Below are 72,089 nucleotides of genomic sequence, written 5' to 3'. Positions count from 1 at the left end.
ACATGATAAAAGTTTGCCAGTATATTTTGTGGATTACACAGCAGGGTGGCGACAAAGTTAACATGGAAGCCATGAAAACAATCCAAAATTCTGCCTGACACAGCTCGTTTGATAAGGGGACCATGTATGGAGGCAGTGAACTAGTAGTAGATTAAAGGTGCTGCAGTTAAAACTATGTTAGTTGGATCTTGGCATGGAGCTGGCTCTCCGCTGCCAGGCGAGCTTTCGCCAATCCAAGCCCCTGTCTCTAGGCTACTCCCCAAACAGCACTTCTAAGAACCTTTTGTATAAGATCAAGTGTAGTAGCGTTCTTATAAGTTTGGGATATGGCGGGTGAGGGGAATGTAAACATCTGCGCAAGAAGCGCTGAAATAATATCCGTAAATGAAAAAAGTTTGCCAGTATATTTTGTGGCTTACACAGCAGGGTGGCGACAAAGTTAACAAGTTTGATGTGGAATGCCCTGTAATAGCTCTTGGGCGGTGTGCCTTTTATCACCTAGGCTCAGCAGTTTGAGCACCGCCTGCTGTCGCTTAGCGACGGCACTGCTGCTGTGCCTAGAGCTACCGACTGATGGCGCCATGCCCATGGATGGTAATTCGGAGGAGGAGGAGGTGGAGGAGGGGTGGGAGGAGGAGGAGGCATAGTAGGCCTGAAACACCTGGACCGAGGTAGGCCCCGCAATCCTCTGCGTCGGCAGTATATGACCAGCCCCAGGGTCAGACTCGGTCCCAGCCTGCACCAAGTTAAGTGTAGTAGCGTTCTTATAAGTTTGGAATATGGCGGGTGAGGGGAATGTAAACAGATGCGCAAGAAGCGCTGAAATAATATCCGTAAATGGTAAAAGTTTGCCAGTATATTTTGAGGATTACACAGCAGGGTGGCGACAAAGTTAACAAGTTTGTTGTGGAAGCCATGAAAACAACCCAAAATTCTGCCTGACACAGCACGTTTGATAAGGCGGCCATGTATGGAGGCAGTGAACTAGTAGTAGATTAAAGGTGCTGCAGTTAAAACTATGTTAGTTGGATCTTGGCATGGACCTGGCGCTCCGCTGCCAGGTGAGCTTTCGCCAATCCAAGCCACTGTCTCTAGGCTACTCCCCAAACAGCACTTCTAAGAACCTTTTGTATAAGATCAAGTGTAGTAGCGTTCTTATAAGTTTAGGATATGGCGGGTGAGGGGAATGTAAACAGATGCGCAAGAAGCGCTGAAATAATATCCGTAAATGGTAAAAGTTTGCCAGTGTATTTTGTGGATAACACAGCAGGGTGGCGACAAAGTTAACAACTTTGATGTGGAATCCATGAAAACAACCCAAATTTCGGCCTGACACACCTCGTTTGATAAAGGGACAATGTATGGAGGCAGCTATATGGACGACTTTTGGAGGTAGCAATGGAGACAACGTGTGGAGGCTGCTATGGAGACAATTCAATTTGGATAGTGCCTGTATGTGGCAGTCCAAAAAAGTTTTCAAACCAGAGGAGCAGGTAGGTGGCCCTCCATAAAAATGGAATAGATTGAGTGCCTGTATGTGGCAGTCCAAAAAAGTTTTCAAACCAGAGGAGCAGGTAGGTGGCCCTCCAGAAAAATGGAATAGATTGAGTGCCTGTATGTGGCAGTCCAAAAAAGTTTTCAAACCAGAGGAGCAGGTAGGTGGCCCTCCAGAAAAATTGAATAGATTGAGTGCCTGTATGTGGCAGTCCAAAAAAGTTTTCAAACCAGAGGAGCAGGTAGGTGGCCCTCCAGAAAAATTGAATAGATTGAGTGCCTGTATGTGGCACTCCCAAAAATTGTTTAAAACAGAGGACCGGGTCGGTGGCCCTCCATAAAAATTAAATGCATAAAGTACTATAGCTAGAGCCAGTGGGCCCTGTCAAAAAATAGCCAGTTTCCTCTGCTTTACTGTACAAAGAGGAGGAGAAGGAGGAAATTGAGGAGGAGGAGGAGTGGATAAATTATTCAGGTTGAGCTTCCTTCACCTGGTGGAGATTGGAAATTAGGAGAAATCCAGCCTTTATTCATTTTAATAAGCGTCAGCCTGTCAGCGCTGTCAGTCGACAGGCGTGTACGCTTATCGGTGATGATGCCACCAGCTGCACTGAAAACCCGCTCGGACAAGACGCTAGCGGCAGGGCAGGCAAGAACCTCCAAGGCGTACAGCGCCAGTTCGTGCCACATGTCCAGCTTTGTAACCCAGTAGTTGTAGGGAGCTGTGTGATCATTTAGGACGATGGTATGGTCAGCTACGTACTCCCTCACCATCTTTCTGTAAAGATCAGCCCTACTCTGCCGAGACTGGGGACAGGTGACAGTGTCTTGCTGGGGTGACATAAAGCTGGCAAAAGCCTTGTAAAGCGTACCCTTGCCAGTGCTGGACAAGCTGCCTGCTCGCCTACTCTCCCTCGCTACTTGTCCCGCAGAACTACGCACTCTGCCGCTAGCGCTGTCAGAAGGGAAATACTGTTTCAGCTTGTGCACCAGGGCCTGCTGGTATTCATGCATTCTCACACTCCTTTCCTCTCCAGGGATGAGAGTGGAAAGATTTTGCTTGTACCGTGGGTCCAGGAGAGTGAACACCCAGTAATCGGTGCTGGAATAAATTCTTTGAACGCGAGGGTCACGGGATAGGCAGCCTAGCATGAAATCTGCCATATGCGCCAGAGTACCAACGCGTAAGAATTCACTCCCCTCACTGGCCTGACTGTCCATTTCCTCCTCCTCCAACTCCTCCAACTCCTCTTCTTCTGCCCATACACGCTCAACAGTGAAGGACTCAACAATGGTCCCCTCTTGTGTCTCGCCAACATTCTCCTCCTCTTCCTCCTCATCCTCCTCCACCTCCACCTCCTCCGATATGCGCTGAGAAACAGACCTAAGGGTGCTTTGGCTATCAACAAGGGAATCTTCTTCCCCCGTCTCTTGTGAGGAGCGCAAAGCTTCCGACTTCATGCTGACCAGAGAGTTTTTCAACAGGCCAAGCAGCGGGATGGTGAGGCTGATGATGGCGGCATCGCCACTGACCATCTGTGTTGACTCCTCAAAGTTACTCAGCACCTGACAGATATCAGACATCCACGTCCACTCCTCATTGTAGACTTGAGGAAGCTGACTGACCTGACTACCAGTTCTGGTGGAAGTTGACATCTGGCAGTCTACAATCGCTCGGCGCTGCTGGTAAACTCTGGATAACATGGTCAGTGTTGAATTCCACCTCGTGGGCACGTCGCACAACAGTCGGTGAGCGGGCAGTTGGAGGCGGCGCTGCGCTGCCCTGAGAGTGGCAGCATCTGTGCTGGACTTCCTGAAATGCGCACAGATGCGGCGCACCTTCGTGAGCAAATCAGACAGATTGGGGTATGTCTTGAGGAAACGCTGAACTATCAGATTTAACACATGGGCCAGGCATGGCACATGTGTCAGTCTGCCGAGTTGCAGAGCCGCCACCAGGTTACGGCCGTTGTCACACACAACCATGCCTGGCTTCAGGTTCAGCGGTGCCAGCCACAGATCAGTCTGCGCCGTGATGCCCTGTAATAGTTCTTGGGCGGTGTGCCTTTTATCGCCTAGGCTCAGCAGTTTGAGCACCTCCTGCTGTCGCTTAGCGACGGCACTGCTGCTGTGCCTAGAGCTACGACTGATGGCGCCATGCCCACGGATGGTCGTTCGGAGGAGGAGGTGGAGGAGGGGTGGGAGGAGGCATAGTAGGCCTGAAACACCTGGACCGAGGTAGGCCCCGCAATCCTCGGCGTCGGCAGTATATGACCAGCCGCAGGGTCAGACTCGGTCCCAGCCTCCACCAAGTTAACCCAATGTGCCGTCAGCGATATATAGTGGCCCTGCCCGGCAGCACTCGTCCACGTGTCCGTGGTCAGGTGGACCTTGTCAGAAACGGCGTTGGTCAGGGCACGGATTATGTTGTCTGACACGTGCTGGTGCAGGGCTGGGACGGCACATCGGGAAAAGTAGTGGCGGCTGGGGACCGAATACCGAGGGTCGGCCGCCGCCATGAGGCTGCGAAAGGCCTCGGTCTCTACTAGCCTATAGGGCAGCATCTCCAGGCTTAGCAATCTGGAGATGTGCACATTAAGGGCTTGGGCGTGCGGGTGGGTTGCACTATATTTGCGTTTCCGCTCCAGCGTCTGGGGTATGGAGAGCTGAACGCTGGTGGATGCTGTGGAGGATCGTGGAGGCGACGATGGGGTTTTTGTGGCAGGGTCCTGGGCAGGGGGCTGACTATCAGCTGACACAGGGGAAGGAGCAGTGGTGTGCACGGCCGGAGGTGAACGCGCTTGTTGCCACTGAGTGGGGTGTTTAGCATTCATATGCCTGCGCATACTGGTGGTAGTTAAGCTATTAGTGGTGGAACCCCTGCTGATCCTGGTTTGGCAAATGTGGCACACCACAGTCCGTCGGTCATCCGGTGTTTCCTTAAAGAACCTCCAGACTTCTGAAAATCTAGCCCTCGCCGCAGGAGCCCTCGCCACGGGAGCTTCACTAGTTGACACATTTGGCGCTGATGCACCAGCTCTGGCCCTGCCTCTCCGTCTGGCCCCACCACTGCCTCTTCCAACCTGTTCTGGTCGAGGACTCTCCTCCGTCTCAGAAGCACTGTGTTCACCCGGCCTCTCAACCCAGCTTGGGTCTGTCACCTCATCATCCTCCGATCCCTCAGTCTGCTCCCCCCTCGGACTTCCTGCCCTGACAACAACTTCCCCACTGTCTGACAACCGTGTCTCCTCATCGTCGGACACCTCTTTACACACTTCTTCCAGTACGTCAACAAGGTCATCATCACCCACAGACTGCGACTGGTGGAAAACCTGGGCATCGGAAAATTGCTCATCAGCAACCGGACAAGTGGTTTGTGACTGTGGGAAGGGTCCAGAAAACAGTTCCTCAGAGTATGCCGGTTCAAATGGCAAATTTTGCTGGGAGGGGGCAGACTGGGGGGGAGGAGGCTGAGGTGCAGGAGCTGGAGGAGTGCCGATTTCGGTGACATGGGTGGACTGCGTGGAAGACTGACTGGTGGACAAATTGCTCGAAGCATTGTCGGCAATCCACAACATCACCTGTTCGCACTGTTCTGGCCTCAACAGTGCTCTACCACGAGTCCCAGTAACTTCAGACATGAACCTAGGGAGTGTAGCTCTGCGGCGTTCCCCTGCTCCCTCATAAGCAGGTGGTGTCTCACCCCGCCCAGGACCACGGCCTCTGACCCCTGCAGTAGTTGGACGCCCACGTCCCCGCCCTCGTCCTCTACCCCTAGCCCTCGGGTTAAACATTTTGAAAATGAGAGTTATAACTTTAATTTTTTTTTTTACTTTTTTTTGTGTTTTTTTTTTTTGTGTGTGTTTTTTAGTTTTTAAAACCAAACAATGCTATCCTATTGCTATGGCTATTTTCTAGTCAACTATGAAAGCACACTGCTATGCCAGATGAGATGACACTGAGTTATTAAAAAAATAAACGTAAAATAAAAAAGGAAATGGCAGACTGTGCCTAATTGAAATACAACCCCGGGCCCTAATAAATTTTCCCACTTCGGTCTTTGCGATGGATATGTGCGTCACTAAGCGCAAAACACAGTGGTCGCAAGTCTCACTCCAAATTGCTCACAATTTGCTAGTAGATGCACTGCAGCAACTACAGCCACCAGCAGATCAACCAGAAATCAAATATATATAACGCTACTGTAGGCGTAAGTAAGCCGTTTGGATTCTCCTATGGCTATTTTCTAGCCAAGTATTAAAGCACACTACTATGCCAGATGAGATGACGCTGAGTTATGAAAAAAATAAACGTAAAATAAAAAAGGAAATGGCAGACTGTGCCTAATTGAAATCCAACCCCGGGCCCTAATAAATTTTCCCACTTCGGTCTTTGCGATGGATATGTGCGTCACTAAGCGCAAAACACAGTGGTCGCAAGTCTCACTCCAAATTGCTCACAATTTGCTAGTAGATGCACTGCAGCAACTACAGCCACCAGCAGATCAACCAGAAATCAAATATATATAACGCTACTGTAGGCGTAAGTAAGCCGTTTGGATTCTCCTATGGCTATTTTCTAGCCAAGTATTAAAGCACACTACTATGCCAGATGAGATGACGCTGAGTTATGAAAAAAATAAACGTAAAATAAAAAAGGAAATGGCAGACTGTGCCTAATTGAAATCCAACCCCGGGCCCTAATAAATTTTCCCACTTCGGTCTTTGCGATGGATATGTGCGTCACTAAGCGCAAAACACAGTGGTCGCAAGTCTCACTCCAAATTGCTCACAATTTGCTAGTAGATGCACTGCAGCAACTACAGCCACCAGCAGATCAACCAGAAATCAAATATATATAACGCTACTGTAGGCGTAAGTAAGCCGTTTGGATTCTCCTATGGCTATTTTCTAGCCAAGTATTAAAGCACACTACTATGCAAGATGAGATGACACTGAGTTATTAAAAAAATAAACGTAAAATAAAAAGAAACTGGCAGACTGTGCCTAATTGAAATCAAACCCCTAATAAATTTTCCCACTTTGGTGTTTGAGGTGGATATGTGTGTCACTAAGAGCTAAACACAACGGTAGCAAGTCCCCCTGCTAATTCCTCACAATATGGTACTAGCTGCACTACTAGTGCCAGCAAGCCCAGCCACAAGCAAATAAAAAAAAAAAAGTATAACGTTATTGTAGCCCTAAGAAGGGCTGTTGGGTTCTTGTAGAATCACTCCTGCCTAACACTATTCTAATAGTACACCCTAACGCTTTCCCTGACCAGCAGCAGCTCTCTCCCTAGCGGCATCCAGACACAGAATGATCCGAGCAGCGCAGGCAGGGGCTAGTCTATCCCAGGGTCACCTGATCTGGCCAGCCAACCACTGCTATCGACGTGTAAGGGTACCACGTCATGCTGGGTGGAGTGCAGAGTCTCCTGGCTTGTGATTGGCTCTGTTTCTGGCCGCCAAAAAGCAAAACGGCGGGAGCTGCCATTTTCTCGAGCGGGCGAAATACTCGTCCGAGCAACGAGCAGTTACGAGTACGCTAATGCTCGATCGAGCATCAAGCTCGGACGAGTATGTTCGCTCATCTCTATTAATAAACTATGGACTTTTAATATTTTTCTATTGTCATGGATGCGGGAGTTTCCCTCTTGGAATTCATCTTTGCAGCCTCTAAAGTTGACTGATTTCAGGCAAATATGACTCATCTCTGTTCATTTTCACATAACTTTAGAGGAGATTTTTTTATAGAAAAATTGGGGATATTTCACATAAAAGAGGGAACTGTAGAAATGATATGTCATACCCTCCATCAGAGGGCTGGTAGTTTGGTGGTGTCCTCCTTTGGGTGTAGGAGATTCGAGCATCATAGAGAGGAATTAGCTCTGATTCTTGATCCATTACAAGTGGAGATTCTTCATGGAGTGCCAGACATTTCTAATCACCGCTCCATTGTATTGAAGTGGGATTATCCTCCGCAGTACATGGCGGGCTGTGATGCTATACATTGTGGAGGCTCTGTACATTGCAGGCTGTGATGCTATACATTGTGATGGCTCTGTACATGGCAGGCTGTGATGCTATACATTGTGGAGGCTCTGTACATGGCGGGCTGTGATGCTATACATTGTGATGGCTCTGTACATTGCTGGATGTGATGCTATACATTGTGGAGGCTCTGTACATTGCGGGCTGTGATGCTATACATTGTGGAGGCTCTGTACATTGCTGGATGTGATGCTATACATTGTGGAGGCTCTGTACATCGCGGGCTGTGATGCTATACATTGTGATGGCTCTGTACATCGCGGGCTGTGATGCTATACATTGTGATGGCTCTGTACATGGCAGGCTGTGATGCTATACATTGTGGAGGCTCTGTACATGGCGGGCTGTGATGCTATACATTGTGATGGCTCTGTACATTGCTGGATGTGATGCTATACATTGTGGAGGCTCTGTACATTGCGGGCTGTGATGCTATACATTGTGATGGCTCTGTACATTGCGGGCTGTGATGCTATACATTGTGATGGCTCTGTACATTGCCGGATGTGATGCTATACATTGTGGAGGCTCTGTACATCGCCGGATGTGATGCTATACATTGTGGAGGCTCTGTACATTGCTGGATGTGATGCTATACATTGTGATGGCTCTGTACATTGCGGGCTGTGATGCTATACATTGTGGAGACTCTGTACATCGCCGGATGTGATGCTATACATTGTGGAGACTCTGTACATCGCCGGATGTGATGCTATACATTGTGGAGGCTCTGTACATCGCCGGATGTGATGCTATACATTGTGGAGGCTCTGTACATCGCCGGATGTGATGCTATACATTGTGGAGGCTCTGTACATTGCTGGATGTGATGCTATACATTGTGGAGGTTCTGTACATTGCCGGATGTGATGCTATACATTGTGGAGGCTCTGTACATTGCTGGATGTGATGCTATACATTGTGGAGGTTCTGTACATCGCGGGCTGTGATGCTATACATTGTGGAGGCTCTGTACATCGCCGGATGTGATGCTATACATTGTGGAGGCTCTGTACATCGCCGGATGTGATGCTATACATTGTGGAGGCTCTGTACATAGCCGGATGTGATGCTATACATTGTGGAGGCTCTGTACATCGCCGGATGTGATGCTATACATTGTGATGGCTCTGTACATTGCTGGATGTGATGCTATACATTGTGATGGCTCTGTACATTGCGGGCTGTGATGCTATACATTGTGATGGCTCTGTACATTGCCGGATGTGATGCTATACATTGTGGAGGCTCTGTACATCGCCGGATGTGATGCTATACATTGTGGAGGCTCTGTACATTGCTGGATGTGATGCTATACATTGTGATGGCTCTGTACATTGCAGGCTGTGATGCTATACATTGTGATGGCTCTGTACATTGCTGGATGTGATGCTATACATTGTGGAGGCTCTGTACATTGCGGGTTGTGATGCTATACATTGTGGAGGCTCTGTACATTGCCGGATGTGATGCTATACATTGTGATGGCTCTGTACATGGCGGGCTGTGATGCTATACATTGTGGAGACTCTGTACATCGCCGGATGTGATGCTATACATTGTGGAGGCTCTGTACATGGCGGGCTGTGATGTTATACATTGTGGAGGCTCTGTACATTGCTGGATGTGATGCTATACATTGTGGAGGCTCTGTACATTGCGGGTTGTGATGCTATACATTGTGGAGGCTCTGTACATTGCCGGATGTGATGCTATACATTGTGATGGCTCTGTACATGGCGGGCTGTGATGCTATACATTGTGGAGACTCTGTACATCGCCGGCTGTGATGCTATACATTGTGATGGCTCTGTACATGGCGGGCTGTGATGCTATACATTGTGATGGCTCTGTACATTGCTGGATGTGATGGTATACATTGTGATGGCTCTGTACATTGCCGGATGTGATGCTATACATTGTGGAGGCTCTGTACATTGCTGGATGTGATGCTATACATTGTGGAGGCTCTGTACATCGCCGGATGTGATGCTATACATTGTGGAGGCTCTGTACATCGCCTGATGTGATGCTATACATTGTGGAGGCTCTGTACATTGCCGGATGTGATGCTATACATTGTGGAGGCTCTGTACATTGCTGGATGTGATGCTATACATTGTGATGGCTCTGTACATCGCCTGATGTGATGCTATACATTGTGGAGGCTCTGTACATCGCCGGATGTGATGCTATACATTGTGGAGGCTCTGTACATCGCCGGATGTGATGCTATACATTGTGGAGGCTCTGTACATCGCCGGATGTGATGCTATACATTGTGGAGGCTCTGTACATCGCCGGATGTGATGCTATACATTGTGGAGGCTCTGTACATCGCCGGATGTGATGCTATACATTGTGGAGGCTCTGTACATTGCGGGTTGTGATGCTATACATTGTGGAGGCTCTGTACATTGCCGGATGTGATGCTATACATTGTGGAGGCTCTGTACATCGCCGGATGTGATGCTATACATTGTGGAGGCTCTGTACATTGCGGGTTGTGATGCTATACATTGTGGAGGCTCTGTACATTGCCGGATGTGATGCTATACATTGTGATGGCTCTGTACATGGCGGGCTGTGATGCTACACATTGTGGAGACTCTGTACATCGCCGGCTGTGATGCTATACATTGTGATGGCTCTGTACATGGCGGGCTGTGATGCTATACATTGTGGAGGCTCTGTACATTGCAGGCTGTGATGCTATACATTGTGATGGCTCTGTACATTGCAGGCTGTGATGCTATACATTGTGGAGGCTCTGTACATCGCCGGATGTGATGCTATACATTGTGGAGGCTCTGTACATGGCCGGATATGATGCTATACATTGTGGAGGCTCTGTACATTGCCGGATGTGATGCTATACATTGTGATGGCTCTGTACATGGCGGGCTGTGATGCTATACATTGTGATGGCTCTGTACATTGCTGGATGTGATGGTATACATTGTGATGGCTCTGTACATTGCCGGATGTGATGCTATACATTGTGGAGGCTCTGTACATTGCTGGATGTGATGCTATACATTGTGGAGGCTCTGTACATCGCCGGATGTGATGCTATACATTGTGGAGGCTCTGTACATTGCCGGAAGTGATGCTATACATTGTGGAGGCTCTGTACATTGCTGGATGTGATGCTATACATTGTGGAGGCTCTGTACATCGCCGGATGTGATGCTATACATTGTGGAGGCTCTGTACATCGCCGGATGTGATGCTATACATTGTGGAGGCTCTGTACATCGCCGGATGTGATGCTATACATTGTGGAGGCTCTGTACATTGCTGGATGTGATGCTATACATTGTGGAGGCTCTGTACATCGCCGGATGTGATGCTATACATTGTGGAGGCTCTGTACATGGCGGGCTGTGATGCTATACATTGTGATTGCTCTGTACATCGCGCGCTGTGATGCTATACATTGTGGAGGCTCTGTACATTGCAGGCTGTGATGCTATACATTGTGATGGCTCTGTACATTGCCGGATGTGATGCTATACATTGTGGAGGCTCTGTACATCGCCGGATGTGATGCTATACATTGTGGAGGCTCTGTACATGGCGGGCTGTGATGCTATACATTGTGGAGGCTCTGTACATTGCTGGATGTGATGCTATACATTGTGATGGCTCTGTACATGGCGGGCTGTGATGCTATACATTGTGATTGCTCTGTACATCGCGGGCTGTGATGCTATACATTGTGGAGGCTCTGTACATTGCAGGCTGTGATGCTATACATTGTGATGGCTCTGTACATTGCCGGATGTGATGCTATACATTGTGGAGGCTCTGTACATCGCCGGATGTGATGCTATACATTGTGGAGGCTCTGTACATGGCGGGCTGTGATGCTATACATTGTGGAGGCTCTGTACATTGCTGGATGTGATGCTATACATTGTGGAGGCTCTGTACATGGCGGGCTGTGATGCTATACATTGTGATTGCTCTGTACATCGCGGGCTGTGATGCTATACATTGTGGAGGCTCTGTACATTGCCGGATGTGATGCTATACATTGTGATGGCTCTGTACATTGCAGGCTGTGATGCTATACATTGTGGAGGCTCTGTACATTGCCAGCTGTGATGCTATACATTGTGATGGCTCTGTACATTGCCGGCTGTGATGCTATACATTGTGGAGGCTCTGTACTTCGCCGGATGTGATGCTATACATTGTGGAGGCTCTGTACATTGCTGGATGTGATGCTATACATTGTGATGGCTCTGTACATTGCCGGCTGTGATGCTATACATTGTGGAGGCTCTGTACATTGCTGGATGTGATGCTATACATTGTGGAGGCTCTGTACATCGCCGGATGTGATGCTATACATTGTGGAGGCTCTGTACATCGCCGGATGTGATGCTATACATTGTGGAGGCTCTGTACATTGCAGGCTGTGATGCTATACATTGTGGAGGCTCTGTACATTGCTGGATGTGATGCTATACATTGTGGAGGCTCTGTACATTGCTGGATGTGATGCTATACATTGTGGAGGCTCTGTACTTCGCCGGATGTGATGCTATACATTGTGGAGGCTCTGTACATTGCAGGCTGTGATGCTATACATTGTGGAGGCTCTGTACATTGCTGGATGTGATGCTATACATTGTGGAGGCTCTGTACTTCGCCGGATGTGATGCTATACATTGTGGAGGCTCTGTACATTGCAGGCTGTGATGCTATACATTGTGGAGGCTCTGTACATTGCTGGATGTGATGCTATACATTGTGGAGGCTCTGTACTTCGCCGGATGTGATGCTATACATTGTGATGGCTCTGTACATTGCCGGATGTGATGGTATACATTGTGGAGGCTCTGTACATCGCCGGATGTGATGCTATACATTGTGATGGCTCTGTACTTCGCCGGATGTGATGCTATACATTGTGGAGGCTCTGTACATTGCTGGATGTGATGCTATACATTGTGGAGGCTCTGTACTTCGCCGGATGTGATGCTATACATTGTGGAGGCTCTGTACATTGCTGGATGTGATGCTATACATTGTGGAGGCTCTGTACATTGCAGGCTGTGATGCTATACATTGTGGAGGCTCTGTACATTGCAGGCTGTGATGCTATACATTGTGGAGGCTCTGTACATTACCGGATGTGATGCTATACATTGTGGAGGCTCTGTACATTGCAGGCTGTGATGCTATACATTGTGGAGGCTCTGTACATTGCCGGCTGTGATGCTATACATTGTGGAGGCTCTGTACTTCGCCGGATGTGATGCTATACATTGTGGAGGCTCTGTACATTGCCGGATGTGATGCTATACATTGTGGAGGCTCTGTACATAGCCGGATGTGATGCTATACATTGTGGAGGCTCTGTACATGGCGGGCTGTGATGCTATACATTGTGGAGGCTCTGTACATTGCCGGATGTGATGCTATACATTGTGGAGGCTCTGTACATAGCCGGATGTGATGCTATACATTGTGGAGGCTCTGTACATTGCGGGTTGTGATGCTATACATTGTGGAGGCTCTGTACATTGCAGGCTGTGATGCTATACATTGTGGAGGCTCTGTACATAGCCGGATGTGATGCTATACATTGTGGAGGCTCTGTACATTGCAGGCTGTGATGCTATACATTGTGGAGGCTCTGTACATTGCCGGCTGTGATGCTATACATTGTGGAGGCTCTGTACATTGCAGGGGTGAATGATCATTGACCTTCCCTAATACTGAATGCAGTTCCGACTGTTTGTCCTAAACTAACTTACTGCTGGGAATGGAGTTTCGGCTCCGCTGGCGATCCGATATTTTGACAACAGTGACTGTATGTTCTGCTTTGATGTGAGCTAAAGCTGTCTACATTAATGGTCAGAAATATCCCAAAGAAGTCTACATGAAAGACCTCAGAAGGGGAGAACAAAGTGCAGACGATTTGGATCGTCCGCTCACAGATCCGGCCTCGGTTATAAAACATGAGACGATCTTACTGCGCTTTTCACACACTGATCATGTCATGTGAAGCAGTCACAGTCCAGGGCTGTACATTCAATATATACCAGGGAAAATGACATTACTTCTCAGATTTCTATTAAAGGTGTTTTAGGGGTATGCATTGGGAAACCATTAATATTCATGGTGGTCGGAAACTCATCGGGGGTCATTTACTAAGGGCCCGATTTGCGTTTTCCCGACGTCTTACCCGAATATTTCCGATTTGCGCCGATTTTCCCTGTATTGCCCCGGGGTTTTGGCGTGCGCAATCGGATTTTGGCGCATCAGCACTGGCATTCAGAAATCGGGGGGCGTGGCCGAACGAAAACTCGAAGGATTCGGAGAAACCGCCGCATTTTTAAAAAAAACACGTGCTTACCTTCACCAAGTATAGGATCGTGAACTCCGGCGGAACTCGGCGGACTTCAGCGCAGCAGCGACACCTGGTGGACTTCGGAGGAACTGCCTTAGTGAATCCCCAGAAGACCCGAATCCACCTCAGAGAACGCGCCGCTGGATCGCGAATGGACCGGGTAAGTAAATCTGTCCCCATCATGTTGAAATGTCTTCAGTGGTAGAGCAGGAAGAACTAAACAGGTTGTACATAGTGTCCTATATGCAGACAGCATGTTATAGGGCAGGAGGAGCTGAGCAGATTGTACATAGTGTCCTATATGCAGACAGCATGTTATAGGGCAGGAGGAGCTGAGCAGATTGAACATAGTGTCCTATCTGCAAGCAGCATGTTATAGAGCAGGAGGAGCTGAGCAGACTTTACGTAGTGTCCAATCTACAGGCAGTGTGTTATAGAGCAGGAGGAGCTGAGCAGATTGTACATAGTGTCCTATCTGCAGGCAGTATGTTATAGAGCAGGAGGACTTGAGCACATTGTACATAGTGTCCTATCTGCAGGCAGTATGTTATAGAGCAGGTGGATCTGAGCAAACTGTACATAGTGTCCAATCTTCAGGCAGTATGTTATAGAGCAGGTGGATCTGACCAGACTGTACATAGTGTCCAATGTACAGGCAGTATGTTATAGAGCAGGAGGACCTTAGCACATTGTACATAGTGTCCTATCTGCAGGCAGCATGTTATAGAGCAGGAGGAGTTTAGCAGATATTACATAGTGTCCTATCTGCAGGTAGCATATTGTAGAGCATTAGGACCTGAGCACATTGTACATAGTGTCCTATCTGCAGGCAGCATGTTATAGAGCAGGAGGAGCTCAGCAGATTTTACATAGTGTCCTATCTGCAGGTAGCATGTTGTAGAGTACTATGAGATGAGCAGATTATGGAGGGGATCCTGACCTTCCTGTGTATATGCTTCTTGTGCTTTCCATATCCCAGTTATACCATTGGGTAAGGGTTAAACTTACTTCTGGTTTGGGCTTGTTGGCAATGAGTGATTCTCTTTTAATTAAATCCAAAGCCTCCCATTAACATTGTACCCTGGACCGGTGCTGAGAGCAGATAAGCAGCACTTTCCATATAAAATTTTGTGAAAGCCGCGGCAAGTGTTCTTCATTATCTGTTAAATGGACAGAAGGGAATATTTTATTGAAATACCTATGTAGAAATTAAAAAGGAATAAATTAATCGCTTTATAATAAATTCTTTACCTTGCGGCGCGGACAATCTTTACCATTCCGGAACTGACAGCCCTGATGTCCACCTCAGATGAGTGAGGATCTGCAGGCTAGCTGTGATGCGTGACTTCTATTGGATTGGTCATTAGTAGTTGATCAGTTTGGGTGAGACACCAGGGCAACAGTGTAGGTTCCATGATAACCTCCTAATGACCTATCCAATGGAAAGCCCATTAGTACTATTAGTGTCAAGTAATGGTGAGATGCTTATCCATGGCCTCCTTTCTTCTAAAATCAACTTTTAAAATTATGCAAGAGGGGCTCTTTAGAATTATTTTAAAAGTTGATTTTAGAAGGAAGGAGGCCATGGATAAAAAAATATAAGAAGATTACCACAGTCACAGTGTCCGGATTTATGAGTACTGTATATACTCGTATAAGGACCTGGAGACAAAGCCAGAGATTCAGAAGAAAGAGGAGAACCTGCGGGGGGTGTAAGAAAGCTGAGTACAGAGATTCTTGTTTTTATAGGCTGGGCATACTCAGGGCAGGAGGCTGCTAGCTATATACTAGGGGCTGGATATATTATGGGGCAGGGCCTGGCTATATTATGCGGCAGGGTACTGGCTATATACTAGGAGGTATGGGCTGGCTGGCTATATACTGGGGGACAAGGGTTGGCTATATACTTGGGCAGGGGCTGCTATATACTAGGGGGCAGGGACTGGCTATATAATAGGGGGCAGAGGCTGGATATATTATGGGGCAGGGGCTGGCTATATTATGGGGCAGGGTACTGGCTATATACTAGGGGTATGGGCTGGCTATATACTGGAGGGTAGGGGACTGGCTATATACTGGGGGACAAGGTTTTGCTATATACTGGGGCATGGGCTGGCTGGCTATATACTAGGGGCAGGGTCTGGCTGGCAATATACTGGGGGGGCAGGGGCTGGCTGGCAATATACTGGGGGGGCAGGGGCTGGCTGGCAATATACTGGGGGGGCAGGGGCTGGCTGGCTATATACTGGGGGGCAGGGGGCTGGCCAGCTTTATACTGGGGGGCAGGAGCTGTTTGGCTATATAGTAGGGGCATGTGCTGGCTGGCTATATACTGGAGTCAGGGGGCGACAGTGACCAATGCATTATGCCCCCCCCCCCCCCCCCCCCGTGTTGAAATTGGCTTATATTCAAGTACATACAGTAAGTGTCCCTGGTTTATCATGATGTATTTTGATGGTAGAATTCCTTTAACCACCAGTCCATAAAGGAGAGTTCATGATTTCTCTGACTGGTGCCTCACATGCTACAGATGCTGAAAGTTGGTGCCTCACATAAAACTCATACAACAGAATTCGAGTGATAATTATCTCGTACACCAAAAATGACCTCACAAAATATGATGACCTCAACCTGAGGTAAAATAATGTGACTGTGACCAGATAATTAAAAATACATCCTTAAAATATGGAAAAAACAAAATACATAAGGAACTGTGACACCATGCATCCCCTTACACAAATAGTTCCAGGGGGGCCCTACATAATCAGTCTATAGACAAGAGTGGAGCTGTTTCTCGAAAAAAAATAAAAGAAACCATGTTTTCCTAGACTCATGAAATTCACCTTGTAAATTTGAGATAGAGGAGTGCTACTAGGACATGGCATTGCCAGTATCACAGGACCTAGCAGCAGGGCCGGCGACTGCACTGGGCATACCTGGGCAAGTGCTGGGGGCCCAGAGCTGCAGCATAAAGCTGTATATCAAGAATCTATGGGGGCAAGGGGGGGGGGTTATATAATGAATAAATAGGGTGTGAGGGGGGCTTATATAAAATAACAAAGAAGGGGCTGTTTGGTATTATAAACTAGGAAACAGGAGACTTTTTTAGCTTCTGAATTTTCACTACAATGGGGCCCACTTAGGCTCTGTCGCCCAGGAGCCTATTGAAACCTGGAGCTGACCCTGCCTAGCAGGATCACACAACATAGTAATATTGGCTTCATATTAGAGAATGAAGCTTCACCATAGCCCTCAGTATAGAGAAGGGCAGGTTGCAGAGATGAGGATGAAGCGGAGCACGTGGAGCGTGGGAGGGGAACACAGAGTAGTGCAAAGGAAAGACAGACAAGAGGGGAGGGGGTGATGGGAATACAGAAACCTCTCTGTATCAGTATGGCAAGGAATGGAGTACAGCTTTTTGTGACAGAAGGACAAAGAGGAATAAATGTAGAAGAGGGGGAGCCGGGGAGCGATTGCCGGAGAAGTGTTCTGTGTGTTGGAATGCCTGTGTGTAGGTGTTGGGGGAGTGTTCGGGTGTGTGGGCGGTGAACACTGACAGCTTGTGTTAGCACCTATGTGTATGTATACAATCACCCGTATATAGAGCTAGAAGGTGTCCTGTGCACTGACTACAATATGCCTGCGCCTTATTTGTTTGCACGGCTCAGTAACCCTTCGATTGCTGCTAGCGGCGCACATCAATGCCGGATACCGAGCAGAATGGTGTAGGAGGGCAGTGTTTTACATTTATTGTGTTAAGTAATTGCTTTGTATATAGAACAGGCAATTTGACACAGTGCAGCACAATGGAGGTTTTCTCCATTAGATTTTTGGTCAAAAACTTTTAGGGTGCATTCACACATTCAGTTTTTCAGATGTATTATTTGAAGCCAAAAGCAGATGTGGACAAAAAAAAAACACGCCAGCAATAAGGGTTTTTGTGCATCCAACAAAATGGAAAAAGCAATAAAAAGTGATCAAAAAGCCATATTTACACCACAATGATTCCAATAAAAAGCACAACTCATCATGTAAAAAATAAGCCCTAATACAGCTCAATCAACAACAAAAAATCCAAGTGTTACGCCTCCTCGAAGATGGTGATGCAAAAACAAGCAATTTTGCTCTCCAAATGCGTTTTTATGCAGCAAAATTATTCAAGCATAAAAAACACCTATATAAATGGGATATCGCCGTCATAGTACTGACCCACAGAACATAAATATTATGTTATATATGCTACACAGTGTATAAAACAACAAAGTTAACCCCTTGCCGACGTTGGACGAAAATGCACGTCCAAATCGGTGGGTAGTTCCGTACCTGGACGTGCAATTTTTGCAATTGTGAAAACTGTAAACGGTGACAGTGCGGGAGCCCGTGGCATCTATAAGGCTTGCTCATCTGCCCCCACCTCAATCACCACCCCCTGCATGCCAGATTTGGGGGGGTTGCTGTTAGACTCCTTGACAGCCCCAGGGTCCAATGAAGGACCCTGGATTGCTGAGTGACAGATCCTGTTTCCGACAACCCGTGACCCAAAAAGCTTGATCATTCTAAATATCCTCCCTTAATTTGGAAATCTCACCAAAAATAATAATCTTCAATGTGGATTTCACCTGTAAATACATTGGTGCACATTTATTAAAGCGTTTGCGCCAGTTTTCTTTCTGACTTTTCACTTAACAGTGCACATCGTACAGACGGCACTAGTTTTGATAAATGTTGACCATTGGGGTAGTTTGCCTGTGTAGTGTGCATCTATGATCTATGAATCTGGCGCCCCCGCCACTACCCCGACAGAGTGCACCAACCTTTGGTGCACCTTTTACATGGGGCTTGCAAAACACTTCTGTCAGACTTTGTATGAAAACCTAATTTGTGTTGCATGAATAGTTCAGCCGCGCCAAAAAAAACACAAATGTGTCTCGGACACTTCTTAAATACCTGTGCAAGCAGTTTGCACCTAAAAGAACGTGCAAAGTCTGACAGAAAACTGGCGCAGGGACCTTAGTAAACGTGCCCCGTTGTGTTCGGTGAATTTGTCATAAAATGTGTTACCTAAATGTTTGCTCGTTCTGATTTTTGTGAATTCATTTTTGATTTCAGCTGCTTAACGAGGGGGAAGGAAAGGCCGAAAGTACAACCTCAATTATACTGAAATAATTGTAAGATGTCTTCAGTATTTCAATGCTCTTCTGTAAAATGTATTTCTGATTCAAGGGATAGGTCATCCATATCGTAATTTTAAAAGTATCCCCAATCGGATATTTATACTCTACCCTTAGGATAGGTCATCAGCATCTATGTCCCATAAAACTACCTTGAACTTTGCCAAGCTCCTTCTAGTGAATGTTACACGTGGACCTCTGCCAACATATGGAATTTGGAGCTCTGTGTCAGAAAAAACACAGCTATGACTAATATACAAAGATATATTTCAAAAGTTGTCATCAGAATTTTGGATCATAGGATGATATTTTATCATATGATAATTTTAACCCTGCCCCTTTTTTCGTGATGCATATATGGAGAGGCTCCAGGGGCAGGTCTACGCCAGGTCCTTCCTAGCTTACAACTGTGTTATAGTCTGCATTATTGTCATTTTCATTGCAATATAATTGTGTATTTTAACTTGCCTTGCATCCTGACAGAATCCTCTGTGTAGTCCCAGGGGTTGGGCTTTGGCTGGGATGCATGTCAAAAAACAACACGTGACTTGTCTGTGCTGCAGTCTCCTCAACTCTCAGCCCCCACCTTTGTGTTCCTGTACAGCTCCTTCCTCCTACCTGATGAACAGACATCAATGGGAGAGGGAGGAGCTGTACAGGAGCACAAAGGTGGGGCTGAGAGCTGTGCAGTCTGCAGCACAAATTAGTCACATTTTTGGTGCTTTTCTGACACTCACGACTTGTTCTTTTGTGGGGCTCAAAATTGTGGCGCTGCTTGTGAATCTAACGCATCTAATTTTCGGACTTGTTTTGTGGTGCAATTTTTGGCACACAAATAGAGCTGCAAAAAGTTGGTCTAGGGAGATCTATTTTACCTTCATGAATGGGAAGACAGGTCGAAACCTTTTAATTTTTGCAGCAATTTATTAATCCCTTGCATCACAAATTTACATCCCACTGAAAATTATAGCACACTTAATGTGTTACCCTGCGCCCAAATTGATAAATGCCTGCCAGTGTAAGAGAGAAAGAGGCACAGTGGGAGATGCCATTAGGAGGGCTTAGAGTAGTGAGAGAGAGGAAGTTGTGTGTATATGCAGAGGGCAGCATGGTGAGAACAGGCAAAGGCTGAAGCTCTCAAAGTAGGCAAAGACACAGGTACATATACATGCAGCAGGGCTGGTTCCAGGTATCATTAGGCCCCTGGGCGAATGCTCCTCCGTGGGCCCCTTCACAGTGAAGTCCAGTGGCGACATTAAAAATTCAGAAACTAAAACAGTCTCTGGATCCCTAAAATATTGCCTAGTTTATCATACAAAACATGGTTATTTTTTATAAAGCCCCCTTCAGCCCCTATGGATTCATTTGATACAGCCTTATATGGACCCCCCAGCGGCTCTGGGCCCTGATACTTGCCCAGGTATGTCCAGTGCTGCAGCACATTCATAGGGGAGGATATATAATCAAGTTTCTGAGGTAAAACTCTTATAGTTGCCCATGGAAACCAATCAAAGCTCAGCTTTCAATTTATAAACAGCTGTGGGAAAATGAAAGCTGAGCTGTGATTGGTTGGCATGGGCAACGAGAACAGTTCTGCTCTTAGAGACTTATGATAAATCTCCCCCATAGTATCTAAATTATGATGTACTTTGAAGTCATTTCACAGAAAATATTTACCCAGTCCTTGTCCAATATCTATTATGATATCTTTTTTTCTATTTTTGAATTGTATTAATAGCTTTTATGTGTACGTTGGGTTCCATGTCCTCCAAAGCTTCAGATACATTGCATTGCTTGTCGCCCTTCACGTTGTGAATGGGTTGTATAGATAAAATTAGTCATGTAAATGGCACCATGGCCTTGTCACCGTCTCCCATTTCCTGTTCATTGAAGAGCTTGGCTCGATACAAACATCATTCACAACGCCGTCATGGCCGGACCATACAAATAGGACCGTGGGCTTATATGGAAGACGAGCGCATCTATTCCGGATGGATTTATATACAAATCACAGACGCATTCCTCTAGGAACATGGACTATTATAATGAAGAATTCATGTAAAAGAAAATGTTTCAACTTTCACAAATAATTTCCGGAGAATAATATAACCACATGAGAGAAATGTACTAACATTCCTAGTGGCATTATTCCCACAATGTTACCATGGTAACAAGAAGGAGAATGGATCCCGGGGAGGCTCATTAACATGGATTGTGTTGTACTTTGAGAACTACTTTGCCGCTGTTTGGTGTGTGCCCATTGTGTTCCCACAGGGGCATATATATATATATATATATATATATATATATATATATATATATATATATATACTTCAATTTTATACTAAACATTTGGTATCTATATGAATACATACATCTAAATCTAAAATATATTGTGACCATCAGGTAATCCAGACGCCTTATGGATCTGGCTTCTAGACCCTTTGATGTTGGGTAAGTGAACAGCTTACACTTACTTCCCGGGACACTTTTAGCAACGCTCTTGGCCCTCTAGCAACGCTCAGGAAATGTCTCAAAACTAGCAACCCCCACCAGTTATGAAGAGGGAATCTAGACGTATTTCCCATTTGGGTCCACCACGCCTTACCATATTTTACCACCCATCCCAGTACCTCCCTGACATGCAGGCGCATATAAGGTGGGCGGAGAGATAGTAGGATGGGCCTGGTGGCACATCATTACCAAATTATAATCCGGCTGTCTATCCATGCCCGTCCCACTACCTCTGCTGACATCTGCGTCCTGACCCCATGTTACAGGCGCGGGGCGATGACGAGTGACATCCAGCAATGAAGGTGGGTGAGTATGATTAATACATATGTAAACGCATGTACATGTGTTTGTGTGTGTATATATACACTCACTGGCCACTTTATTAGGTACACCATGCTAGTAACGGGTTGGACCCCCTTTTGCCTTCAGAACTGCCTCAATTCTTCGTGGCATAGATTCAACAAGGTGCTGGAAGCATTCCTCAGAGATTTTGGTCCATATTGACATGATGGCATCACACAGTTGCCGTAGATTTGTCGGCTGCACATCCATGATACGAATCTCCCGTTCCACCACATCCCAAAGATGCTCTATTGGATTGAGATCTGGTGACTGTGGAGGCCATTTGAGTACAGTGACCTCATTGTCATGTTCAAGAAACCAGTCTGAGATGATTCCAGCTTTATGACATGGCGCATTATCCTGCTGAAAGTAGCCATCAGATGTTACAGGGTACATTGTGGTCATAAAGGGATGGACATGGTCAGCAACAATACTCAGGTAGGCTGTGGCGTTGCAACGATGCTCAATTGGTACCAAGGGGCCCAAAGAGTGCCAAGAAAATATTCCCCACACCATGACACCACCACCACCAGCCTGAACCGTTGATACAAGGCAGGATGGATCCATGCTTTCATGTTGTTCACGCCAAATACTGACCCTACCAATCCGAATGTTGCAGCAGAAATCGAGACTCATCAGACCAGGCAACGTTTTTCCAATCTTCTACTGTCCAATTTCGATGAGCTTGTGCAAATTGTAGCCTCAGTTTCCTGTTCCTAGCTGAAAGGAGTGGCAACCGCTGTGGTCTTCTGCTGCTGTAGCCCATCTGCCTCAAAGTTCGACGTACTGTGCGTTCAGAGATGCTCTTCTGCCTACCTTGGTTGTAACGGGTGGCGATTTGAGTCACTGTTGCCTTTCTATCAGCTCAAACCAGTCTGCCCATTCTCCTCTGACATCAACAAGGCATTTCCGCCCACAGAACTGCCGCTCACTGGATGTTTTTTCTTTTTTGGACCATTCTCTGTAAACCCTAGAGATGGTTGTGCGTGAAAATCCCAGTAGATCAGCAGTTTCTGAAATACTCAGACCAGCCCTTCTGGCACCAACAACCATGCCACGTTCAAAGGCACTCAAATCACCTTTCTTCCCCATACTGATGCTCGGTTTGAACTGCAGGAGATAGTATTGACCATGTCTTCATGCCTAAATGCACTGAGTTGCCGCCATGTGATTGGCTGATTAGAAATTAAGTGTTAATGAGCAGTTGGACAGGTGTACCTAATAAAGTGGCCGCTGAGTGTATATGCTATATATGTTGTATATACTAGATGAGTGTGTATATATGCTGTATATGTGTGGGTATGTTGTATATACTGGATATGCGTGTGTATATATATGCTATATATGTTGTATATACTAGATGAGTGTGTATATATGCTGTATATGTGTGGGTATGTTAAATATATTGGATATGTGTATGTATATGCTTGTGATAAATATGGTCAGGAGAAGGGGTCTGCATGTAATATAATCAGAGCACCCCCTGATGCTGCGGGTCTTTGCCTGAGGAAACAATTCACCATCACAAAGCACAGGAAGGATCTTTATGTGTGGCCTACTATTGAATGGCTGATGCTTGTAGTCCTACCCTTGTATTTTGTACTTTGCTAACTGTATATGTGTGTGTATATATATAATAATATATATATTGTGTAGTGTATTGTCTAGTGTGCCCTTAAGGCAATTAAATATAAAATTTTACCTGGAGAACTGGTGGTAGCTTATTGGCTCGATAAGATTCTGTTTGACTGAAGCTAGTGTAAGATATTTCCCATGCCCGGTGTCCATGACTGTCACGGGTGGTCCCGCGATCCCCGTCACGGATCGCGGGCTCACCCGTGCCGTCGGTCCCCCGCCAGCGCACCGCAAGCGCTACTCACGGGTCCCGGCTCCTGCCCCTCCGGCGTCGGCCCCGTCCGCAGCTTCCTCGTCCCCTTCGGCTGTGCGCGCGCGTCCCCGACAGCTAGGGCGCGCGCGCGGCAAGTTCTGTAAATTTAAAGGGCCAGCGCGCCACTAATTGGCGCTGGCCTTTTCCCTTTAATTATTTAACCCTGCCTCTTCCTGTTACCCTTGCCGGATCTTTGTGCCTTACGCCCTAGAGAAAGCTGTATTTTGATGCCTTGTGCTGTTCTTGAGATTTCCTGTTGTGACCCCAGTTCCGTTTCTGACTACGCTCCTTTGCCGCCTGTCCTGACCTGTTGCTACGACTCTGACTACGAACCTGTGCTGCCCGTCCTGACCTCCTGCCTGACCCCGACTACGAGATTGCCTGCCGATTCTGTACCTCGACCTTGGCTGCCACTGCGGACAAGTCACGCCTGTGGAACGACCTGGTGGTACCACGCCGCAGCAAGTCCAACCCGCTTTGCGGCGGGCTCTGGTGAAAACCGGGTGCCACTTAGACTCTGGTCCCAGGTAGTGGCTTGTGCCATCGTCCGCAGTGGTTCAGAGGATCCACAACCTCTAAGCCTGACAATGACCACTTCCGGTCTCGTGATCACCGCGACTTGGTGAGATAGAATGCATAAAACTATTCCATCTCCATCTCTTTTTTAACATATTACTGTTTATATTTTGCATCACAGAATTGCGATGATCACGGGACCAGAAGTGGTCATGGACACCGGGCATGGGAAATATCTGGTTTTATTGTATGGAGAATTGCTTCGTTTTTATGTACTGCCTGATGAAGGTCCTAGTCCAGGACCGAAACACGTTGCATCTATGAATAAACTAGTCCCTTGTTGCAACTTTAGACTTTGGTCTGAGTGAATGCTTTGAGCCCTGGTCCTATACGTACCTATTGGCAGTCGGAATTTACGTTTGAAACTGTCCACCAGTTACCCTGGAATATGGAGGAGAGCCCAGTACGTCAGCAGCTGCCAGGCTATATACAATATATTACACACATTGACCTACAGCAGAACCAGGAGAGTGTCTTTCTTATCTATGCACATTAGAGATAACCTGGTCATCATTTAATTCACAAGGAGAGCACTTCCTTTCTTTTTGTCTTTCATCTGTACCTTCTATATACTGCGGGAGGTTGAGCTGTTGGTACAAACCCATCCTCTTCCCAGGTTTAAGCTTGATAGCATCATAGACTTGATATCTTGATGACATTATAGATTGATGTAATTCAGGACAACACAAAAAAAACAGGTGCACCAGCAGTCACAGCCCCGCCCCTGGTGCACAAAGAAACTTTTTTGCATAAAGATAAAAAAAATAAAACGATGTGCAACACCCTCGCCGATGCAATGGTGAGGGAGTGTTTGCGAATACGTCCCACCTGCATGTAATCACATTACACTACATGGTCCTTACAGGACATAGGGGACATTGCAGTGGTTAATCCTGCCTGGCAAGGCAGAAGTTAAGTATTTTGTATGATGCAAGATGCTATTGTCCAATGATCTGTGTTACATCCTGTGCTCTGTAAGCTGAGATGTGATTGGAGGAGCAGCCACCACCTGACCAAAGGGAGGTAATAAAACTCCCTGGCCAGGAACGTTCTAGAGATCTCTCCAGAGAGAGATTCCAGTGTAGGAGTTAGAGACTATTCTAGTATGTCTATTTAGTGAGTGAGTGAGAAACCTCTGTCTAGCCCATACCAGAGCAGGAAGAGCCCAGCCCCTGCCTCTGAAGAGTGGAGTCTAAGACTAGAGTTAGTGTAGTGAGAAAAAGGGGTATCATCTTACCTTTAAAGGTGATACCTGAAGCCCTACAGGACAAGCTGAAGCTTCCTACCAGGACACAGCTGCCTTCCCAGCCTGCCCTCTACATCCAGGCTGGTGAACTATCTCCTGAGGCTCCCTCCAGCTCACATCTCAGCACTCCATCTACCTGTTAAAGGCACGTTTGCTGCGGTTCCTGCCGGTTCAAATAAAGAACTGTAAGTTGTTTTCTTCAACTTCTGTCTCCGTCTGGTCCCTGCTAATACGGCTGCCTTCATCACCGGCACCCTGTCCATCACCCAGAGACTCACACTCGGGACATTAAGGGGTTGCCCCAGGGAGATCCGCTATAGCAGCCTCTCCCTCATCTTTTCTTGCCAACACCACCCTGCTGGAGACCTGCCAGGCTGTAGGACAGCCCTCCGGTTCCCCCGTACCAAGGACCGTGACAATAGCGTGCTTAGGTCGCAACCGCCAGCCACTCCGGTACCGCGGGCCCTGGCTGTCTCCAGGCCTCACCTCAAAGGGCTAGGTCCCGGTGGGGGATGTTGCAAGTGGCGTCACGAACAGGATTGATACTTCTGTGCCTTATTCCGGCATTAAAGACTTTCCTTTATTGAAAAGACTGTGCTGCCTAACCCTGCTGCCATTCGGGTTTAGGCCCAAGTGATTGTGTGCATTACTACATTGAACTTTATTACTGCTGCCACGTGCTGTCGAGCTCCGCTCCAGCACTCAAGAGGTTAATCCCTGCAAGAACTGTACCAGCTCTGCTACATCCGGCGCTGCTGCGCCTGAAGCATTTACCTCAGAGGCGTGTGGCGCAGCAAGTATTTCCAGCCCGCCAAATCCTCACTGGCGGGTACTCCAGAGGCGTCACTAGGCTCCGCCCCCTGCGCGAGTGGCGCGAACTACCGGGGAGGAGGAGCTGGAGCGATTGCGACCGGCAACGAAGAGGGTTAATCGGCCATCTTGGATTTCGGCGCAGGCCGCGCCTGAAGCCTGCCAGCAGCGTGCGCCTCATCCGGAGTTCCGGCGCACGTGTCCTGCGACTGGAGGAGAACACCGCTGAGCATCACCGAGCCCCTGCTGCCTGCCGGACATCGGGAACGGAGACCTTCGTGCACCGGAGCTGTGCTGTCACCGCGGCTGATCCTGAGTGAGTACCGCTGGGGAAGTTAAAGGGGGGTAGAGATTGTTTCCGACGCTAGGTTATTGGCTCACCTCCCAGGGAATAGTGACTGTGTCTTAAAGTGCCCACGTCCCATTCTAGCCATCGCCCATAGCAACGGACATTGTGTAACCCTACAGGCTTCCCTCAGCTAGGTCAGTCATGTCCACCCAGGACGAAGATACGGGACTGGAGCAAGTCCCGTCCCCTGGTCCCTCCTCAGGGTACCGGAGCATGTTAAGTCCTCCAGAGAGTCCCTTCAGCCCTGCTACAGCTAGTGCCCCTGGGACTCCCACCATGATGCCTCTGACTATGCCCTACTATCTGGGGGCCCCCTGGTTACCCTACTACAAGGGAGAAGCACATACTCTCCCTGAATTCAGGGACAAGTTGTTAGCCACCTTCGCCTTGCTCCCGTTCACAGAGGAACAGAAAGGGGGCATCCTCATCGGGCAGTTGAAAGGACCCGCTCTCCGGGAAGTCAAGTCTTGGCCCCGAGAACAGTGTCAGAATGTGGTCCAAATTCTTGATAGGCTACGCAACACCTTTGACAAGTGTACTGTCTCCGAGTTGAAGCAGAAATTCTTCGGGAAAAGACAGAAATCCCAAGAGTCCCTCCGAGACTTTGCCCTCTCCCTACAGGAGACATGGAAGGCCATCACCTGCCTTGAGCCCAAAGACGCTGAAACCTCTGACCAAACCCTGAGGGAACAATTCATTAATGGAATTATTGATAGAAATCAAAGGTGTCAACTAAAGATCATCTCTTCTCAACATGCCCAGGCCTCTTTCCTTGAGTTTAAGGAGATTGCCATTGACATATTAGGAGACCGACCACCTACTGGGCCGCAGAAAGAGCCTGAATCCGTGGAAATGGAAGAATCTGCTCTCGCTTGCCATCCCACGCAGTCAGCATCACCTACTCCTGCGGCTATGGAAGTTACTGGCATAACAGGACCGGTCCCTAATCTGGCGGACACCCTGCATCAAATCCTCGATCGGTTGACCCAGTTGGAAGTAACTGTCTCCGCTATGAGGAGGAAACCTCCAGAGAACCCGGTACGGTCAGCTACTCCTCGTGAGTCTCTGACTAAACAGCGCCCAAAAGAAGCGAAGTCGTTAAGCACCTGGAGTCAGAAGAAACCCCGCCAGCGGTGCAGCTACTGCCATAAATATGGGCATGAAGAGAATGATTGTCGTCAGTTAAACGACAAACCCTTGGAGCTAAGGGACGACCTCCAAGGGAAGAACTTGTAAGTCCCCGAGATGCTAACTGGATGCCCAGGTTCGTGGGGACTCGCCCCATGGTTCATGTAACCATCAACGGAGTTACCCTACCGGCCTTAATTGATACCGGCTCTCAAGTGACCACCCTCCGGAGTGCTGCCTTCGAGAAATGCCGAGGAAAAGCATCCTTAGTCCAGCCTCCCAAGGCTTACTTGAACATTATTGCTACGAACGGAAAACCCGTTCCCATCCGCGGCTACTGGGAGCCCACGCTAACCATTGGAGACACTGAGTTAACCAGACAGGGCGTAGTGGTGACACGTGTGCCCGAAAACGGTAACTTCTCCCTGGTACTGGGTACCAATGTCCTCCGCAACTGCTACCCTGAAGTGCTGAAGGCTCTCCACGACTCCCTGCCAACAGTGCCCAACGGTTCCCGGAAGGTAATTCAGGAGACTATGCAGGTTCTAGCGGCGCAACAGAAGTTTGCTGGCCCTAATGGTGAAATCTGCAGAGCCCGGATCAAGGATCCCCAACCTGTCCGCCTTCAACCTGGGACTGAGACGCTAGTATGGTGTCGAGCCTGCATGGGCGTCCAAGGTCAAGACTACCAGGCGATGGTAGAACCTCTACCAGCTGATGAAGACCTGCCCATCCTAGCCGCCAGGAGCCTAGTCACTGTATCCCGAGGACAAGTACCCATTCGATTACTAAATGTGGGAGACTCCCCAGTGGATCTGAGAAAGTACCAAGCCGTAGCCACTCTCTTCAGTGTCCATCCTGAAGACTTGGTGGAAACCTCTCTGTCTGCCTCCCAACAGTTGGAAGTGAAGCAAGATGCTGAAGATGAGACTGCCGAGCAATCCTGGTGGCTTGAGCTCAATATTGGAGACGCCGATTTTACTCCTGCACACCAAGTACAAGGTGTCCTGGATGTCGTTATGAAGCACCACCGGGCCTTCAGCAAACACCCACTGGATTTTGGGCAGACTACTCTGATCCAACACACCATCCCTACTGGCTCTCATCCTCCTATCAAGGAACGATACCGGCCCATACCTCCAGCCCGTTACCAAGAGGTGAAGAAGCTGGTACAAGAGATGAAGACAGCCAACGTTATCCGGGAGAGTCGCAGCCCATGGGCTGCCCCGCTGGTCCTTGTGAAGAAGAAGGATGGAACCCTTCGATTCTGTGTTGACTATAGGAAGATCAACAATATCACCCACAAGGACGCCTATCCTCTGCCTCGAATCGAGGAATCCCTCGCAGCCCTAGGGTCAGCTGCCTACTTCTCTACCCTGGACCTGACCAGTGGCTACTGGCAAGTGGCCATGGCGCCGGAGGACAGAGAGAAGACGGCTTTCACCACCCCAATGGGCCTGTTCGAGTTCAACAACATGCCGTTCGGGCTATGCAACGCCCCAGGCACATTTCAACGGCTGATGGAGAGATGTTTGGGTCATCGCAACTTCGAGACCGTCCTGCTATATTTGGACGACATCATCATCTACTCCAAGACTTATGAAGACCACCTCCACCATCTGGCTGAAGTCTTCCAAATCCTGACCCAACATGGGTTGAAGGTCAAGCCATCCAAGTGCCACCTGCTACAACCTAGCGTCAAGTACCTGGGACATGTGGTGAGCGCTCATGGAATTGAGCCAGATCCAGAGAAGATTGCAGCTGTCCACGACTGGCCTACCCCATCAACCGTACGGGACATCAAAAGCTTCCTGGGATTTGCCAGTTATTACAGGCGTTTCATCCCGAAGTTTGCCCAGCTGACGTCTCCCCTGCAAGAGCTTCTAAGGGGCCTGCCAAAAGGGAGCCAACGTTCCCGAGTATCCATTGAGTGGACAGCCGAGCAAGAAGCTGCCTTCCAGATGCTCAAGCAACGGTTGACTGAGCCTCCGGTGTTGGGATATCCAGACTACAGTCTGCCTTTCACCCTATACACTGATGCCAGCAAGCAAGGTCTAGGGGCGGTATTATCCCAGCTCCAAAACGGAACTGAAAGGGTCATAGCCTACGCCAGCCGTTCCCTCCGAGAACCGGAGCAAAACGACCAGAACTACAGTTCCTTCAAGTTGGAGTTTCTGGCGTTAGTCTGGGCTGTGACCGAAAAGTTCAAGGACTACCTAGCTGCATCATCTTTCACTGTCTTCACAGACAATAATCCTTTGGCGCATCTGAACACCGCTCGTCTTGGAGCACTGGGACAACGGTGGGCCTCCAGACTTGCCAATTTTAACTTTACCATCAAGTACCGGGCTGGTAAGACCAATGACAACGCCGATGCTCTGTCCCGTCTCCCTGACCAGTGGGAGGGACCCTCCACGGATGCTCAGTGGGAAGATGTCGAGATGCCAGCATTCTATGCCCGGTTTGTGCGTCAAGATGCCCAGAGAGTTTACTCCCTACCGACAGAGGCAGCGCCAGCTACTCCTCAAGAAGAGTCAGAGCCCCCTGCGGAAAAGGACCTCTGGATGAGTCTTCAGGCTGATAGCCGTGCCATAGGAGAAGTAATGGACTATCTCTCTAGTGGGCGAGTGCCTGAAAGAATCCGGCGCAGAAGAGCTGATGGAGAACTGTCTCAATTGTGGCGCCAGAGAAAGACTCTGAGCATGCACCAGGGTCTGCTAAAGAGAAGAACTCTGGACCCTATCACTTATGACCGGCTGTACCAGATTGTGATCCCCAGGAGGGATGCCAAAATAGTACTGGAAATGTACCATGACCAGTCCGGACACTTTGGCGCTCAGAAGACTGAAGCCACCCTCCGAAGGCGATTCTTCTGGGTCAACATGAAGTCCGACATTGAAGCCTGGTGTCGAGAATGCCCAGCCTGCGCCATCGCTCGAGGAGAGCGACACAATCAAAGGGCCCCTCTCCGTCCCATTGTGAGCCAACGGCCCTTGGAGATCCTGGCATTGGACCACGTGAAGTTGGAGCCCAGCAGATCCGGTCACAGTTATGCTCTTACGATCATCGACCACTATACCAAATTTGTGGTTGCAGTACCTGTCAGAGATCTGTCTGCAAGGACCACCGCAGCGGCCCTGTGGAAGAGCTTCATCCTCCCCTATGGCTGTCCGGACCAGATCCTTACAGACCAAGGAACAGCATTTGAGTTCCAAGTCTTCCAGGAGCTGTGCACTCTATATGGCTGCAAGAAGCTGAGGACCACAGCCTATCATCCCCAAGGCAACGGGCTTTGTGAAAAGATGAATCAGACTCTAATCAATATGCTGAGGACTCTGACCCCTGCAAAAAGGGCTGACTGGCCAAAACTATTGCCCGAACTAGTGTACCTGTACAACAATACCACTCATTGCTCCACAGGGTACACCCCGTATTATCTGATGTTCGGGAGACACGGCCATCTCCCTGCTGATATGACCTGGGACATGGAGTCCCCTGATTCCCAGTCTTTACTCCCCCAGACTGACTGGGTTCACGAACACCAGAGGCGCCTGGCGGATGCCAGAGAAGTTGTGGATCTGCGGTTAGAAGAGGCCCGGGAGAAACAAAAAAGAGACTTTGACCGTAATGCCTGTGCTGAGCCTTTTGCCCCAGGAGATCGAGTGTGGCTGCGCAACAACCATCCTACCAGTAAGCTAGATGGGCGTTGGGAGCGTGAGCCATACCTAGTTAGGGACAGTCTCTCCCCTGAAGTCTACGATATTTCAAGAGGAGACCGTCCACTACTCCGGGTACATAGGAACCGGCTGAAGAGATGTCTTCGTCCTTTTGCCCCTATGTCCACACCTCTCACCTCGACCCCCAACTTACTGACCTCCTTGTGTTCGCCTACCCCCAGTTTCTTGGAACTTGTGACTGTGCCTCAATTCTGTTTTGTTTCCACTCCAGTAAGAGGTACCTCGGAGAGACCATCATCCCCACCGCAGTCTCCAATACTGCTGCCTGTGGAGGATGATCCGGCTCCACTGTCTGCAACCCCTGAAACATCAGAGCCAGCTGAGACTCCGACTCCAGCGCCTGAATCAGAGGAGGACGATGAGGAGATTGTTATCTTCTCCCAGCCGGAACTGCGGAGGTCTCAAAGGGAGACCAAAGGTAAAGCTCCTGCGTACCTGCAGGAGTATCAGCTGGTGTCACACAGAAGGAGGAGGCAGGTACGTTTTTCTGACACCGAAGTACTTACCACCGAAGAAGATGCAGAGTAACCCCTGAAGGGCTGTAGCCCACTTCAGGTACTGTACAATGTGTATATATGTGTATCTATTCCTCTTTACCCCAAAGAGCCAGAAACTGTCCTGAGACTCTCATCCCTATTTATCTCAGTCAAGAGACTCTCCTTGAACTGCCCACTGTCATGTGCTATGATAGCACCCCTTCCTCTGCCACCGCAGAGATTCCTTCAAAGGACTCTGTCCCTCTACATATAGAGGAGACCCTTTGCTTCTTCATTGCACTTTTCCCCACCTCAAGGGCTGTACCCAGAAGATGGACTTTGTTACTAGAGACCTTCTGAGAGACTTTTGCCAGATACTCCAGGGAAAAGTTGCTATTGCTATTGACTACTATATTGCACTTAATGCCTTCCTTCTAGGTATGGACATTATGCTTGCACTTTTTATGCCTTTTCTTTGCAGGAAAAGAGACATTTACTATCTTGCTACCCTGAGTAGCCTACCTCTGTAACGTTTGTAACGTTTTAAGATGTGTACCCATTGGGCTTCTAAGCCAATGTGAAATTTACCAAATGTTTGCACACTGTCATATATGCCAGTAGTCTGCATTAACCCTTTGATAGGCTTTTCAGGTTGTAGTGTGGCTGTGTCGGACCGTCTTTTTGTAAAACACTGACCGCTACCTGATCCCTCAAACCGAGGTTTGCACATGGGGGTAGTCCGTAAACTGCGGGTCCTTAGGGGACCGGGGGTGTTACAGAGCTAGCACCTGGATGCCACCCATACATGGGTAAGGATGCCAGTCAGGAGGTACTTGTGTCGCATATGCTAACGCAATGCAGATATACACACTATATAATTGCCGCCAGGGAAGAAGTGTTGATACAACAAATATACAGGCCTTGGTGCAAGGAGTGGATTACAGGACATGACACCACACCTTTCCTACTGTACAGTTCGGTTTAATGGCGTCAGCGACCAACTGTCATACATCTACATGTTTTTGTCTTTAGTCCGACACCAACCCAGGTGCCTGTCTCCAGGACCATGGGCGGTTTGTCCCTACACCTCACATAGCCTGCACTCCCCAGAAGTGCCCGTATCCACCTTAGCCCCCTCAAACCATCTGTAGTCGAGCCGAGGGCGGCTCTTTCAATTGCCCCCGGGGTATGCAACACCCTCGCCGATGCAATGGCGAGGGAGTGTTTGCGAATACGTCCCACCTGCATGTAATCACATTACACTACATGGTCCTTACAGGACATAGGGGACATTGCAGTGGTTAATCCTGCCTGGCAAGGCAGAAGTTAAGTATTTTGTATGATGCAAGATGCTATTGTCCAATGATCTGTGTTACATCCTGTGCTCTGTAAGCTGAGATGTGATTGGAGGAGCAGCCACCACCTGACCAAAGGGAGGTAATAAAACTCCCTGGCCAGGAACGTTCTAGAGATCTCTCCAGAGAGAGATTCCAGTGTAGGAGTTAGAGACTATTCTAGTATGTCTATTTAGTGAGTGAGTGAGAAACCTCTGTCTAGCCCATACCAGAGCAGGAAGAGCCCAGCCCCTGCCTCTGAAGAGTGGAGTCTAAGACTAGAGTTAGTGTAGTGAGAAAAAGGGGTATCATCTTACCTTTAAAGGTGATACCTGAAGCCCTACAGGACAAGCTGAAGCTTTCTACCAGGACACAGCTGCCTTCCCAGCCTGCCCTCTACATCCAGGCTGGTGAACTATCTCCTGAGGCTCCCTCCAGCTCACATCTCAGCACTCCATCTACCTGTTAAAGGCACGTTTGCTGCGGTTCCTGCCGGTTCAAATAAAGAACTGTAAGTTGTTTTCTTCACCTTCTGTCTCCGTCTGGTCCCTGCTAATACGGCTGCCTTCATCACCGGCACCCTGTCCATCACCCAGAGACTCACACTCGGGACATTAAGGGGTTGCCCCAGGGAGATCCGCTATAGCAGCCTCTCCCTCATCTTTTCTTGACAACACCACCCTGCTGGAGACCTGCCAGGCTGTAGGACAGCCCTCCGGTTCCCCCGTACCAAGCACCGTGACAATAGCGTGCTTAGGCCGCAACCGCCAGCCACTCCGGTACCGCGGGCCCTGGCTGTCTCCAGGCCTCACCTCAAAGGGCTAGGCCCCGGTGGGGGATGTTGCAGATGAGTATAAGCTTTCTGTATAAGACTGTTTTCCACTAAAGTGCCCTACACAATGGGGAGATTTTGAAGTTGTTTGACCCCCTTTAATAATCCATACGCAAGACTGCACGGATATGAGTTGGTAGGATATGAAGATCTATTGATTCCTGCCTGTATTTGGATCCCAGCATCAATGCCTTCTTCATAATCACGGCAGTATCTAGGATATCTACCATCCCTGTCACCAGCCGGTAGCTCAGGAACACAACAAAATGGCCTTATCAAACATTTATTGCTTCACACATATTGACATCTGTTCTGCTTCACGGTGACAGCTCCAAATACCGCACGCTGTACTTCCGCTGCGCCACTAATTGTGCTCCATGCCGCTTCCATATAATCAGCCCTGTCACAGAATATCCAGAACTTCTCTTACCAGGTGTGTGCACACAATGCAAAGCAGAACACTGTGTGGGACAGGCAGGAACTCAGCCATCAAATGTCTGCAAGTAGTTAGAAAGGTTCGAAGAAACGCATCGCCACTGTTACCTGCACTTTCAGGCTGTCACGTTAAGATGTATGAAGAATCTGGGGAAACTGAGAAGCAGCGAGGTGGAAAGTACGATTGGAAGCAGTGGTACAAAATTTTGGGCAAATTTCCCTCTTCTTTTACCTAAGGGTAGATTGAAACTATGGGCCCTAGATTGGATAAAAATGATGTCCCATCGCCAGTCAGTGACTACATAAGGAACCAGAACCAAGCATCTTGGGAAAGGGGGATCAGAGGACCCTTCAGTCAGCTTTTAAGATTTACAGCTTAAAGGGTTATTCCCACAAAGACAAAATTCTTAAATATACTTTGGATAACAAAATAACACATTCTCTAATTCACTAATTCACGAGTCCGATGTTCATTTGTGCCTGAATGTCCAGGTAAATTTTTTTCACATTCTGACATGTGCTTCTTTAAATAACACTATCTCTGGAAAAACTTTACATATCATAACATTTTTCACCGACATGGGAGACGACTGAAGTCTTCAGCCAGTGAAGCCTGATGACATAGCCATTGGAGCAGCCACCCTCTTGGCCAGGGGAAGGGGAGGATGGAGGAAGACATTATGCACACAGTAGGCGTGCATAATTATGTTCAGATAGAGTGCCAAGCCTGGAGCGCCGAAGCCTAATTTGAATACTTTTAGAAACTTTCTTGGAAACGGGGATGTTTCATGATAAAACATGATAACAGCTGCTTCTAGAATGAGAACGACAGCATTTAAGTCTGCTTATCTCAAAACGGTATAATGGTGGTGGTTGATTTCCTTTAAAAGTTTGTTTTAGAAGGAAGGAGACCATGGATGACAAATATAAAAAGATTACCACAGTCACTGGTCTTGGATCTAGAAGTAAGGCCCCATGCACACAAACATATATGGTGGCCATATGCTAGCCGTACAAACGCCAGCTAGCATACAGCCGCATTGTAGTGCATTGTGCACAGCACGGTATGGTGAGCACACACTTGTGTCACCGTACCGCACTATCATAAGAAAAAAACGTAGTATGTACGGCCCAGCTGCACAGCTTCCTATAGAGAGGGGATGGCTGAGGAATGTCCCCCCCTGTCCCTTATCCAGTCGGCATACGTTTGGATGTAAGGGTCCTAAGTGTCCCTAGTTGATCCATGCTCGATTTTATTGATAGATTTCCTTTAACTATCCCATGTCTTAAGTGTCAAGGGAAAAAAATGCAACCTCAAGGTGGAAGAATCCTATAAAACTCCAAAGTGACCCAAGAATACCTCCTGTTTTGGATGGGACGTTGTCCGGGTTTCTATTTCCCCTAGTTCCTATTTCCTGTCATTAGACAGGAGGACATCTGGCAGCTTCAGACCTGGACCGTTGTGGTGATTTGTGAGAATACATTTTTTTATACTTCTCTCTTTTACTACAGAAGAGTAAATTTATTTGTCGGGTCAAAGATTTGGTAAGATTCTAGAAATTTCATGATAATTTTCTGATTTGCGGTGGATAATTCTTGCTGTCATGTATTCCAGAGCTTTAAGGGGGGGATAGGACTAAAAAAACTTGTACACCAATTTCCAGGACAATATCCAAGCAATATCGATTCAGACCAATCTCAAATCTCCAGTAATAGCTTCTGCAAATTGAATATTTGATGAATTCCTCATCTCTAACTTTTGCCTACCCAAAACTCCTCATGTTTTTATATATGTCCAATGTTTAGTTCTGGGTGGGAATGAAAATCGAATGCAAATCTAATATTTCAGAGCACATTAGTACAGTACACCCACATGCCTTCTATATCACTGCCTGCGAGAACATTTAATTGAGCATTTATACAGTAATCATAGGTCCTTGAGTTTTCCGCCAACATCATATTGTGAAAAATTCTATTCAACGGCAGATTCTTAGTTATATCTGTTACTGGAAATGATGGATTAAATCAATATGGCTGCAGCGTCTGCTTCCACAATGGATGCCCTCTTACTTTCCCTAACCTACATCATAATTTTCATAAGCTCAAAATAATTGGATAAAATCAGAACCAGTAGTAGACCAAGTTCATTGGTAGTTAACAAGTCTGTGCCAAGGCAAGACCGGGGTGGCAAAAAAGTGCACATTCAGCTCCTGTACCCAGTTCCCGAACCACAATGGCCTTAATCTCCTGTGCCAGTTGGGAAAAGGACCCGCTTCAGCAAATCACTGGTCTCATCAGACCACAGAACATCACTTCTTCTCACTTCCCAAGTGACTTCCATGGTGAGAGAAGGGCGCTGATTGGCCATAGTGGGTTCCATGACTCTCTAAAATTTCAAGGGCTATACAAAAAAGCATTTGTAAATAAGTGCATTCTGTACCTTGTTGTTCTTCCAGGAAAAGGAACATTAACTGAAGACAATATGACTGATCCTCTGGATGTCAATCTAGTTTAACCTTTTAACTCTCTGAATACATGACAACAACTTCTGTTAACATCTATTGTTGAAACTGGCACCAATTATGGCTGTAAGCCACCTTGACCCCCTTTTGTACCCCTAGTCATCATAAAGTACCGATCGGTTGGTATTGCAGTACCTGGGTTAGGGGTAGCCCCAATGCTATGCTGTGTCCTCTTGTTGCTGCTCTATAGAAGGGATGGTAAGGCTTGGTGCACCCCAATGGCAAAATAAGTCCAGAGTCAGGAACTCTCCTTTCCTACCTTACTGAAGATATTCAGGTGCAAAGCAATACAAGCATGTTACGGGGCTATTCCAATCTCCTCCCTGGCAGAAGAAGGGTTCTACTCTGAAAGGCCTGGGCTAGCTTTCCCTCTCTTTTTCAGAAATCTGGTACCCTGGTCCCAGGCTGGGAGTTATGGGTCTATGGCAGATTATCCCCATCTCAGCTTCTTCTTCTGGTTGCACAGGTAGACTGGCAGTCTTTTCTCCATACACTGTTTCCTAACTGCAGGACACTAAGGATTGGGAATGTTCTCCTTATATACCTTCTAGCAGTGGATGAGTGGTTACATTACAAAAACAAGGACACAACGTTCTCCCTTAGACTTACATTGAATACCCATAATATTCCATGGCAGCAAGATTTTAAATTGTAAACAACTTTCCAGACAGCACCTGTCATTCTACAAGTCAGGCTGTCTGCTTGTCTGGTAAACAAGTCTGTTTTCCCTCTGCAAAACAATCTGTATTATAGCTGTGGAAAATTATTGCTTTTCCTGAGAGATAGAGAAACACAGTCAGGAATTTCTCTCAATGGTCATTAACCATTTCTACTAGTCTATACAGATGCAATATTAATAAACAGAATGTACATAACGAAAAATCTATACAAAATATAGATGTCTTTAAGTTATTTCCTAATGTAAAAGAAAGTAGGAAGTACTGAATTTTGCATAGGAGAAATATTATAATGTTCTCAAATGTACACAGTTCACGGCTCCTCTGTTACAGGGCACTACAGTATGCAAGCTGCAAGCTTCTGAGAGACCCCATGGTTCTCATTCAATTACAACAGACACAACAAATCAGTGTGGGCAGGGTCAGATTATAGTGTGGGCACCAGGGGCAGACACCCCAGGGCTCCCACCACTTTAGAGAGAGGGGGCCTCCACCAAAAGCTGCAGGTTTGAAGTCATAAGCCTGCAGTACTTGCAGCAGCCAGTAACATGAGGCTAAAACAGAGCCTAATACAAAAGATCAGAGCAGGTGCTTACAGTGCTAAGTGATGCTACCTCCTGCTAGGATTTCAGAGGACCGACTACATGGAGGAGCTGCATAGAGAGGGAGAGGAGGAGGGAAGTCACTTCTTGTAATACAGAAAGGGCTGTTTCTTTACAGGTCAGTGACTAATCCACATCTGCTGCAACGATCTATATTTATCTGGGCACATAGTCCCTGCAGCCAGTATCTCCCCTATACACTCCCAGACACCTACTGTACTACCTTGGCTCCATGCCATCCACTGATTGTACCTCTCAGAGAGCCCCAGCCCTCCTACCGTCTGAGAGAGAATGGAGATTGATCCAGCACAAGCGAATGGACTTCTGTTTATTGTACAAAAATTATTCATAAAAGAACGTGCAGTGACTTGGAAAACATGACCGCTATATGGGGTATTGAGGAATTCTAACCAAAATGTGCAAACTATTGTATATACATAGTGGAAAATGCATTAAAGGGGTATTTCCACAAAGAAAAGTTTCTTATTTGTACTCAGGATAATAAAACGTTCTCTGATTCACTGTTATTAACAATAATGCAGCATTTCACAGATATAATTCCAACCTTTCTCTATCAGTCCTGCTGTACAAAATTTCAGTTGCCCCTGGTTTCCCACCCTGTAACTTCTGACTTTTGCAGCCATTTTGCTTTACTGTCTGATGCTGTGAAGCTGAGCTGCTCTCTGTCTCTAGCCCCTCCCCCTGCATTCCAGGTCAGAGCTCTCACCGATACACAGACACTCACTTCCTGCCTGCAGCAGCAGTGAGAGGAGAACTACAAGCTACTGGCAGATAAGTTCTTTATCTGTGGAGGAAGGCACAGCAGATCTGATAATGTGTGTAGCTGACATGTAGCTAAAGCTGGAGACTGTCATTGTGTGTAATAGGCATCTAATGGATCCCATCATCTCTAATCTGTCTCATCTCTCTTTCTATGTGACAGATACTAGTACAATGTTCAGAAGGTAAATGAAAGTGTATATAAACCTTGCACCCTGATAATCTAAGCACATTGTCAGCAAACAGCATCTCATAGAACAGAGGAATCATGAAGTATCTGCCTAGAGAGTCCCCACCCACATTTTACACTGACCATCACTGAGTGATGGGAACTAAAACAGCAATAAAACTGAGAAAAATTGTAAAGTAAAGGTTTGAAAATTATCTTTATTGTGTTAACATTACTAGGGGATTGAAATTTGAAAATGTTCTTACATGGCCATACCCCTTCAAAGGAAATCTGCCATCAAAATCCATCACGATAAGACATTTACTCATAAATACAGCCAGTGTAACTGTACTTATCTTCTTACATTTGTTATCCATGGTCTCCTTCCTCCTAAAACCATGCTAATGAGTCTGAAGGACTAACCTATCCCCATTTGGCTTTACAGGCTCTTATACTGTCTCACCCTCCCTTATGCTTCCTCAGCATTCGTGAAGTAAGCAGGAAGTGGCCTGGTCATAGTGGAGGGAGGACTATCTGTTCTTGTATTTTATCCCCTCAAAAGAGAACCTGTCACGCTTAAAATAAGCACTAGGAGCTGCTTACTAAAGTAAGCAGCTCCTAGTGCTAAAGCAATATTACAATATTGTTACAATATTAGCGTTATTGGAAACCTAACTAACACTGCCGTGCTATACATTACAAACGCCGGACCGTCACTAGGGCCGGAGTTAGGTGGTGAGAAACCGGGCATTTGCCCAGGGTCCCTGTCCTAAAGGGGCCCCCTGCATGTGGACTTTTGTGGGCAGAGGATATATTGCTCCTATAATACCCCTTGTTTAAATGCCCGGGTGAGAATGCTTATCATCTATCTCCGGTCTATATATCTATCATCTATCTCTCTAGTTATCTATCTCCTATAATTTGCCTATTTCCTATCTAATATATCTGTCTATCTAAGCATTTATCTATCTAGCTTGTTGTCTATATATTTATCTTTATAACTTCTTTCTATCTCCTATCTGTTATCTGTCAATCTATCTATCTATCTCTCATACCTATCTATCTATCTATCTATCTATCTATCTATCTATCTATGTATCTATCTATCTATCTATCTATCTATCTATCTATCTATGCTCTTATCTGTAAATCTATATGCTCTTCCATATTTATCATGTATTATTAATCTCGTTATCATCTGTCTTTCTCCTATACAATCCTCCTCCAGTCCCATATTACAGACACTTACCAACTACTGTGTGTAACTCCAAAGTGTTATTATTGTGCAGGGCTATAGGAGCCTCTAACTGACTGTGACTGTTCATAAAATAGATTATTTTTTATTTATTTTTGCCCACCAACCTTTATCCAGCCCTGAATATGTTGCCCCTGTGACCCGGCGCTGTAGTAATTGCATGTACTTCAATATTAGTGGATTTTCCAGTTCCCTGTATTTTATTTAGCACTCAGCTTTCCAGGAAACAGATGGCTGTCGTTGTGTTTTACTCAATGACAATATATATTAGAATGTTTTTAGATTTTTCTGGTTTTGGACTCTTTCATAGATAATATAAAATGAATGTGTGACTCGTGTGCTTCTGAGTAACATTTGATGCTTACGCGTCGTCATCACGTTACCTTTGCTCTTACGATGTCACTCTACCAAGAATGCCACCAAAACAGACCCGGCACCGAGTACCTGGATGCACATGAGCAGGCAGATCACATCCCAAATCCCTGAACTCCTTCTCAACACCTTAACTACCTCCCACGCAAGCCATCAGAAATACTCGCACATTAATTCCCCGCCAGGCCTGCAGACGGCTCACACACACGGCCAGCAGAGGGAAGACGTGTCAGCGCAGAAAGGATTTCTAACGATGAAGCTATAAAACACGTCCCGTAACAACGCTGTGTCATCGGTAAAATACTCCTCCGAGCGCTGCCAGCTACACAACTAGGGCAGAACTAGCTCAATAAAAGCACGGGATTTATCTACGAATCGGGAGGGCAAAGGGGGAGACGAGGACTTTGATCCTTCTTGATGGAGACGTTGATCTGTCGTTACCGGAATCCTTTTATATCGTTGTATTATAGGGATATTTACGTTTTAAAGGGGCCATCCCCATGCTATAGCATTATGACAAGGGAATATATCAGTGGTAGGTAGTAGCTTATCAGGTCTGTGTAACCATAGCTTTGTGTTTGTTGTTAGTTGTTGCAGGACTGTGACAAAGGGTCGGGGATTGTGCACAGGGGGCGCGTCCTCACACTGCTGTGCTCTAAGTTCTTTGTATTAAAGGAAACCTACCACCATGGATCTACCTATTGAGGTAGATCTGGTGGTAGTTGCCTCTAATGTATGTAAGGATAGCCCTTTTTAGGGCTAATCCTTTAGTCCCCTTTATCTTTTTTAATCTTTAATTGTGATAGTATGCTAAATTACCAAAGAGGCTACTCGGATGTGGAGTAGCCGAAGCTGAGGTTACACGGCGCGGCTACTCCACGCCCCAGTAGCCTCCTTGGTCCTCCTGCCAGATATCTTCAGCGTGCGGGTCTCGGGTGGTGGTAGGTTCCCATTAAAATGCTTCACAGTCCCTTCTCTATGGTGTTTGAATAGGTCATGGCTACTTTGTCACATTAGGGTGACAATAAGTCATTCGCCCGTTTGTATAGTAAATGGAGCTGAGCTGCAATACCAAGCACAACCACTATACTCTTTATGGTGCTGTGCTTGGTACAAGTGGCTGAGACACTCGTCCAAATGCAGTCATATTTTTAAACATCTAGTAGTGTAATGTCCTGGAGTTTGGCCATTAGTAAATAGCTTGGCATTCATGCATGTGGACCCATTTGGGACAGGCCTTCCTACTGGCCCATAATCAACCACCCATGTAATTACACCTTCATCTCCCTAGTTAAACTGCATTGTCATTTTACTACCCCCTAGTTGTGATACAATGCTACATGTGGCGGAATTCAGTACTTATGTGCCTTGTCCTATATCCTGAAAGTGTTAAATTACTCTGTGTTGACAATATGTCTGCAGCAGATGTTTCATTTATCATTGACTGGTTTACCCAGAATGTATCCATGAACCCAGGGTATATAAGTCAAGCCTTGTCTGTGATTCTGGTTTAGTCAGGAGGCAGATTGGATGTCTTTCTCTCATCCCTGTGTCGTTATGCTTAGTACCCTGCGGTTGCCCCTGACACCCAGAAACTTGTACCAAATCCAGCTGCCCATGCAGCAGAGCTCATCCAGCTCCTCCACAAAAAGGACATGGTTATCCAAACCCTGAAAGACCCCTGGTCCGGTGCTGAAGTTATTACCGCCAGCAACTGCTAAACCTGTTGCTCTCATTGATTTTGTTGCCATCCAGTTACCCCGTTGCTGGTTTTTTTGTGTTCTTTGCAATATAATGGAGACACACAGTAATTGCCGAGGCCAACAGGGATAAAGGGAGGAAAAGTTTGGGGAAAGATTTTAACGGTGGAGGTGGCAGATTTACGCTGGGTGGGGGGTGAATAAGGTTTGTTGTGCCTGTTCTTGATGACAGGTCTCCTTTAAGCCAGTGGTCCCCAACCCCCGGGCCGTGGAGCACCCAATCCCGGGCCACGGCAAAAAGAGCTCAAAATAAAAAAATGTGTACTCACCTCAGACACTCCTCTTCTTCCTATGGCTTCCTGGCACACTGCCACCATGCGGCTGCCAGTGCGCACACACTGTGACGGGGCCAATTACATCAAAGTCTGTGCGCACTGGCATTGCACATAGAGACGCCACTGGCTGTGGGGCAAAGAGGATCCTGGAGCTGTGGGGAGAAGAGGAGCATCGGACGTGAGTATACAGTTTTATATTTTTAAGGGGATGTTACTATGGTGGCTGCCATAGGGACATTAGTTTTGGGGCTGCCATAGTGACTTTACTTTGGAGGCTTCCATAGGGACATTACTAGATCGGCTGCACTGGGGACATTATTCGGGGGCTGCCATAGGGGCATTACTAGGGGATCTGCACTGGGGACATTATTAGGGGGCTGCCATGGGAATATTACTGTGGGGGCTGCACTGGGGACAACACTATAGGGGCTGTACTGGGCACATTATTGTGGGGGCTGCACTGGGGACATTACTGTGGGGGCTGCACTGGTGACAATACTATGGGGGCTGCACTGGGAACATTATTGTGGGGGCTGAACTGGGGACATTACTGTGGGGGCTGCACTGAGGACATTACTGTGGGGGCTTGGCAGGGAACTTTACTATTGGGGGCTGTGCAGTGGACATCACTATTGGGACTTTATTGAAGGGATCCTGCTTTGGACATCTTATTAATGAGGGGAGGCTGCTGGACATTTCGTCAATGAGAAGCGGCTGCTTTCCCACCCTAGGCTTATACTCAAGTCAATAAGTTTCCCAGTTTATGTTGGGGTAAAATTAGGTGCTTCGACTTATACTTGGGCCTACTTATACTTGAGTATAAAGGAGCACTATCAGGAGGGGGCTACATAAAAGGGAAAACTATAAAGGGGGATACAGCAATGAGAGGGGTTAAAAAAACAGAGCACTATAAAGGGGGGGGTCTAAAGAAAATGGAGGGGGCACTATATAGGGGGCTACGGAAAAAGGGGGAATTTTAGATCAAGCTGCAAGAAATGACACATTGGGGCTCATTTACTAAGGGTCCATGGAGCGCATTTTTGTCGGGTTTCCCGACAATTTCCGTTTTGCGCTGAATTGCCCCGGGATTTTGGCAAACACGTTCGGATTTTGGCGCATCAGCACCAGCTGGCACACGACAGAAATCGAGGGGTGGGCCATCAAACAACCCGATGGATTTGGACTATGCACGGGATTTAACATTTAGAATTGTGTCACAAGACACGCACTTATAAGCACCGGGAAGAAGAAGGTGAACTCTGGTGGACCTCGGGCGCACGGGGTGCAGCGGGTCCCCGAATACAAAAAGGTTGGGGACCACTGCTTTATGCTTTGATATCGATAGCACAAAGTACAAAGTGTACAAAGTGAATGGGTCAGGAATATACAAATACATTTTCCAGGGTGGGGAAAACAATGCCTCCTGCCAGTTAAAATTATTTACATATTTCTTACCCAGAATCCTTTAAGACTCTGTGTACCTGAAAAGATGGCCTGCAAAGGCAATCTCCATGAAGGGAAAGGTAGACAGTTATGTGGAGGGGACATAGAATTCCTTTTTCCTCCACGGAAAACGTATTTGCATATTCCTTACCCAGAATGCTCAGCAAGGATGGCCTAGAAGACACTGTACACCTGAAAAGGTTATCTAGAATTGTTAATTTATTGGGATCACTCCTATTGAGGATATCAGACATGTCACGAAAGATGATCCTGTATCACCATGGCCGTTTAACCATATATTGTTTCAAGGGCAGATTAAGACTGCCACGGGTCCTGGGCTGTATGAGTATTATAGACCCTACAAGTCTGGAATCACATCTTACATTTGGTACTAGAATCAGCTTCTTCAGGATTGGAGGATGTGTTTCAGGACCTTTGGAGGACCTTCAAATGTCCTGAAATGGCCCTTGAGTACATGTGTCTTGAGAGTAGGAACAGATGTATGAGGAATTCATGAGTATATCAGTCGTTTGGGTAGCCATGGGCCCCCTAGAGGCTACTGCCCAAACTACCTATATTATTATAATACACTACTGTATTGTGTAATAAGATAATGCTTATCCCTAAAGCTGAAACTTTCCCTACAACATATTGGTTTTCCTCACACAAGAGACTTGTGCAATGTTTTCTAAGTTCACAGGAAAGTTAATGGGTTTTTTCTGTGTATGGCACTGTCAGTATAGCATGTTGACTCGTCCAGTGCCGTCTACACATGGTGGGATTAGAACATTTTTCTATAAAGAAACAAGCTCATGCTTTTATTATTTCATCTTAGTTTTTATTATCAATCCAGAGTGTAAAAGGATTTGCTTTTCCATTAAATTGCCATGTCAAAGGCATTTCTAATGTTCCACATAGCACTTGATAAATCATCTTCCTACTTGAGTGAGTCACCTTTCTCTTACAGCCTTCAGGCTCTGAAAAAATCTAACTATATTGCACAAATTCTTTTTCTGCGGTTTTATAGATGTCAATACTGCAATTTCTGGACAAACCAAGACAAAATATTAACCAGATGAGAGGCTGTTTCTAGAAAATGATGTGGCACGTAAGATAGACTAATACTTATATCAATGGTGGTGTCCCAACAGGCCCCATATGTAGTGCCGGGCTGGTGCACTAGTGTGTCCTCTATTTGGCCCAGACTCTATCCTAGTACCGAATCTTAGAGGAACAGTAAAATACTAGATGCTAGATTTTTTTCTGGTGGCCCCAAGGAACTCAAGTCTGACACTGTCCCCATAGCAGTTAGATTTGAACAAACCCATTCCTTCGCATTTAAAGGTTGTTAATATTTTGACTATCTTCTACAGACCTTGTCATGGCTACTAGACCTTTCCTCGCAGTAATCTTTCATTCCTACACCTTATTTTAGTGTTCTTTGCTAGGCAAGCAGATCCTTCTTTAACACCTCATTCTTCAATTCCTTGATTATCTTCTAAAGATCTTGACTTAGCAAACATATCCATCTTTCAAACCTCAGTCTTCCATTCTTTCACTATCTTCTAAAGACCTTGACATAGAAACTAGATACTTCTTTGCCCCCTTAATCTCTGATGCCTTGACTATCTTTTAAAGACCTTGACTTAGCAAGCATATCCATCTTTCACATCTCATTCCTTTAAATCATGGCCATCTTCTAAAGACCTTGACTTAGCAACTAAGTACTTCTTTGTACCCTAAATCTCTGATTCCTTGACCATGTTCTAAAGACCTTGAATTAGCCACCAAACCCTAACTTCCTACATCGTTGTTTAACTGCTTGATCATCTTCTAAAAACTTTGACTTGGCAACTTGATACTTCTTTACCCCATAAATCTCTGATTTATGGACCATCTTTAGTTAACCTTGACTTAGCAAAGTTGTAAAAAGTGTATATTACAATTTTATTATGGAGTATGTCAAACCAACTTGATGGCTCCTAAATGGTCCGGTTGGACATCTTTTCCCTATATTTCCCAGATGTCAAGCCTTCCGAAACATTTTCCTGGAGCTCAAGCCATCCTAACCCATCACAGTCATTAGGTTGGTCCTTATTTTCAGTACATACAATGTATATATATAATAAACAGTCTCATAGTCAATCAAATAACAATAGATTTGTGGAATAAAAATTTCCCTTGTTGGCGGTTTCTAAGAACTGCCATTGTCTACTCAACAATGCTTTGCCATGATGTGATAATACAGTACCACAGACTGAAACTCCTTAACCATGACCTTGCTAGAAGACCATTTGTCTATGCATTTTGTCGTGGCTACCTTATGCCGCAAACTCATGTAAAGTCTTAGTTTATTTGTGGCAGTTTTTGGAGACAAAGTCATGTGTGGATTGGAAAGGAATGAAAAATCGAAAGAAAGGAATTACACTTCTCCTTCCCGATTAATCCATACCTGGCTTGGGTTCAAAAAAACTGCAACAAAAACTGTGTGTGATCCAGACCTTAAAAAGGTTTCTCTAAAAAAATAACTAGGAAATATACAAAAAACTAAACCAGAAGTAATTTGGCTAATCTTCTTAATCTAAGAAGTGACAAAATACTGCCAATGGAACAATATATTTTTGTAAAAACCCCTCTTTATGATGTCATCTTTGAAAATGCAAGATTACGATAACTTGTCTTTCAGGCACTGAAATAGTCCAAAACTTGTCAAAATTCCCTTTAATAATGGAATGCAAATTTTTTTGGTTTACATTTCAACTGTAGAAAGTGTCGTCTGTATAATCCACACGGATAACATAAGTCTTAAAGTTTCTCCGGTATCTCCATCATTTTGTATTCTGCCCTATCCCCCCCCCCCTCCACAAAAGCTACATCCAGCCTTGTAGTGCATGCTTATCCTCACTGTAGAGTTTTCCAATGTATCTGCTACTTGAACAAGTCCATGTAATTGGCCCAATGTAAATTGTATAACAGGAGACAGTTTGAAGACAAGGCCAACAAGATTTTTTTATGTAAAATTCCTACAACTTTTCAGATCCGATTAGACATAAGACGTGTGTTCAGCTTTCTAAAAAAAGTTTTTAACTTGCAAATCTTGCATTTTTTCTTTTTATTTGCGCTCTTTATATGCCCCCCTCTGATCCAGTTTTCCTCATCCTCGTCATCTTCCTCACTAGCCCATGGTCCCCATGCACCACCGTTGAGTTCTGGATTACCCCTCGGGTCCTCATTAGGATATCGCACTGGAATTGCAGTACGGTTATAAAAAGCTATGCGTGCCAATAACTCCTTAACCACTTCTGGCTTCTGCGCGGACAAGTCAATGCGCTCGTAAGGATCTGCTGTGATGTTGAAGAGCCATACAGACTTACGCGCTCCATCGGTATGACGTTCTAAATTCCACCAGGTTCCAGGAAAGTTGGTGAGGGTCTGAGGAGGAATCCAGTCACTATAACCAGGATCTCCGGTGATCAACTTAAAATCCTTGACTCTGATGGAGGCTTGGATAGCAGTATTCCATATTCCTTGACCCTCCTCCATGGACCCTGATCTGGCAAGGTTGTACAAAGGGTCAATATTGTGCAGGATTTCAGTCCTAGCTGATTCTTTCCCCTCGCTGATTGATGGCCACATATCATAACCATCAAGGTCCTCTGTATCTGAAATGTTTCCTCCCGCCAATTTTACCAGTGTCGGATACCAGTCTGTTATGTGCATCAACGTCCTACTAGACCTTCTTTTCTTTTTGATCAATGGGCTATGGACGAAACCCAAGCTTCTTATTCCTCCTTCCCAATATGTACCTTTACGGCCCCTTAAAGGCCAATTACTTCCACCGGAGAACGTTTGACCTCCATTGTCTGATGAAAAGATGATAACACTGTTGTCATAGTAACCATACTTTTTCAATGCCCTGGTGATGTTTTTTACAGCTGCATCCATACAGGTTACCATGGCAGCATACTTGCGCCTTGCTACATTGCCCATATTCCTATATTGATATATATACTCTCTAGGGGACTGAAGGGGAGTGTGCACTGCCTGGAAGGATATATATATAAATATTGGCTGTTGAGGGTTATGAGCTGCTAAGATGTGGCTTACACGTTGGGAGTAGAGAATTGTGGAGTACTTGCCTGCCAGATCCCAAGCTACATTCTCCCCCTCATGTAAATCAAAGCCGCATACTCCAGGCCCATCACAGTTGTCATAATTGTAATAGTCCACATTGCCAGTCAAAGAACCAAGAAAGGTGTCGAAGCCTCGTCTCGTTGGGAGACATTCTTTCTTATAGAAGCCCAAGTGCCATTTTCCCACCATGTGTGTAGCATATCCAGCTTCTTGAAGTTTCTGGGGCAGAGTAACTTGATGAAGGGGCAAACAATTGGGTTGCCGTGGACGAATGATTGAGTGTTGTAGACCGGTATGGATCTGATACCTGCAGAAATAGAAAATAATAGTAAGAATATATCCCCTGGAAGAATAACTATAGAGCTGAAAAAGTCATTGGGTTGAGTAAAGTCAATAGCATTGGGTCAATGAGTTAATGGATCAAAGACAAATTATCAGAGGAAAGCTTATCCCTGCTTTTAGCTGGATGTAAAACCTTGAAGATCTAGAGATAATACCAGACTACATAGCAGGTGACTCCATGACAATGACTTCCTCTAATGGCAGATGACCATTTTTTGAGAAGACCAACCTCTTAGTCACACTAGCTTTAAGAGCACTGAAAGTTAGAGAGAGAGGGGCACATTTACTTACCCGTCCCATTGACACCGCCGATCCAGAATGTCCGACGAGGATTCGGAGCTGCCGCGATTCACTAAGATCGTGTGTCCAATTTCCTGCATGTGCCGCTTCCCCGCTCAGGTCCGCCGGAGTTCACCTTCTTTTTCCCGGTGCATGTGAGTGCTAATCTTGCGACACAATTTGGTCTTTAAATTCCGCGGTTTGTCCGAATCAGTTGGGTGGTCCGACGTCCATGCCCCCCGATTTGTGTTGCATGCAATCTTGCGCCGATGCGCCACAATCCAATCACGTGCGCCAAAAACCCAGGGCAATTCATTGCAAATCAGAAAAAAATGTGAAACCCGACGGAAATGCGTCCGACGGACGCTTAGTAAATGTGCCCCAGAGACTGCAGAGGAAAAACTGGTAGAAAACGGAAAACATAAGTCACATGATGACCCAAAACTGTGTTTTATTCAATGTTGAACGATTTTACGCTGTATTACAACATCACTCCGGATCTGCCATTAATGATATAAGTGATTTAATATGATCTTTGACTTTTTCCAGTACGGTAGTTTCTTTTTCCTCTGTTTTACTATTATATCAATGTGTACAGTATCCAGCTCTTTTTCTGGTTTACAATACAATCCTCTGGCCTTGCAGCTGTCATTGTAAAACAGCTGGAAAGCTGGAAGATGTTTAATCCCCGTAGAAAGAAATATGTCATTCACAATTATATTGCCACTGATGCAATTTGTAGCGTCATAGACCATATCAATACCCTATGGGGCCTGGGACTGGAACAAAATTTAATGAGCATATCATAGATTACAATAGTGGGAATGTGTCACTACATATTTTAGAGTCAAAGCTCTCCAGATGGAATTTTCAGGGGTCAGAAGGGGTCATCGACATTTTAAGTTAAACTTTAGTCCTTATGCTTCCCGTCTTGGATGTTGACATCAACAGCTTCTGTCTGCCCACTCCATTACGTTGACTCTGAAGTTGCCTATGATTGGGGAGGGTTCTAGGCTGTTCCTAGAAAATAACAGGGACATAGCGGGTGTTGGGATCCACTCTCAGCACTGATGTTTTTTTAGATTTTTTTATTAATATGCAATACATAACTAGAACCAGGTTATATAGCAAAGAGAAAACAGTGGAACATTTGGCAGTGATCTTCTCGGAACTGATGGACAAATAGACATGTCCAGTATGGTAGAATCTTGTTGAAATGGATGCCATTTACTTCTAGGGTCAGAAAGGGTGAAGATCTGTGGTAGTCATCATGGATATGACATTAACCTTGTGGTCAACCAACATTGTACCCCAACTGGGGTTATTTTTACTTGAAATGTCTACCTAAGAAAAGTGGGTGATATGGAGATATATCTGCTTCAAAGTGCACATATTAGAAGACAAGGGAAGATGGGTGGGGGGCAAAATTTAATTGATCAGGTCAATGAGATCACAATGACTGTCACAATTGGAACAGTTGTATGTCATTTTTTTTTCCCATTCACAGTGGCCCACATTTATTAAAGCCCCTGCACCAGTTTTTTTGTCTGACTTTGCACTGATTGTATGAAGTGTCCGCGACCTATACCTGACACGACACAAAATTCTGCACTGAAAGGGGTGTTCCGGTGCGCAGTCAGAAGGTGCAACACATTTATTGTCCGACAGAATTGTGTTGCGCGCCCTATGTTAAAGGTGCACTAAAAAAAAGTTGGTGCACTCTGTCGGAGCAGTGGAGGGAACACCACATTCATGAAGAGCTTGCACCAAAATTAATGAATCTCTGTCCACTTCACAGGACTTTAAAATTCTGTTGGACATTCTGATGTACAGTCCGACTGAGCACCGGAACGCCACAGAATTTTGTGTCGCGTCGGGTATAGTAAAGCTGTGACACAGATATGTCACAGACACTATATAAATACCGGTGCAGGCAGTTTACACTAAAAAGGACGTGAAAAGTCAGACAAAAAAGTGGCACAGGAGCTTTAATAAAATTGGGCCATTGGCTCTATGTCTGCTCGAAGTGTCCTAAGATGGTCCTTAGGTGTAGTGGTTATGTAATGTTCTAAGATGACAAAAAACATGGAAAAATCATGGAAATAAATTGGTGGATTTTCACGCCCTTTAAGATATTTTCACACCGATGACTTATCCTCAGCATAAGTGACCAGTGGCAGGCCAACAGGTGGACCTGTACCCATGAACCTTTTTGGTTGTCTGCAGTTGACAGAAGCTAAACTGTGGACAACAAAATGAATAAATGGATCTTTATTTTGTGAACATATATGATTTGATGGTATTTGTACCTTCTGTGTCTAATCCGCCCGGGTCACCCTGATGTTTTCCGTATTTCCCTCCAATATGGTGTATTTGGATTATCCAGATATCTATTTTCTACAGTTTTTATGAGCTTTAATACAATTGTATGAATATATTTTGGCTGGCTTTTTGGCTTTTTTATGTCGGATTTATGCTCTTTGCCTACATTGTCTACAAGACTATGTAGGCTATTTAATATGGAGGAATCTTGCTCTTGATACAATGTATGGAACAAATTATTTATACAGGCAGTCCCCGGGTTACATACAAGATAGGGTCTGTAGGTTTGTTCTTAAGTTGAGTTTGTATGTCGGAACTGTATATTTTATCATTGTAATCCCAGCCAGAACTTTTTTGGTCTTTGTGACAATTGGATTTTAAAAATGTTGGGTTGTCATAAGAATCAATATTAACACTAAAGCTTCATTACAGACACATTTGATAACTGTTTCAGCAGTTTATTGTAGCCTAGGACTAAAGTACAAGAAATTACCAATATCCAGAGGTCCGTTCGTAACTATGGGTTGTATGTAAGTCGAGTGTTCTTAAGTAGGGGACCGCCTGTATATGTTTTCCTCTGTGTTGGACTGATTCCAAATTTGATCATAAATGTAACTTCATTGTAAAACGATAAAGAAACAGAGGCCTTTACCACCATCTTGAATCATTCTTTGAGCGCTCCTCAGGAGAGAGTGTTCCAGTTTTATGATACATCTTTCCTCAAGGACAAGCATCTTAAGTTTCTACTGTAACCTTATGTGTGAGCCTTCTTATGTCTCACCTTCTGTATTCCATAGACAGCTCTCAGGTAAGCACATCCTATCTTTCCTAGAACCAGGAAGTTAAACCCATTGGGAAATCTACATACATAGCAGAAACTCTACACCTGAAGGCAAAATGGTCCTTGTGAACACTAAGAACACAGAAACCGTACTTTATTTTTTTTGTAGGAAGAAAAAAAAAATGATTTTAACCCATTCAGTGCAGATGTACTGAACCTGAAAAGATGATTGTGTGCCGGAGTGTGAGACTTCCTACACTCAGTCATCACATTCCACCATCCTTCGTCAAAAGAGTTAATTTCAAACTGGAAGGGGGCCAACACCATTCCTTACTTGGCAAGGACTCCTGGCTACACAAGTGCTCTCTTGTTTACATATACAGTAACTTTAGTCCCTTAACAAATGACCCTCTAGGAAGTCTTCTTCTGGCATATGCCAACTGAATTTCCACGAGATGTGTACAAGGATTACAAATACATGGCTAAATAGTCCAGATTTTACAAGGGGCCTAAGACAACAGAAGATTTTGAAAGTTTGATACTTTTTGGAGAACACAAAAATATCACAACAGCCCACAACTAAGTTTACAGAACAGTTTGGAGAAGGCATTATTACACACTATGTAGAAAATCTTCTATAAACGCTTGTAGGGTCCTAAGATGATCCTCAGCTTTAGTGGTAATGTAATTCTCTTACCTGCCAGTGATAAGCTGACTACGGGATGGAGTACAGATAGGTTGGACATAGTAGTTTTCCAGCTTGACTCCTTCAGCTGCCAACCTGTCTAGAGTTGGAGTTTGTATATCTGACCCATGGTACCCTATATCATGGTAACCTTGGTCATCTGTCAAGATGAATATGATATGTGGAGGTCTAGAAGATGGTGGTGGTGCGTGAAGTTTAGATGGCTCATCCCCAGGACTGTCTCCAAGTACAGAAGGCTTCATCCAGTCCCAGGACATATAACCAAAACTTAACAAGCTGACCAGAGAAAATCCTGTTAGGGTTTGCACAGCCATAACCAAGTCCAAAACAAATATCTAAAATAGAAAAGGAAAAAAAATCTAAGGCAATTTGATAATCCAGTGTCCTAAAGAGTCCATCTACTCAACATGAATGAGTATCTGGAAGTTCTAGTCAATTTTCTTCAAGAAGTCATAGAGAAGTCACGTGCAAAAATGTTCTGCACTCAGAAGAACTTTTTGGAATGATGCCATCAACACGTGCCCAGGAGAAGTCCTTTCCTAAGGAATTCAGTTACCACTTGGATGCAGCAAGAGTTAAATGTTGTCCCCATGCTTCTATGTCTTTCTGTTCCTCGAAAGCGAAGACTTTCTAGTGTAGATGGTTTTGATACCTAATTAGTTAAGACCTGAATATGTGGAGAGTATCCTGTGTCTATTCACCAAAGATGGAGAAGTTCAGATCATCTTAATCTTCTTTAATCCTAGATCTTGAGCCGTACTATTCAGATGTATCCAACGCTAATAGTTTCGCATCCTCAGGCTCCAAAACTATTGCAAAACTTTTCAGTGACTGTAGCAGAGCTGCCAAATGTATGGGATGAATTTGTGTCTCGGCCAAGCAGGGCGCTGGATGATTTCCCTCAATTTATCTGAAAACTCACGCCGGGGAAGAGAGACAGGCTTTAGAAAGCAGTGAGAGAGGTGTCCAAGTAAATAAGTAGTAGTCAGAGCATCTGTATGGATGTGGCAGGCACTGGCAGGTTTAAGGAGAGCTCTCGGGATGCTGGTCCCTCCCAGTTCCTCTGCTTCGAAAAGAGAACTTCAAAAAGTCAGCCTGGGACACTCCAGGGTCCTAGTGTGCCTCTTTTCATCTATTCCTCTGGCTGGTTCAATAAACTGTGTAGAAATTAGCCAACCTTTGATACTGTAGTGTAGACGCATGAATGCAAATGTTCAAGGTCACTGATTTCCTATTTTATGAGGTCAGGTGCCCACCGTAGGAAGTTACTGTAAGCCATTAACAAGTCATTGCTCTTACTTTTTACAAGTAATTTATGACACTTTTAAAGGAATCTGCTCTTTTATTGAGTCTCCACTTGAGAACTTGTCAAGGAACATCTGCAAAGCAGGACAGTCCTGGCTAATTGAGGGTCCTATAGGGACACAAAGAAGCAGTTTTAGCCTCCCTACATCTGGGTCACATTTCATGACTTGAAGGGATCGGCCCGGAGCTTGGTGCCACATTTGGGCCTGCCAGAGTCTTTCAGACAGGATACAGACAAGACACAACAAATATATTTCATTTGTCACCACAGCGTGGAAAGTCCCATGCTCCGAGAATGGGAATTTGTGTCATAATAAAACTTGGCAGGGATCACTGCTAATAACCCCCTCCTCTTGGAGGAATGATGGTGACATGTTTGCATCTTCAATATATATCGGCGTCCTGCCCGTTATGGAAGATGTGTCGCATCGTGTCAGGAGACTAATTCCGAAAATCATGCTATTGTGCAATGCCCCATAAATCTAGTACTAAACAGCGACATGTAGGGACGCTCTATCCAGTCCCAGGACATATGACCAAAACTTTACAGGCTGACCGGAGAAAATCCACAACAAATAGCTAAAAACTGAAAAGGAAACACATCTAAGGCAATTTTATAATCCGGTGTCCTAAAGAGTCCATCTACTCAACATATAATATATTGTGTTACTGTGTAGATGTAGAAACTAAGTTAAAGAAATCGACTATGAATAGATTTCTTTCAGCTTAGCCTTAACCCCTCAAGGACACAGCCCTTTTTAGTTTTTTGCTCCATTTTTTACTCCCCACTACTTTCAAAATTCCATAACTGCAGCATACAGAGCTGTATAAGGCCTGTTTTCCGTGTAAGAACTTGTACTTCCTAGTGACCGTATTAAATACTGAAAAAAAAATTCTAAATGCAGTAAAATTGACAAAAAAAAACACATTTAGTTGTGTGCTCTGTTTTTACAGCTTTCACTGTGAGCTCCAAATTACACCTCCCATTTATTCTTTGGTTCGTTACTATCACTGAGACACCAAATTTATACAGGTTTTATTATGTTTTAGTAGATTTAAAATATTTCGATCTTTTGTACAAAAAAAATTCTTAATTCTATATTCTGCCATAATATTTTTATACTTCGATACACGGAGCTGTGTAAGACGTCAGTTTTTTGCATGATGAGGCTCCGGCCTCTTGATGTTTTGGGCAGGGCGCTGCGCAGTCCTGCCTGGCGTAGAAATTAGCACAGCTGGCGACTTATCACATGTGAAACGTCGACGGCTGCAGCGAGTGCGCAGCCATGGGGACAGTAACACCTCGCTCCTGGCCCACTCTGCTTGGCCGGCCGCGCCCCCCCCCTCCTCTTCATGCCCCTTCGTGAAGGTGGCGGTTTGGGGCAAATAATTATATCAGGGCTTCTATGCTACTGTCATGGCACAGAGACCCTGATAGATATGCCCCACGGGCTCTATTTTCCTTTCCTTCACCAACAGAAATAACCATTTCTAAATATTGATAGATTGGGACTTTTAAATGAATAGGGCAGCATGGGAGCTCAATGCATCTCTATGAGCCGACTGGCTGCTCTATTTATCTGAGGTACAGCTGGTTTGCAGTGGACCCATCCCCTGTTCTCATGTTCACTCAGACGCCCAAAATTAGCAATTTAGCCCCTTGCTGTCACGTGTTGTCACTGGACAACCCTTTTAATATATGCATTTAGCTAAATACCAGTCACATTCCATAGACTAAGGTAGTATTGTCTGCCACCTATGTCAGCTACCAAGTCACATGTAAGCTAAAAATATGTATATATGAAATATAAAGTCACAGGATCAAGAAACATTCAGAGAAATCCCAGAACTTCCACTACAGCCAGAGCACCATGTATGTGTAACCTTAAACCCCATGTGTCCTCCAATGCATGCTGCGGTCAGTGTACTTACAGCCTACAGCCACAGTATACAGCCATACATGGAGCTACAGTCGCAGTACACAGCCATACATGGAGCTACAGCTGCAGTACACAGCCATACATGGAGCTACAGCCGCAGTACACAGCCATACATGGAGCTACAGCTGCAGTACACAGCCATACATGGAGCTACAGCCGCAGTACACAGCCATACATGGAGCTACAGCTGCAGTACACAGCCATACATGGAGCTACAGCCGCAGTACACAGCCAGACATGGAGCTACAGCCGCATTACACAGCCATACATGGAGATACAGGAGCAGTACACAGCCATACATGGAGCTACAGCCACAGTACACAGCCATACATGGAGCAACAGCGGCAGTACACAGCCATACATGGAGCTACAGCCGCAGTACACAGCCATACATGGAGCTACAGCTGCAGTACACAGCCATACATGGAGCTACAGCCGCAGTACACAGCCATACATGGAGCTACAGTCGCAGTACACAGCCATACATGGAGCTACAGCCGCAGTACACAGCCATACATGGAGCTACAGCCGCAGTACACAGCCATACATGGAGCTACAGCCGCAGTACACAGCCATACATGGAGCTACAGCCGCAGTACACAGCCATACATGGAGCTACAGCCGCAGTACACGGCCATACATGGAGCTACAGCCGCAGTACACAGCCATACATGGAGTTACAGCCACAGTACACAGCCATACATGGAGCTACAGCCGCAGTACACAGCCATACATGGAGTTACAGCTGCAGTACACAGCCATACACTGAGCTACAGCCGAAGTACACAGCCATACATGGAGCTACATCCACAGTACACAGTCATACATGGAGCTACAGCCACAGTACACAGCCATACATGGAGTTACAGCTGCAGTACACAGCCATACATGGAGCTACAGCTGCAGTACACAGCCATACATGGAGCTACAGCCGAAGTACACAGCCATACATGGAGCTACAGCCGCAGTACACAGCCACACATGGAGCTACAGGAGCAGTACACAGCCATATATGAAGCTACAGCCGCAGTACACAGCCATACATGGAGCTACAGCCGCAGTACAAAACCATACATGGAGCTACAGGAGCAGTACACAGCCATACATGGAGCTACAGCCACAGTACACAGCCATACATGGAGCTACAGCCGCAGTACAAAGCCATACATGGAGCTACAGCCGCACTACACAGCCATACATGGAGCTACAGCCACAGTACACAGCCATACATGGAGCTACAGCTGCAGTACACAGCTATACATGGAGCTACAGCCGCAGTACACAGCCATACATGGAGCTACAGCTGCAGTACACAGCCATACATGGAGCTACACCTGCAGTACACAGCTATACATGGAGCTACAGCCGCAGTACACAGCCATACATGGAGCTACAGCCGCAGTACACAGCTACATGCTTGAAAATGTCTTTATAGAAATAACGAAATGTCGCATCCACAGTGGAATAAAAAGTTTTCACTTTATTTTACTTTTGAGTGCTGCTTCATCCATAGATCTCTGCTATATGTGGAGGTACAGTGGCAGTACACAGCTATACATGGAGCTACAGTCATAGAATACAGCCATACATGGAGCATCAGCCACAGTACACAGCTATATGTAGAGGTACTGCGGCAGTACACAGTTATACATGGAGCTACCGTCATAGTATACAGCCATACATGGTGCTACAGAAGCAATATACAGCTGTACATGGAGCTACAGTTGCAGTATAAAGCCATATGTGGAGCTATAACCAATATAAGAAGATTATCGCAGTCACTTGGGCACATTTACTAAGAGTAGTGCAAACTGCATTAAATGCAGTTTGTGTGTGTATAGTGCAGAGGGCGCCAGATTCATGCTTTCTGGCAACCCCTGCATTGCCCTGACAGAGTGCACCAACTTTTTTGTGTTGCACTTTTAACATGGGGCGTGCAGCAGCCTTTGCATGATAAATCCGACACTTGGTCCGACTGAGCACCAAAAGGTTCCCTAATTTGTGTTACATAATGCCTAGTGCAGCTGCGCCATTAAATGGTTGCGACACTTCTTAAATACCTGTGCAAGCAGTTCGTACCTAAAAGAACGTGCAAACTCTGACAGAAAACTGCCCCTCTGTGCCTGGATCTATGAGTACTCATTGTTGATTTTGATGGTCGATTTCCTTTAATTTAATATATTTGCACTTTTTCCAGCAGTAGAAATAGGAGACGTGAAATCTCAACTTTTTCCATCCTGTGTAATATTAGTCTTGCCCTCAAACAGTCCATCAGTCCTCGCCATTGTGCTCTGCTCCGAAATATCAGATAATGGATCTCAGGCACTGACTTCGGATACAATAGGATATGAGTGGGAGCGGACTTTGCTTTCCAGACATGTGGCAGCTGGCACCAATCGCTTTGGACAGACACTGAGAAGCGCCAAGGGGCAAATTCCTGCCTGTTGCCCAGCTGTAAGTGTAACACCAATCTCCATACGGAAGAAATAGGAAGTGGAAAATACTAGACACACAACGACATCTACAATCAGAGTCATCCGGCATTGTATACCAACTGCTGGTTATATTCCTTTATCTGTGCTCCGGTATTTTCCACGTTCTCCCAAAAGGAAGATGTTGTCACATTTTTAATCAAACATCTCATCCCCGGCCCAGCAGTCACACGTCACGTCTGTTATTACAGTCGGATCCTCTGTTATTTCCAGCGCTCACTTCTACAAATGCATTTCTTTACAATAAAATGCGATTTAGACCGGATTCTGGAAAGGTCAATAGAACAATTTAGAAAATAGATTTATTTTTTTTTCCGCTGTTTTCCACTTCGTGTCCACATAAGTTGTTAAGTCTGATGACGTCTATATAGACATTTGCTTGTAGAGTAGGAACGGAAATATTAAGATGTGTTTATATGGATAAAGTAGCGGTGAGTGGTTTTTGCAGTTTTTTATTGATTTTTGTTGTCAGATGAGATTTTTGGGCACAGAGGGGCAGATTTACTTACCCGGTCCTGACGCGATCCCGCGGTGCGTTGTCTGACGAGCATTCACTAAGATCGTGCGCCCGAGTTCCTGCATCCGTCGCTTCTGCGCCGAGGTCCGCCATAGTTCACCTTCTTCTTCCTGGTGCTTGTAATTGCGTGTCTTGCGACACATTTCTAATTGTTAAATTCTGTGCGTTGTCCAATCCGTCGTCGTCCGACGGCCCGGCCCCCCGATTTCTATCGCGTGCAAGCCGGTGCCGGGGGAAATTTGGCACAAAACAGAAATCGTCGGGATAGGCGACGAAAATGTGCTCCGCGGACCGTTAGTAAATGAGTCCCAGAAAGTTATCATGGGGCAAGTAGTCGTGTTAAAGAATGCCACATCTGTACCTTACCAACCTTTGGAATAACAAAACATCAAAAACTGCTGTGTGAATGCAACCCTGATTCATCCTAGAATAGCCTTTTGTGTTTGAAAATAGGACAGAAAGCACATGTACTGTGGGGGTTATTTATCAAGACTCCAAAGCAAAATCTATACATGAGCCCCCAACCACGATGTATCCTTCATAGTGCTGGAATCTTCATATAGGGAAAAACAGAGAGGTAGATTTTTTTTGGGGGGGGCCAAGGGATCACATGGGTGCCAATATAGTTTAAAGGGAACCTGTCAAAAGATTTTTCACAAATACAGCTAGTCACAGGTTCTATTAACTAAATGCCACCCTAATTTTACCTAAAAAATAGTTTTTCTTACATCCCCATCAAATCAACTTTGTTATCTTTCCTGGCATACAGCCAGATCCAGATCCAGAGGGACCTTAGATGACATGACATGAATTGCTGAATGGTGAGAATGAGGTTAGAAGTGACCGAGGATGGGAGGGGCCGCTGGACGTCAGCTCATCAGTATACGCCTCCTCTGACTCACTGCAGCATCTGGCTACATGCCAGGAAAGATAACAAAGTTGATTTTATGGGGATGTGAGGGAATCAATTTTTACCTAAATGAAAGGTGGCATTTAATTAATAGGGCTCTATGTGAATCTGTCACTAGCTGCATTTGTGAAAAATCTGGTGACAGGTTCACTTTAAAGCACATAGATTAGTGGGGTGTGATTAAACATCCATGACCTTCCCAGTAACCCAAGCTAGCTGCCTGTAGCTACTGTGTTAACCCCCCCCCCCACATTTTTGGAATGGAATATGGACAAATCCATCCCTGGCAGCTTCTATTATGTATATCAATGCGGAACCAATGCTCTACAACCATTTCATCAGATTTTTTTTATATCCCCATTCAAAGACTCTCAACTTTCAAGGCAATAAATTTGTAGAAATGGTGGCGATGACATCACTTATTATCAGTCATGTGATATAGAGTAATCATGCCCACATCTTTCATAGCCTTGGATTCTGAGAATGTCATGTCAGGGCTGTGAACATTCAGTCATGTGATCATATCATGTGACTCCTAGCGCGTGGTTTCGCCTGAATGACTATCATGGAGCTATCTTCTATCCATTATGTGGCTTTAGCAGATGAGTTAATAATTTATGGCAGTAGACAAGTGTCTTACGACCTCTGTATATTATATGAAGCTGACATCACAAATCAGTGCAATGCACATGCATGCCGAATACAAGGAAGCAAAGCATCCACGTAGCCGAGATGGAAAACCATCTTACCACAAGATCAGTCATGGGACCCCACTACATAATACAGAGGAGGTCCATGTGCTGTAGGAGAAGCAGACACATAATAGAGATAAGACAGAAACCACATCATATACAGGAAATGCAGAGCAAGCAAAAAAAAAAACCTACAATAGCAATACATAAATATGGGATAAATTATATGTACAGGCGCCGGAGACATAAACAATAATTCATTGGGATGCATTTTCATCCAACAGAAAATTAAACAATGAATGTTTCTATTAGTCGACAAGGCTATGAGCTCTCCTGCTGCCTGCAGATAGAACACTATGTAAAATCTGCTCAGCTGCTCCTGCTCTATAACATGCTGCCTGCAGATAGGACACTATGTAAAATCTGCTCAGCTGCTCCTGCTCTATCACATGCTCCCTGCAGATAGGACACTGTGTACAATCTACTCAGCTCCTCCTGCTCTATAACATGCTGCCTGCAGATAGGACACTATGTACAATCTATTCAGCTCCTGCTCTATATCATGCTGCCTGCAGACAAGACACTGGGGCAGATTTACTTACCCGGTCCGTTCGCGATCCAGCGGCGCGTTCTCTGCGCTGGATTCGGGTCCGGCCGGGATTCATCAAGATAGTTCCTCCGCCGTCCACCAGGTGGCGCTGCTGCGCTGAAAAGCATCTGAACGCGCCGGAATTCACCGGACCGGACCAAATGAAGGTGAGCGCGTCCCAAGCAACACATTTCTTTTTTTAAATGCGGCGGGTTTTCGTTCGGCCACGCCCCCCGATTTCCGATCGCGTGCGCCAAAATCCCGGGGCAATACAGGGGAAATCGTCGCAAATCGGAAATATTCGGGTAACATGTTGGGAAAACGCGAATCGGGCCCTTAGTAAATTACCCCCACTATGTACAATCTGCTCAGCTCCTCCTGCTTTATATAATGCTGCCTGCAGATAGGACACTATGTAAAATCTGCTCAGCTCCTCCTGCTCTATAACATGCTACCTACAGATAGGACACCAAACAGGGTGTTTTGAGCGGCACCGTGTATATACAAACATTCGAGTGCAGGTCTTCTTAAGAGGTCCGACAGCGACCCCAATATATAGTAGTAGACAATTGAGAAGCAGCACTCCGGTATTTCCACTGAAGAAAAAAGTTTTATTCCACCAAAATAGTGCGACGTTTTGCCAATTCGATCAAGGCATTATCAAGCATACTGAGTCAGAAAGTCAGCTGACTTAAATAGTGGGCAAAGTAGGCATAGGCGTCTTCTCCTACGGGCATAGGAGAAGACGCGGAGGACGCAAATACAACCGAAAATTTAAGAACAAGAAGTGGCAAAGCTTCGAGGACACAAATGCAGACAACCAAGAAGAAAAAGAAGACCATCCTGTGTACATTTTTGGATTTGGCTTGGGATCTACCCAAATCTCCATACTGGCGGTGACCTTTGGGGGAGTGGGACATTTGGAAGCCGGTGGACCTGTTGAAGGATGCAGCGATCCCGGAGGGACGATGACAGGAGGATTTCCTAAGCCGTTCAGGCGACATGCTGATCTCCATGCCTGTTCAATTCTGCGTACCTTTGGATCACCTGGCACCTTCCCGGTACTCCCCTATGTGTCCCGCTTTGGAGTATAAGATCCTAGTCCGATTCTTTACTGCATGATACTCTTAATTCCTTCTTCCCATTTCCAAGATGGCCCCGGCGTACCTCTCGTACACTATACGCATGCGCGCATTTCGGATGTGGATTGGTGCACGGCATCGTGATGGACCGATATACACCAATTGTTACTAAATTAACAGAAAGACTTTTGTCTCATAAATTATTAAATACATTTAGGTATTTTGATGCTTTACATCCCTGTTTTAACAGTTGTTACACTATGCACTTGGCACTTTTATTACACATTATAATATCAGCTCCTCTCTGTGATTGACTCGCGAGAACTGTCACGGGCTTATAGGGTTAATACGAGGGAGCTCTGAATCTCTGCACTTTATTACATTATGGATATACCCAATGTTTATCACTAACAGATCACATATGTATTATAGTGACTTTTATTGTACTATGTATTATGTACTTTATACTATTTTGTACTTTGTATTTTTTTGTAAATGTCACTCTACCTTGCACAGTTGTTGTTAATCACCACACCACTATTTAAGTCAGCTGACTTTCTGACTTGATCGAATTGGCAAAACGTCGCACTATTTTGGTGGAATAAAACTTTTTTCTTCAGTGGAAATACCGGAGTGCTGCTTCTCAATTGTCTACTACAGATAGGACACTATGTACAATCTGCTCAGCACCTCCTGCTCTATAACATGCTGCCTGCAGATAGGACACTATGTACAATCTGCTCAGCACCTCCTGCTCTATAACATGCTGCCTGCAGATAGGACACTATGTACAATCTGCTCAGCACCTCCTGCTCTATAACATGCTGCCTGCAGATAGGACACTATGTACAAACTGCTCAGCTCCTTTTGTTCTATAACTTGCTGCCTGCAGATAGGACACTATGTACAATCTGCTCAGCTCCTCCTGCTCTATAATATGCTGCCTGCAGATAGGACACTCTGTACAATCTGCTCAGCTCCTCCTGCTCTATAACATGCTGCCTGCAGATAGGAAGCTAAGTACAATCTGCTCAGCTCATCCTGCTCTATAACATGCTGCCTGCAGATAGGACTATATGTACAATCTGCTCAGCTCCTCCTGCACTATAATATGCTGTGCTCATATTGGTATCTACATATTGCTTCACACACATACATTTAACAAGGGGAACTACCGTATGGGGGATGTATGTGCAACACGCCTGCCAATGTATAGGTGAGGTGGTAGTTGCGAATAGCGCCCTCTCCATGTCAGGATCTATCTGGTGAGCCTGCGCTACTCACCCAGAAGATAATGCCAGGAGAGCTTAATGTAAATTGTAGACTCTGCCTGGAAAGGCAACAGTTCAATGGGTGTAATTATCCAATTATGTGGCTGTATTGTTAGCTGGAGTGTGATTGGAGAGGTGCTACCACCTGATCAGGGGGAGTATAAAACCCCTGTGCAGGGGGAGCACATGGTCCTTAGTGTTAGTCAGAGATTGCAGAGAGTGAGAGTGTGTGCAGCACACCTCCAGTGCTGCCACAGACACCAATCCCAGGAACTGAGCCAGGAGACTTTATCCCAGAGTTGCAGCTTCCACAATTTGGACACAACTCCACCTCAGCTATGCCTGGCTGCATCTACTATCAGGCTGGTGGATCATTCCTGCGGACCACTCTCCATGACCATTCCAGTAATCAGAATCCGATGTTAATTGTGTTTGGGCTGTTGCCTGCTGTTTGGAGTTTAATAAAGAACTGTAAGTTGATTTGCACAACGTTGCCTCCATCTGATCCCTGGATATGGCTGTCTACCACCACGGGCTTCCCCCATCCACTACCCAGGGACTCATCCTTCAGACACTCAGGGGTTGCCCCTGGGAGAAACCAGTACATCAGCCTCTTCCTCCTTATTTCTTTGACATACCACCTGCTGGAGACCTGCCAGGGTGTAGGACAGCCCTCTGGTCCCCATACCAAGCGCCATAACACCAGCTCACCCTAGGCCGAACTAGCCAGCCTATCCGGTATTCTGGGCCCCGGCTGCCTCCAGGCCACCAAGAAAAGGCTAGGCCCCGGTGAGGGATGTTGTATATGTATGGCACTATACCGCTCCGTTCATGGGGAAAGATAGGACATGTCCTACCTTTCCCCGTGTTACGGGTCGTGTTCCGTGGATTGCTATGGAGAGGGGAGGGGTCCCGTGTGGGCATACGTTCGTGTGAATGCGCCTTTAGTCTATTTCAATATATTTTATTTTCAAAACTTTTAATTTGTGTCTCTACATCTCAGAAATACAGATTTCATATTAACGATCAAAGGTCCTTTTGTTTGTGTGTTCACTGTCACCCACAGAAGGCCAACTTTTAGGCTAATATAATCCTGCCCACCACAGAGTGACTACTATAATTCTCCTCTGTGTGGACAGGAATTTGGAGCTGAATATTCGGGAACATTTTTATATCTGACATGAAGTGTTCTTTAAATCTGACAACACGTTTGGGTGGTGCAGTAATACAGATCACAGAGCTGGAAAGAAAATAATTGTGTTCTGATATTCTGCGTACGAGGATCAGATACACTCAGTGCGTTCCAGGCAGTAGTCACTTGGAAGTATTACAAGTTATTCTAGGTAGAGGGACCGTGGGGGAAAGGGAAATCGGGAACATTGATCCCTATCGGAGGATTCCCGTGGGCATTGGTGAAAATATATTCAGTTGAAATGTTCTTACTACGTGATTGCTCACTGATGCGGTGAAAAACAAATATTCCCATAAGATTCGATGTTCTGTAAGTCTTCATCCGGATCCGTCTGATAAACATCCAAGATCTACAAAAAAATGGCCTCACATTTTACTTCAGAAACTTATAGGCCGTGTATAAAGTCACTTAAATATAATTTGTCCGCTTCCTTAGTAGGTCAAAATGGTCATCGAATGGATTGAACAGTAAAGTTAGGTAATCGAGAGCCTTGTATCGGAAAATCAAAGGGTTTTCCCGCTTTGGTCGAATATGTGAATCAGGTCTCCATGTGTGCACGCCAGCTTACCTCATACATAAGATATGTATCTGACAGCCGTGAACTAGCCGCAAAAACGGCAGCTACTTCATGGCCACTACTACGGAGATTTATCAGAAATGTCTGAGGTAAAATTGCTCTAGTTGCCCATGGAAACCAATCAGAGCTCAGCTTTAATTTTATAAACAGCCGTGGGGAAAAGAAAACTGAGCTCTGATTGGTTGCCATGGGCAACTAGTACAGTTCTGCTCTCAGACACTTCTGATAAATCTCCCCCTATAAACCTATAAGGTCACAGTGCGGTGGTGAGCACACTAGGGGATAATTATTAGGAGTGTCTGAGGTAAAACTGTTCTAGTTGCCCATGGAAACCAATTCAGAACTCAGCTTTAATTTTATAAACAGCTGTGGGTAAATAAAAACTGAGCTGTGATTGGTAGCCATGGGCAACTAGAACAGTTTTACCTCAGACACTTTTGATAAATCTCCCCAACTGTGTCTCACTGCACTATGACTGAGCTAGGCAGCCACTTAGCTTCCTATGTAAATGGGTTGGGTGAGGAGAACTTACCTCCTGTCTAAATCCGGCCCAAAAACAGGCCACAACCTGTGTGAAGTTCGAGGCCCATTTTTGCACATGTTCGTGTTTATTAGTTAATAAACTAATCAAATCTTTAACTGACCCAATCTCTGCCCACTCTCATTGCTATCTCATTGTCTGATGTCCGAGAGCTGATCCAATCAACATCTGACTCGGGACAATTGTAACTTTGGACCAGTGATTCAGTTATCCTGTGTTTTTCATCTGTTTTTTAGTATCTTTGACCCTTTTGCTTGTATCTCTGACTGTCCTTGCAATTCTGTACCACATTGTTCTCTTGGTTAGGACCCATATATGGTGGCTATCCTTCTCTGTTTGTATTGTCTTACCTTTGTCTCCAGGTTTGCACTGTTTAAAAAAAATCAGATCCTTTTGATTAACCCCTAGGCGCACCAGGACGTTATAGTACGTCCCCGGGGCTAGATGCTTAGCGCACGGGGACGTTCTATAACGTCCTGCTTCTGGCACCGGCTCACGAACGGAGCCGGTACCAGAAGCAGCGGCTGTCAGCTGTCTAGTACAGCTGACAGCCTGCGCTAACATCCGCGATCGGAGCCGGCTCCGATCGCGGGTGTTAACCCCTTACACGCCGCGGTCAAACATGACCGCGGCGTGTAAGTGTGTTTGAGCTGTGGATCGGATCCCCCGTGCCGCTTACCGGGGGATCCGATCCACTTCTGGGCAGCTCCGAGGACTGGCATGTGCCCCGGAGCTGCCCGGTCTCCATGGCAGCCAGACCCCTTCCGGGTCTGGCTGTAAACTGTCTGAGCATGCGCAAGCTTGCTCAGACAGTTTACACTGCTCTACAATAAAATAGTATTGTAGAGCAGTGTATTGAACTTAAACCAGTGATCAGAGCATCACTGGTTTAAGTTCAAGTATGTATAATTAAAAAAAAGTCAAAAACACTGAAGTTAACACATTAGAATAAATAAAAAATAAATACATAAAAATATAAGCCCCTAAAATGTCACTTTCCCATAAAAAAACTTAATAAAGTATAAAAAACATAAAAACACAAAAAAAACCCGCATATTTGGTATTGCCGCGTCCGTAACAATCTGCATAATAAAACAGAATTGTTACTGGACCCGCACGGTAAACGCCGGAGGAAAAAAACGCAAAAAACATTCCGAAAAAAGATAATTTTTAATTAATACCCTATAAAAAATGCTCTAAAAAGTGATTTAAAAAATGTTATGCACTCCAAAATAAGCCCACTAAAAAGAACAACTGTTCTCGCAAAAAATAAGCCCCTAACAAGATTTATCTGCCAAAAAATAAAAAAGTTATGCATATAAAAAGATGGTGATGCTAAAATGAATAAGATTTTCCCCAAATTAGTTTTTATTCAGTACAATTGAATAAAATACACAAAACCCCCACATATTTGGTATCCCTGCGTCCGTAACAATCTGTATAATAAAACAGAATCGTTATTAGATCCGCAAAGTGAACCCCGTAAAAAACAACCTAAAAAAACTCTCTCTGATAAAGATGATTTTTTATTAATGCCCTTTAAAAATGCTCTAAAAAAGTGATTTTAAAAAGTTACGCAATCTAAAATAAGACCACTAAAAAGAGCTATCATTCTTGCAAAAAATAAGCCCTTAAACAGATTTGTTAGGTGAAAAATAAAAAAGTTATGCATATGAAAGACGGTGATGCTAAAATTAACAACAATTTTGCCAAATTACTTTTTATTCAGTAAAAATGGGAAAAAATAAAAAAAAATATATAAATGAAGTATTTTCATAAACGTGGCGACCCATAGAATAAAAATAATATACTATTTTCATGCTATGGTTAACGGCCAAAAAAAAAAAACACATAAAAATTTTCCTAAAAATTGATGATTTTCATTTCCTCCACCAACAAAGAGTTAATTAAATCTCACCAATTAGCTATAGATGCCCCAAAATTATGTATTAGAAAAGTGCATCTCATGTGGCAAAAGAAATAAGCCCCTATAGGTCCTCAATAAAAAAAAAGAAAAAAATTATAGCCTGTACAATGTGACATAGCAAATCTGATTTGAATGGCGCCTCCTTCTCTTCTATGCCCGGCCGTGCACCCATACAGCAGGTCACCACCACATATAGGGTATCGGTGTACTCGGGAGAAATTGCGTATCAAACTTTGTGGAGCCTTTTTTCATTTTATCCATTACAAATGTTTAATTTTCCACCCAAAATGAGTGTATTGTGAAAAAATATTACAATTTGCAGACTCCACCTCCATTTTGTTTTAACCCCTATAAAACACGTAAAGGGTTAACAAACTTCTTAAAAGTGGTTTTTCATACATTGAGGGGTGCAGTTTCCATAATGGGGTAATTTACGAGTCTCGCTATTATTTAGGCCTCTCAGTGTCAATTAGAAGTTGAGCAGGTCCCTATAAATACGGGTTTTGGCGATTTTACAAAAAATGTGAAAAATGGCACCCAAATTCTGAGCCTCATAACATTCTAGTAAAATATGTGGAATCTGAAAAACCCATGCCAACATAAAGCAGACATTTGGGAAATGTAAGTTATGAATTTATTTGGGTGCTATGACTTTCTGAATCAAAAGTAGAGAATTTAGAACGTTGAAAATAAAGAATTTTTCAAAATTTTTGCCAAATTTTGTTTTTTTTCATAACTAAACGCAAAAGATTTCATCCAAATTTTTAAACTAATTTGAAGTACAATGTGTCACGAGAAAACAATCTCAAAATCCCCTGGATATCTCACAGCGTTCCCACGCTATAACCACTTATAGTGACACAGGCCAGATTTGAAAAATGGGGCCGCGTCCTTTAGGCCAAAAGATGCTGTGTCCCCTAGGGGTTAAGGTTTTTCATAACGAAAATACAGAAACCTCTCAGATGCATCTTTTCACCTCTAGCTTCAGTTTTACAGGAGTGAATCCATATGTGCCAGTCAAGTGATATTCTATGTATGCATCTCTATTGAAGCCGGAGAATCTGCCAGCTAATGTTCCAGATGCAATTAACCAGTGATCTAATTACAATAATTAAAAGGTTGGACCGTGTAGCTTCTCTCTGTAATTCTCCTGACCGCATCAGAATTGCCACATGATTGCAGCTCTTTGCATTGTTTTGGTTGTTTAACTGAAACAGTAAAACACAGGCAAAGTGACAATTCGATGTGTCTCTTCTACCCTCCGATGCATTCGGCGCCCATCCCAGACATGGTGACACAACGAAAATAGCAGATCAAACAAACAGCTCTAATAGCTATTGTGCTACGTGACTAGACAAGGCACACATTGATAAACAAGCGCAGAGAATCCAGTACAAGGACGTCCCTTCTAATTGGTGGCTTTGGTCATGGTAGCCACAACCATATAGTCATTCAGTCTTTTTAGTGTTCCTATTACAGGTAAGCCCATCCTACGAATCACCTACCTGGAGTGAGTGGTGTTGCTTCAGGGTTTACATAGGGGGCAGTCTGGGGCATAATTTTAGCTGGAGAGAGTTATTAATTCTTTTATTTATAAAGTGCACACAGATTACGCAGCGCTGCACAGAGCTTGCCAAATGGGCCCCTGTCCCCAATGCGGCTTACAATCTGATCAACCTATCAGTATGTTTTGGAGTGTGGGAGGAAACTCCCACGCAAACACGGAGAGAACATACAAACTCTTTGCAGATGTTGACCTGTGTGGAACTTGAAACCAGGTCCCCAGTGCTGCAAGGCAGAAGTGCTAACCACTGAGCCACCAAAGTTGACATCAAACTTATATTTGGTGCTCTCCATTCCTACGGAGTAAGTAATAAATTGCTCCATTGTGCATATGCCTCTTACAGCACATGGCATCAAGAGCACAAGACCAGGGTACGTACTGGTAGTCCCTGTGTTATGTACAAGAGGTTCTATAAGTTTAACAGGGTTTTCCCATGAAGGAAAGTAAGGCCCTATCCACGGGATAGAACTGAGACCCCCACAGATCACAAAAACTAGGGGAGCGAGGAGATCTCCTTCAGCTCCATAGAGATTAATGGAGTAGAACAGTCATGCGCGGCCAACTGCTCCATTAGTCTGAGGAGCGACGAGGGGTCCAACGGACCCCTTTCTTTTGCGATCTGCGGGGGTCTCAGCACTGATGGATAGGCCTAGCTTTCCTTTGGGGAAAAAACCCCTTTAAGTTGAATTTGTACCTAAGTTGTGTATTTTGTAAGTGTAACTCCTGATAAATTCTTTTTTTGTCCCTATGGAGTTTTAAAAATTTGAGTTTCTGTAGGAACAAGGATTATCAATAAAGCTTTATTGTAGACTCCATACAGCCTGGGCAACCTGGGGTATCCGGAGAGCTTCAACAGAGATTACAGTGGGCAGAGCTTCCTATGTAACTTGGCAGGGCCGCCACCAGCACCAGGCATAACTGGGCAAGTGCCCAGAGCTGCTGGAAGGACCCACATGGCCCAATCTCATTCCCCGGCAGCCTTTTGGGGAGCTTTATATAAAATGATCCATTTGGGATTATAAACTTGGGAATATTTTAGGGAACTGTTATAGTTTCTGAATTTTTAATTCCGCCACCTGAGTTAATTGAAACCTGGAGCCGGCCCTGTAACTAGGGGTCGTCTATAAGTCGGGTGTCCTTAAGTCAGAGCCTGCCTGTGTATAACTGGTTATTGTGCTGTCAAGGAAAAACTACAGGGTGATTTGGGATACTAAACCACCAGTCTGTGGATATGACCACACTAACTCAGACCACCAATCTGAGGAAATGTGGGTGGCTTAGTGTCCCAAATCAGCCCGAGCGGTTCCCTTTAAATGTAAAAAAAAACATGAGAGTCCTTCAACTACACATCCCAGTCCAGTCAATACAAAACTGAAATATAACAATATGTCTATACATTACAGGCAGTCCCCGGGTTACATACAAGATAGGGTCTGTAGGTTTGTTCTTAAAGAGAACCCGTCATGCAAAATAACCCCCCTAAACTAAATATATTTTCATAAACTGCCATTAGAGAGCATTGCCTCTATCCCTTCATTGTCCCTCTACATGCCTGTAAACCTAAGCAATGAGGTCCTAAAGCTGTATGCAAATGACCTGTGAAATGTCCAATGAAGCATTAGCATATTCAAGCTGTCCACTCTATTCATGAGTGGGAGGCACAGCCACACCCCCAGTGCTTGACTGACAGCCTGTATAATGATGTGAGGCTGTATAATGATGTGCTTCCTGGTGCTGGTGGCCACACCCCCTGCAGCCTTTGTGTGCATGTGTGTGTGTTTAGGAGAGATACAGCAGCTCCAGGCTGCAGCCATGTTACAGCAGAACATGTCAGATTCATGTGTAGCTGATGTCTGTGTCTCTCACCTGTATATTAGGAGGATGCAGCATGTCAGCAGATGCAGCACACACACTAGCCATGCTTTACTATACATTACACACAGACATGAGCAGGGGGAGGGGTAACAGGAGTGACATCACTGCCTCTGACCATGTGACCAGCCTCATTTACATAATAAAGAATAGATGATTTTACAATGAATAATGTATGAAATAACTAGATAAAGGCTGGGATGGGATCCTTGTGAGCTGCTCCAACAGGAAGAGGTGACAGGACTAGTGACACAGACCTGATGACAGGTGTCCTTTAAGTTGAATTTGTATGTAAGTCGGAACTGTGTATTTTATCATTGTAATCCCAGACAGAACTTTTTTGGTCTCTGTGACGATTGGATTTTAAAAATGTTGGGTTGTCATAAGAATCAATATTACCAATAAATCTTCATTACAGACACCACTGATAACTGTTACAGCTGATCAT

General features: G+C 45.4%; 1 protein-coding gene across 1 annotated transcript; it reads right to left on the bottom strand.

The window, feature by feature from the left end:
• Positions 1 to 45,441: 45,441 nt before the first annotated feature.
• Positions 45,442 to 54,218, bottom strand: ARSI (arylsulfatase family member I). The gene is made up of 2 exons (XM_072145592.1): positions 53,162 to 54,218; positions 45,442 to 49,047 (listed from the first exon to the last, which is right to left on the bottom strand). Exons 1-2 carry the CDS (start codon positions 53,482 to 53,484, stop codon positions 47,640 to 47,642), a joined length of 1,731 nt encoding a protein of 576 aa, XP_072001693.1. The 5' UTR covers positions 53,485 to 54,218; the 3' UTR covers positions 45,442 to 47,639.
• Positions 54,219 to 72,089: the final 17,871 nt, after the last annotated feature.

This window comes from Engystomops pustulosus, chromosome 4, assembly GCF_040894005.1.
Source record: "Engystomops pustulosus chromosome 4, aEngPut4.maternal, whole genome shotgun sequence".
In the NCBI taxonomy this organism is placed as follows: domain Eukaryota; kingdom Metazoa; phylum Chordata; class Amphibia; order Anura; family Leptodactylidae; genus Engystomops; species Engystomops pustulosus.
Note: the sequence above shows the minus strand (reverse complement) of the source record. Positions and strands in the feature narration are given on the sequence as shown.

Excerpts from the sequence above, each read along its gene's own strand:
- ARSI (XM_072145592.1), bottom strand. The coding sequence starts at position 53,484 with ATGGCTGTGCAAACCCTAACAGGATTTTCTCTGGTCAGCTTGTTAAGT. Across the intron at positions 49,048-53,161 it reads AGTCAGCTTATCACTGGCAG|GTATCAGATCCATACCGGTC; the intron begins GTAAGAGAATTA and ends CTATTTCTGCAG.